This window comes from Lutra lutra, chromosome 10 (genome assembly GCF_902655055.1).
Source record: "Lutra lutra chromosome 10, mLutLut1.2, whole genome shotgun sequence".
Taxonomy (NCBI): domain Eukaryota; kingdom Metazoa; phylum Chordata; class Mammalia; order Carnivora; family Mustelidae; genus Lutra; species Lutra lutra.
Window position 1 is genome coordinate 72717305 of NC_062287.1, and position 66569 is coordinate 72783873.

Consider the following 66569-nt stretch of genomic DNA (forward strand, 5'->3'; position numbering starts at 1 on the left):
CTGCTGCTAATGCCAGCAAATCTACTCAGGGTCAGGTTGACAAACGACTAACCACCTGGGCACCTGCTTCTCTGGCACATAGAACCCCCTCCCTTTTCCCATGCCTTCCCCTGGATGGGAAAGATGGTCTTTGAGACCTTCGTCCACCACCTTCCCAAGTTGCAAGCTTCCTGAATAAAGCAACCATTCCTTTCCCACCATCACTTGTCTCTTGAGTTATGATTTTCAAGTGGCAAACAGTTGAATCTGAATTTGGAACTGGTTCTCCGACTGGTAACAAAAGTACATCACTTCAAGGGAAGTGACATGGTCCTTGACTTTCAGGAACTGATAGAATGAAGACCTATTAACTAGCTCCCTGTTTTCTTCCTATTTTGAACTGTCACCTTCTTAGTCCCACAAACCAAACAGTGCTTAACACGTATCAACTCCAAAAAAAATCACAATATATTGTGGCATGAATGAATAAATGAGAAGTGTTCTACAATTCAGTTTCTCTTACTGGTTCAATAAACTTCAACAAAACACTTATTGATCACCTGTTGGAAGTTCATCTCTGATTGAAGATACAGAACATTTTATTAATATCCCAATGCTCCCAAGAAGAACCAAATCCTCTGTCCACTGAAATCCTCTGAGGCTCAACAGCAACATTACAACTATCAGCACTGGCACAAAGGGCAAGAGAACTGATCGGAGTGACAGTTGGGGCTAAAAAAAGAATTGAGCTCCAATTTCAGACCAGAAAAGAATAGATTCTAACCAAAGAAAATATTTCCCAAACTCCAAGGATGTGACAAATAAGCTCACAGCACCTTCTCTATAGTGGAAGTAGAGCAATCTAATTTGTCTGATGGCAATCATGTGAGCTACAAAACCCGTTTTTTGCTTCTGCACTTACTTCCAGCAGCAGGTACTCACGGCTTCATAGGTATATACCGGGTTCGCTACCAAATGTTTCTCTGCTGTTTAGAATTATATGTGCAGAGCTGTGCCCCAATTCCAATGCCTATATCCTCCCCACTATCCAGCTACTTTCTTCTGGATCTTTACATCAAGAACTGCAAAAGAGAATAAACTTCTTGGCTTCCACTGACAACACACCCTTGAATCTCCTTCTCATCCCTTCTCCAGATGAGAGGCTTTGGAAGCAAGGCAAGAGAGGAACATTTTTTTTTTCTTTTCCAATTAATTTCCATTTCTTTCAAGTCTAAGTAAACTCTGGGCACAGAGCAACCAGGATGATATGATTATGGAAACTATTAATCTCCCCATCAAAGGAGAGCCAACTCATGGTTACGGAGTAATTGGCACGTTCCTCCAAAGGGCTTCTGCAGCACGATCCCTCTGGTTTCCTTTGGGGCCACAAGATTCAGGGTACAACTTCCTAGAACATAAAATAATCCTTGAGTGCTTCATGAATTGTTGTGAAAAATTGTGTGTCTTCATCCACGTGCTCTAAAGAGAGAGCAAACCCACATTAAAACATGTCCAAATAGAATGAAAGAAAAAAAAATCTATGATTTTCAGATTACTCAAGGTTCACCTGAAAATATGAAATCCTGATCTTTGAAGACCATTCAGATATCACTTGCTGTGGGCAACAAGCAAACAGTACATCTGGAGCAAGAAGTCTTCAAATCACTTTCAATATTGACGACTACAATCACGAAAACTGAAATTATTTCTAGAACTGATTATGACAAACAGGACATTATCTGGTTCGTCCAAACCTAAAACAAACATTAAAAAAAAAAATAGGGCATTTTGGGGACTTTGTTCCTGGGTCCACAACAAAAAAATCAGCAGATTTTTTTTCGCCCAATGGTGAGACAGTACAGACTTCTCCGTGATGGGGGAGTTAAAGGATTTGTTTCCTCCAGGAGTACTTGCTGACTGGCCAAATGAATGCTTGCTCCTGGGCACAGGAAAGACAAGTCCAATGCCAATCGTACTTTGAAAAAAGCACATTCATGGATTTACAAATGCCACCAGCCTTCCAAATACAGTCCCGAAGGAAGAATGAATTTATAGAGCTGCCAAATTCCTCAAATGGTATGGGGTCAACAGACAGCACTCAAAACAAAACTACCGACTCAGTGACTTATGCTAAAGCCATGTACATGGATCTTCTTGACTTGTAGACTATAATACAGTCTTCATCCACCCACCCACCATGATTTCAATGTACACTCCTTCCTGGAAGCAAGTCCATACTTCAGGAAGTCAGAACTCCTCCAGGAGAATAAAAAGTCTCTTCGTCCTCCCTTCCCACTGTCCCATTGTCGTAATCTGACTAACTGAGCAGGAAACTCAGTTCTACAAAGGGTCTGTTCCCAAAATGTTTCAATTTCTTATGTAATCACATAAACCCTAAACAGTAAGAGGGAAAACCCATAAAAGTCATTATAAACAGATTCCATGATGTCAAAGGAAAACCAGCTGGGGAAAGAGTTTAATAAGCAGCCTTTTTTTTTTTTTTAATTACAATAGGCTTGACGTCATTATTTATTATTTCCAGCACTACAACACAAAGCCATGTGCTATACTGTAGACCAAGATGAAAAGGATATGTGGACTTTCCTGAGTATTTTAATATCCTCTTATTGACAATAGATAGACGATCTGAACAAGGACCAGGAACAGGAAATGATTTTAGTGATTTCATTACAGTAATAGGGAAGAGCATTTCCAATGGGCAGGGCCTGGCAGATGGTCTGAGTAAGGCTTCAACTCCTAAATGGCCTGCAGTCAACAAGCCCGATATTGATATAGGCCCAATATGTAATTAACAAGGTGTCCTAGTGAGCAGAAAAGTTTTTACAAATATATGCTGTAGCCTTAGCAGTACAACACAAGAAGCTGGTGTTTCCAAGGCAAATTTAAACCATTTCACAAGGAAAGGTATTTAGAGGCAGCAAAAGGTGCATAGGCTATAGCTAAAGAGCTCTTGATGTTCCAGTACAAGTCATATTTGCAATGAGGTATCAAGTCTGGTACATCTTCACCTAATTTACTGCTCATGAAAAATAAATGCAGTTGTAGAATTTTCAGATTCTTGAAGCTTTTCAGATCTCATTCATGAGACCCTAAAAAGCTCTGTATTTTGAAATCATGAAGAGTGGCGCTTCCAGCTTTGCTCCTTTAGCTAATTGCTTTGGCTATTTGGAGTCTTATATGGTTCCACCTGAATTTTAGGACTTTTTTTTTCCCTATTTCTGTGAGAGAAAAAAAAAAATGCCCACTAGGATTTTAATAGGGATTGCATTGAATCTATAGATTACTTTGGGTAGCATGAACATTTTTTTTTAATTTTTATTTTTTAAAAGATTTTATTTATTTATTTGACAGAGAGATCACAAGTAGGCAGAGCAGCAGGCAGAGAGAGAGGAGGAAGCAGGCTCCCCGCCGAGCAGAGAGCCCGATGTGGGGCTCGATCTCAGGACCCTGAGATCATGACCCAAGCCGAAGGCAGAGGCTTCAACCCCCTGAGCCACCCAGGTGCCCCAGCATGAACATTTTAACAATGTTCTTTCTTCCACTTCATGATGATGGGATGTCTTTCCACTTATTTGTGTCTGCCTGATTTTTTTGTGTGTCTCATAGTTTTCAGTGTATAAGTATTTCATCTCCTTGATTCCTGATTAAGGTTATTCCTAAATGTTTTATTTTTTTGATGCTATTAAAAATGGGATTGTTTTAAAACAGACATATGGACTAATGGAACGGAACAGAGAGCCCAGAAATATACCCACACATACACAGACAACTGATGTCAACAGTGGTGCCAAGAATACACCATGGATGAGGCGCCTGGGTGGCTCAGTGGGTTAAAGCCTCTGCCTTCGGCTCGGGTCGTGATCCCGGGGTCCTGGCATCGAGCCCCGCATCGGGCTCTCTGCTCAGCGGGGAGCCTGCTTCCCTCTCTCTCTCTCTGCCTGCCTCTCTGCCTACCTGTGATCTCTGTCAAATAAATAAAAACAAAATCTTTAAAAAAAAAAAGAATACACCATGGAGAAAGGAGAGTTTCTTCAATAAATGGTGTTAAGGAAAACTGGATATCCATAAAAAGGAGGGAAACTGGACCTTTATCTTACAACATACATAAAAATGAACTCAAAATGGATAAAAATGTAAATGTAAGACTGAAATGGTAAAACTTCACAAAGAAAACGGGAAAAGCCTCTTGACATTGGTCTTAACAATCATTTCTTGGAAAGACACCAACGGAACAGGCAACAGAAGCAAAACTAGTTAAGTGGGACTACAGCAAGCTAAAAGCTTCTGCATAACAAAGGAAACAATCAACAAAATGAAAAGGCAACCTATGGAATGTAAGAAAATATTTCCGAACCATGTACCTGATAATGAGTTAATAATCAAATATACAGGAACTCCTTCAACTCAGTAGCAAAAAAAACCCAAATAACTTGAATAAAAAAATTTAGGCAAGGAACTGAACAGACATTTCATCAGAGATTACAAATGGCCAAGACGTATATGAAAGACACTCAACATCCCTATTCACCAGGGAAATGCAAATCAAAACCAAAATGAGATATCGCTTCACACCAGACATAGCATGGCTATCATTAAAACAAAGATAACAAGTATTAATGAAGATGTGTAGAAAAAGGAACACTTGCGTGCAGTTACTGTGAACATAAACTGGTACAGCCACTATGAAAATATTATGGAGTTTCCTCAAAAACATAAAAAATAGGGGTGCCTGGGTGGCACAGTCAGTTAAGCATCCAACTTGGGTTTTGGCTGAGATCGTGATCTCAGGATTGTGAGACTGAGCCCTGTGTCAGGATTCTCTTTCCCCTCCCCTCTGTCCCTCCACCTAGTGTGCGCTCTCTCTCTAAAATAAATAAATCTTAAAAACAAAACAAAAAAAAAAACTACCATTGACCCAACAATCTTACTTCTGAGTGTATATCCAAAGGAATTGAAATCATGACCTCAAAGAGGTTATCTGCACTACCAAGTTCAGGGAAGCATTATTCACTAAGCCAAGACAGGGGTCAAACCTAAGTGTCCTCTGACAAACAGATGAAGAAAAGGAGGTATCTACACACAACGGAATATTATTAAGCCTTAAAAAAGAATAGTATATTAAGTACTCAGCTTACATTAGCTCCATTAACCTTCTATTGGCCATTACGTAAATACATAAAAGCGGGGCTAGGAATTTTAGAGAGTGTAGAGAAAAAGGACTTTGGTCCTTCCTGTATTGTTAGGATTTTGAAAAATGGTGTTCACATATTACTAGTGTTAATAAAAAAAAAAAATCTGTCAGCAAACAAGTAAATAAATAATTCAGAAAAATAACTTTAAAAATAAAGTAAAAAATAAAGTTTAGGGGCGCCTGGATGGCTCAGTGGATTAAAGCCTCTGCCTTCGGCTCAGGTCATGATCCCAGGGTCCTGGGATTGAGCCCTGCATCAGGCTCTCTGCTCAGTGGGGAGCCTGCTTCCCCCTCTCTCTCTGTCTGCTTCTCTGCCTACTTGTGATCTCTGTCAAATAAGTAAACAAAATCTTTAAAAAAAAAAATAAAGTTTAGATCACTACAATTTAAATTTTCACTACAATGTAAATTTAAATTTACATTTAAAAAGCTAGAAAGAAAAGATGCAATTTAATAATGTATTTATAACTGAATATATGCAAAATATTATCTTTTAATATGTAATCCACATAAAACATTGATGAAAAATATTGTATTAATTTTTTCTTATTACTTTTCCTAAAGTCTGATATGTATTTTACATTTATCTCAATTTGGACTAGTCATATTTCAAGTGTTCAGTAGCCATATGTGTCCAGAGGATACTGCACTTGGTAACAGCATAGCTGCAGACCCTTAACAGAGTACTGTATCAAAACATCAGACAGAGACTCACGCACGTTTGCATACTCGTTATATTAAAGTAAAACCTTCATTAACCAAAATGAGTGAAGAATGAAAAATTCAAATTGACTGCTTTTGATTGAATTATGTTTAGGGTAGGGTTTTTTCCCTAATATATATCATAGGTATATATATCTGTATCTTCCTATTATATATATAATATACATATTTTATATATATATGTATGTGTATATATATATATATATATATCTCAATCCTCTAAGGAAGTCCTTTTCTCGATATTTAGCATAAATATATTAAATATATATTTGAACAAATGAAGAAAATAATTCTATTGGCCAAAGCAAAGTGACTTGGCCAAACTCAAAGTCAAGGAACACAGAAGTATACTCTACCCACTGAGAAGCCATGGAATGAGAATGAGTACACAGAGGTGAAGACTTGAGAACAATGATCAAATCTGCTACAGGTTGCATGACTTTTTCTATCTGTCCCTCTATGTAGACTGGTGGGGAGGGGCAAAAGGAAAATATGTCATACGTGTTTGGTCTTAAATAGTTTAGATACTTCAAAAATCAAACTCAAATTTAATTAGAAATAGGAAAACAAATTTAACAAATATTAACCCAAGTTCATTTTGTACATTTCCCCTTCTCTGCAACAAAGTATAGTAAAAGTTTCCATTTCATTTGTACATGTAATTCCAAATTTCATATTTAAGCTCCTGGAGAAAGCACCATTTCAAAATATCACCTGTAATTAATGCAAGTCCTAAATTTTGGGGGTGAATTCATCAGACTGTATAGTATTAAAAAGATTCAGCATTGCTCATCTTTTATTTCTTTAAAAAACTATTATAATTTGTAGATTTAGGAAGGTTGCAAACATATCAAAATATGAAAATATACACTACCTTATAATGTTACAAGAGCAATTAGTAACAAGTAACAGGGCAGGTCCAAGGAAGAAATGGGAAACAGAAAATAACCTGGACATTCCTAGCCTTCCCAGATATATCCTTTTTCTCCCTTGATGATTTACCCACTTGGAGTGGCACTCTTTCCCTCAGACAGGTAGGGGCTTTTTGCTTCCCTTTTAAAATGTGCTCTTTCTAAAACAAAAGGCGAAATTCATATGTACTCAAGTAAACATGACTAATAACTTGGGAATATTACTCTTACAGGGTTATTTGTACCTTTCACCTTAAACTTCAAGATAAAATGGAATTCTTAGTACTAGCTAGCAGGTATCATGGCAGATCCACTGAGCGCACCCTATAGGAACTGGTAATTTTATCTTTCAGAAACTAACAACAGGAAAATTGAACTCCAGCTAGCCTTGACCAGTTTGGGCTCAACCACTAAGCCAACACTTCTGCAGATGGGCCATAAAGTGTCCGAGAGTTACCTCTGCCTCATCATGTTAAGATCTCTGCTCCAGAAGGAAGACAAGCTTCCTAACACAATATACAATGCATGTATAGGCATATTTTCTAAGTATGTATGTGTGACCTTCTACCCGCCTCTGCTTGCAATGATAAAGGTCTGCCTCTGAATATTCATCTCAAATCCTAAATAAAAAGAGCTCCCTTACCCCTCCTCAAGGATCACAGATTTGGAAGTCATTCCTCATGATCTGCTGCAAAGAAAGATTACTTTGTGTGATATAGCTCCACCTGGTGTAGCCTCTATCTGTACGGCACCAAGGAGCAAACTCACATTAGTTCACGTACCCAGGCAGTGACTTCACCAGTGCCCTTGAGATTTCATGTCAAATACAGTCACATTCAGCCTAGGATAAGGTCAGCACAGAAGACATGAAAACCTATAGCATAAACCTACTAATCACAGTTAACAGTAAGATTTTAACTTTGTATTCAATTCTTTTCAGCAGGAATATTTTCAACAATAAAACTACCTCCAAACTGGAAATTGTGTATCTCTTCTCAGTAATGCTATGTCCTAATGTTTTATCAGCAAAAGTCACTTAAGGAAAAAAGACAAAATGTGAGACAAGACCAATGCTTTAAAGCTAGAAAGATTCTGCAATAAACTGAGAAGGGGCTATATACCAGAAGAGGGGTTTAAAAAGATGGCTTTGCTTTTTATGCAAAGGAGGAGGCTGACAAGCTAGCACAGTAAGAGGATCCAAAGCTCACCTCATCTCATAAATAAAACTAGATTAACAGTCACATCTGCGTAAATAATCCAGAAAACTACCTGGAGACTGGTAAAAAGCTAGCTTTGTTATTCATAACTCATATTTTCTTAAAAACCTATTAAAAACTCTACTTTCAGTAACTAAATAATGCAAACTGCTTCCCTAAGAAGAGGGAATAGCTTCCCTGGCTGTCTTTCTGCACAGATCTTATTCTGAAGCACTATACAGAAGGATAAAAGTGTATGTTAGGGAAATCACATGGAGCCCAGTTTGCATACAGTCCGAAGTTCTTAAACTCCCTCCATCTTTTTTTTTTTTTTTTTTTTTTTTTTTTTTTTTTTTTTTTTTTTAAAGATTTTATTTATTTTTTATTTATTTGGCAGACAGAGATCATAAGTAGGCAGAGAGGCAGGCAGAAAGAGAGAGAGGAGGAAGCAGGCTCCCTGCTAAGCAGAGAGCCCGATGCGGGGCTCGATCCCAAGACCCTGGGATCATGACCCGAGCCGAAGGCAGAGGCTTTAACCCACTGAGCCACCCAGGTGCCCCAACTCCCTCCATCTTAATTTAAACAACTCCGAACTCACTCAAGCAAATCATTTTCTGAAATCCAACCACTGGAATTATGCTGAAAATAGAGATTTTTGCTAATACACTTTCATCAAAATGTTACATTTCTATCTTCATAGTTATAACGTTAAAAAAAAAAATGAACCGTATGCTAAAAACTGCTTCTGAGTTAGCTGTTAATGACAATCTAGCACACAACCAACACAATTAAGAATCGCAAAAGACTAAGACGTGCTTGTATACTGTAGCAAACATCACAGACTGACTATCAAAAAGCCTTTCAGAACTCTTCCTGCCTTTCTCTCTTAAAGACCCTAGGGAAAAAAAAAAAAAGACTTTATTTCAAATAGCTTCAGTTAGGGATGGCCATCAACACGGTTCTGGGCAGGGAGGAATGTCCTTTACAAATATGAAGGTAAGGACTTCGAAGGACAAAGCCCCTTTACCTCTTTCTCCTTTTTTCTGCCTGAATGTGGATGGAAGATCCAGAGATGTTAAAGTCCCCTTAACCACAAGACAATAAATATGAACACAAAGGTCTACACGCAGACTACATGGGGAGATAAAAGCAATCAGGATCCCTGAGTCAACAAATTTGGTTTGAGTCAACAAATTTGGTTTAGACTGCCCACCACTGGATTTCTTATTGCATCAGATACATAAAAGCTATCATATTAAGCTCTTAGAGTAGGGTTTTCTATTAGCGCAGCTGAATGTACTTGCAGGGGAGACAAATAGAAAATTCTCACATCAAAATCAAATTAAGAGGTATGAAGAAAATCCTTAACAAGTCCTCAACCTAAAAAGAACCTCAATGATAAGCTTGAATTTTTGTTTTCTTTACCTAAAGAAGACAACTAACACAAAACCATACCACCGGCCCCCCGCCCCACCAAAAAATGCATGTGGGGTGGTGTATTTGACAGCAGAGGAAACTCCAGATTCTAATGCCGAATGAAGTGAGAGAAGACTGGGGCAGAGAGAAGGGTATGGGTGTAATACCAGATAATGAGGGTCCAATAGGCTTTACCTAACATCTCCTACATGTCAATTTCAACTGTCAGTGCCAAAAGTAAAGTTCATTTATTGGGCAGAGGAAACTCCAATTCAGTTTAAGTCTGAGCCTTCAAACTTGGGAAGCTTTTCTCCAGGTCATCAGCAAGAGTTTTATCAACTTCATGTAGAATTTTGAGAAAGTCTTCTATCTGTGAGTCAAACAAAGAGCCAAATAAAACACATAGAAGAAAATGTGGTTTTAAAATACCAGCTGTTGACTATAAAAATGTTCTACCTACGGTCTCTAAAGAATCCAGAGGAAAAGAAATGTTGACAGATCCCCAGATGACAATAATACTGATTCCCAGGTAGTCCCCTGAAACATCAAAGTGACTAGCCCTTACCATTTAATCTTGAACTACGATTTATACTCCCACTGCTTCCCCTTTAGCGTCCATTACTGAGTTTTATTACCCTACTCCTTGCTGACATGGCTTCTCACTCCCACATTCCATACTTCATTTTCCTAAAAAAGTTCCTATTTTAAAACTGTCTCTAATGGTAGCAAATGTAATGGAATTTGCTGAACCACAAAAACCTACTGTTCATTCTTACCCAAGAATCTTATCTTTGCTTAATGTATATGCGATTTACTTTATAACAGTAAGAGGTCCAATAAATTCAGTGTTGACTCCTTTCTCTTAAAATTAGAATCACTACTCAGGCTAGTCCCATGAATTACCCCGCTCATCTATCTGAGGAAGGCACTAAGTCATGTGAATTGTATGCACGATCTTTCTTGACAATGGCCTCAGAGAGCAAGCACTTACATAAAAACAATACAATAATCCTCTAAAACTCAGCCACACATACATTTACTCATACTCACCACTGGACTATAAAAAGGAAGAAGGTTTTGAAATGCACAGGAACACTTTTCTTTGCTTAACTGGCCCTCCTTTAGTCCCTGAGCCACCGTCTCCTAAAACAAGCAAAGATTTAATGTTAAAAAAGGAAAATTTCTGAAGCTTTATCTGAATAATAAATACAAATCAGTATATGTAACTCCCCACTGATCCTACGGGCATTTCAAATGTCTCAAGCTGAGCCCAACATCATTCCTCATTATGTAACCCAAACACTGTTCCACTGTAGTCCTTATTTTAGGAAAAGCCACTGCCACCCACCCACCCACCTGGCTACACAAAGCAATAACCTAAGATACAGCCAAGATTTTTCCTCCTCATCTGCTGCTGCTGACCCCTCCTCCTAAGAGTTTAATTCTACTCTATTAAATCGCTCTCATCCCACCTCTTCTTTCCACCAACCCTTCTGCTGTTTGGGGTCTTATTATTTTTCAGATCACTCTTGAAGATTACCACTCATGAGAGCCTGCTGGTTGGTCTGCAGGCCTCCAGCCTCAACTTTAATCCTCTCTCTTGCTTTTGGAGTAATCTTGCTAAACAGATCATCTCACTTGATCCTTAAAACAAAAACCTTCAGTAGCTCCTCAGTCCTCAGGATTAAATCCATATTCCATTAGTATGGCACATAAGAATTTCACAACATATCCCTGGTTTATTCTCAGTCCACCTTCTTTCTATATTCCTGTCACTTAAAAATAAACATCCCTCCAAAACCAAAAAGCATGAACAAAGGTCACTGCAAAAAATGTGAAAAATACTTGCAATGAATATGCAAAAGATATTATTGCCCGAAGAGTTCATGTAAATAATCAAAATAGATAAATTTATAAACTAGGAAACACAGATAATATACAACTATATGGGGGTGATTCCCAGATGGCTCAGTGGATTAAGTGACTGCTTTCAGGCTAGGTCATGATCCCAGGATCCTAGGATTGAGCCCTATGTTGGGCTTCCTGCTCAGCGGGGAATCTGCTTCTCCCTCTCACTCTGCCTTTCCACCCACCCCGGCTCAAGCTCTCTCTCTCTCAAATAAATAAATAAAATCTAAAAGAAAAAAAAAATATATGGAAAGATGTTCAACCTCACTAATAAAAAATACAAATCAAAATAAGGCACAAGGGCGCCTGGGTGGCTCAGTGGGTTAAGCCACTGCCTTCGGCTCAGGTCATGATCTCAGGGTCCTGGGATCGAGTCCCACATCGGGCTCTCTGCTCAGCAGGGAGCCTGCTTCCCTCTCTCTCTCTGCCTGTCTCTCTGTCTACTTGTGATCTCTGTCTGTCAAATAAATAAATAAAATCTTTAAAAAAAAAAATAAGGCACAATTTCTCACCTACTGAACTTTACGTGATATAAAAATTGTAATACCTGATAGTAAGAATCTTGTAAAGCCAACATTTTCACATAAATACATTTGGGCAATATGCACCTACTAAGCCTCAGCCATCTTCACTTGTACAATGCCAAGCCCAGGAATCTAACTTCCAAAAATATACGCTCAAGTAATAACCTCTCTCTAGAAAAAGCAGAATAGTTGACCAAAAAACCAAATTACCAGAATAACAGAAACTTCTTTCAGGAAATATTCTTCTTAAAAAATGCAATGAATGTGCATATATTCTTTGAAGTCATACTGAAATTTTTTTCTAAAATATATGGATAGAAAGCACGCTCAAAGGAAGAATATGCTAACAATCCTGAGAAAACTCAGGAAGAACAGCCCTTAAAACAAGTCTGCAGTAAGTTATGAAAACCAATTTTTTTTTTTGGCAAATTGGGTATTAAACAAACTGACTTTCAATGAAAGGTCTTTCAGTAAATTTAGAGTCTGGAAAAGGGCTTATAACATAATGTTTAGTGAAAAGAGCAGACTATAAAATTCTATATACTGGATTTTAAGTATGTGAAAAACACATATACAAACATACCAAACCATATCAGTTGCCACATTAAGATTATAGAGTGATAACTTTTTTCTTTCTCTATTTCCCCAAATTTATGTAATATTTGAGCAAGAAAGCATAAGCAGGGGGAGCTGCAAAGGAGAGGGGAAGCAGACTCTTGCTGAGCAGGGATCCTGATGCAGGGCTCCATCCCAGGACCTGGAGATCATGACCTGAGCTGAAGGCAGACATTTAACCGAATGAGCCACCCAGCTGCCCCATTATACTACTTTTATGTTAAAAAAATTGGGGCACCTGGGTGGCTCAGTGGGTTAAGCCGCTGCCTTCGGCTCAGGTCATGATCCCAGGTCCTGGGTTCGAGCCCCACATTGGGCTTTCTGCTCAGCAGGGAGCCTGCTTCCTCCTCTCTCTCTGCCTGCCTCTCTGCCTACTTGTGATTTCTGTCAAATAAATAAATAAAATCTTTAAAAAAAAATTATACAGTGATAGTAAAGTTTGGAGCATTAAGCAATCCATACTTTCTTTTGCTGAAGAAACCATCAATACTTCTTTCTTACCTTTGTTAAAATCTGAAAAATATTAGAAAGAAATTCACATGAAATATCCTTTAAGATTTTCAAGTGGAAATCATCTTGGGTTAAATCAGACTTTTGTGTTTCTTCAGTGTTAGAATCTACTGAGTTCTCTGGTTTCTTCTGACAATGTTCCATGTTTTGTAAGACACGAATCAGGCTGTCGATGAGAGGAAGATCTAGTGTACACACAGATCAAGAAGCACAGAATTAGGGAGACAAACCATAAGAGACTCTTAATCTCACAAAACAAACTGAGGGCTGCCGGGGGGAGGGGGGGAGGTGGTAGGTAGAGGATGGTGGGATTATGGATATTGGGGAGGGTATGTGCTATGGTGAGTGCCGTCAAGTGTGTAAACCTGGTGATTCACAAACCTGTACCCCTGGGGCTAATAATACATTATACGTTAATAAAAAAATTAAAAATTTGGGGCGCCTGGGTGGCTCAGTGGGTTAAAGCCTCTGCCTTCGGCTCAGGTCATGATCCCAGGGTCCTGGGATCAAGCCCCGCATCAGGCTATCTGCTCAGCGGAGAGCCTGCTTCCCTTCCTCTCTCTCTGCCTGCCCCTCTGCCTAGTTGTGATCTGTGTCTGTCAAATAAATAAATAAAATATTAAAAAAAAAAAATTAAAAATTTAAACAGGAAAAAAAAAAGAAGCACGTAATTAACCAGTTAAATTTGGTCTTTCCTCCTTTTGTTGACTGATTGATTCATTCAAAAGTACTGAACAACTTATTGGTGGCTAGACAGTTTACTTTAGGTACCAGAGATGATGGCAAACAAGACCTGAGGCCTCAGCCTTCAAGAGGCTCCCATTTTCATACTCTCAAATAAACTAATGAATAGAACAGATCATCTCAGCTTTGACTGAGTTCTACCTATGAAGGAAATTAAAGGGGAATATAATAAAGCCGCCAGTAGGGGAAGCTCTCTGAGGTGCGAACTACAGGAGAGGCATTAATGCCAAGAGCCCAGGAAAACGTTTTAGGCAGAGAGAAGTTAAATGCAAAAATCCCAAAGAGGAAATGGCCTGAGGAACAAAAAAGGCCACTGTGGCTCAAGCCAAGGGAAGCAAGGGGGAAGGAGGGCACGAGACAAGTTTAGACAGCTGAGCAAGAGTCCTATCATGCAGTGCCTTGGAAGCCACAGTGAGAAAGGATTTGAATTTTAAACTTTTTATCATCAACATCTTAAAGCTTTAAAGTTGTGTATTTCTTTAAGTTAAAGTTAAATTTCAAAAACAGTATGATTTCTTAAAAGACTGAATAATCATTTTAATTAGCCTCTAATAAAAACTGAACATAAAAAATAAAACTAAAGCTCAACCTCAAAATATATGTTATAGCATGAACATGTTGAAGGGTATCTCACTTTGATCCAACCACTGATTCTAACCCAACCATTTGTGCATCACAATTACTAATCCAGGAAACAAAATTTTCTGTAGCACTGAACTCAGTATATTGATTTTAAACAATCTAACTTCACTTCCAGATTTACGTCATTTATAGTACATGAAAGTGCCATTTTTTCTTTAATTAAAGAACTAAAAAAACTAGGGAAATCTTGCCCCTTATTTCTCAACTCAATGTCACCTCTTCAAAGCACCCAGCCTGTGGGGCTGCTTTACTACAGTCCCCTAGGATTTATTCCCACTCTCTTCCTTGTGTTGTCACTAACTCTTGACTCTAACTCTCAGTTCTTTACTCCCTGATGTCCTTGTAGGTCACATCAATTTACACTACACCATTCTTCTCACCCCCAGCCCGAACTCTGCAAAACCCTTATCCAAGGCTTAGGGCAGGATGACAGGTGACAGCTATTTAGTGGCTTCGAGTTCAAAGAGCATCTTTTCACTCTCTCCCCAATCATAAAAATCATACATAAAGTTTCAGGCAGTTGAGGGGTGGGGGAGATAAAATACACCTAGTCCCATAACATCAAGAAAGATATGTTCCTAATATTGCAAATAAAAACTCGTGATTTTCAACAGAAAACATATATATACAAGGAGATAAGAAAGAGCATCCACCACCGGGGTGGGGAAAAAGAGAATATAAGCGACAAAAAACAAATGCCAGCTTAGATCAAATTAGGAGACAGCAGAAACCTCAAAGACAAGGTAAGGGGAAATCATGTCAAAGTAGTGTCAATCAAGCAGAAGGTGCAGGAGGAAGTGACGAAAGGTTGCCCAAGGCTGCACGTCTGAGAAACGGCCAAAAAAGTCCATTTTTTAAGGTAAAGCACATACTCTGAGGTGCAAATCCAGAATCCCCTGTTTGCAAGATCAGGAATGGAATGTGCAAGATAGCAGCCAGAGCTCCCCTGGGGGTTCTACCCCTGGGGGTTCTAAGAAACAGAGGAAGAGGGGGTAAATGAGTAATCCCAGAGACAAGCCATATTTACAGGAGGTAAATGGCAAGGGGAAAGTTAAGACTTAACCGTAGCCATCTGTCACCTGGTAAAAAAGAGCAGGAAAACCCACAGACCCAACTCCTATTAGCCTAGACGACAGCTTCAGCTGCTCTCCTGTGTGAACTCCCTGCAAATGGCTAGTCCAGGAAAAACAAGTCATTCAAAGATGAGTCAGCGAAAGGAAACCAATATAGGAGCAACGCAAAGACACTTAAAAGACAAAAGAAAAGGAACAAGAAAAAAAAAAAGGTGAAGAATACCAAAAGAAGCTGTCATGGGAGCTTACACATATTAAGATAATATTTGGCCGTAAGTTTTAAAACAACATGTAATCAAGCACCAAGCAGACATAGAAGAGCTCAGACTAAGAAATGAACAAAAGGAGAGGAAACCTCAGCTGGCAGAACTCAAGGAAGACGTTAATAGAAAAATTCAAGCCACCGCTGAAATGAAGACAAAGCTGGCAGGGGAGCACAAAGGAGGGAAGACACTGCTCAAAACACAGAAAGGCACAAGGAGGTCAGAAAGACAGAGGGGCAAAACAAAGGGAATGAGAATAAAGCGGGCTATGTTTGTTTTTTTTTGGTGAAGAAAATTAAAATTATGAAAGACTAGAAAAGAGATCCTACAAAAAATTACTGCTCTCGAAGAAAAAACTTAAAAAGATATTTTAAAATATAATTCAGTAATGCCATCCCTGAGACTTGGATTTGTTATTTGAAAGTACCAGAAAAAACTGATAAGGAATTGTTTTTTTTGTTTTTTTTTTTTTTTTTTACTTTTTTTTTTTTTTTTAAGATTTTTTATTTATTTATTTGACAGAGAGATCACAAGTAGACGGAGAGGCAGGCAGAGAGAGAGAGAGAGAGAGAGGGAAGCAGGCCTCCCGCTGAGCAGAGAGCCCGATGCGGGACTCAATCCCAGGACCCTGAGATCATGACCCGAGCCGAAGGCAGCGGCTTAACCCACTGAGCCACCCAGGCGCCCCCTGATAAGGAATTGTTAACAGTGAGATACATTTTCTGTTATTAGATTTTAATGATTTTTTAAAGACTGGAGAGTAGTTATAATTCTATTTTTGGAGCAGTCATAATTATAAAGGTAACCGTTAGACCAAAAATATTCACCTTCCTGAATGTTAGATCTACATAGACAAACCATATATTGGTTTATTTAAATGTAAATATACATAATGGTGCTCCTTAACATTCATTTTTTATTAAAAACTTAATAAAATAGGAATAGATTAATTTCTCCTTAAATGGTAAAATGTAAATAGTAGTATCATGACTAGTGGTGAAACACTAGAATCATTTCCAGTAAAGTCAGGAAAAAGGTAAGGATGTTTTCTACTACCAGAGGCACAAGGCTACCCACTAAGTAAGAGAAAAAAATCAGAGGCAGAAAAATGATATCTAACTTAAGATAAAAGACAAAAAGATGTCTAACTTAAATCCAAAGCAGTATCAGAGAAAATCCACAATTATCACAGAAACAACTATTAAAAATATTAAGAGAACTCAGTAAGGTTACTATGGGGGATGCAAAATTAATATACAGAAATCAATAACCTTCATATATTCCAACAACAATAATTAATGGAAAAAAAGATGTCACAGACAATAGCAACCCAAAAGATATAATAAGTAGGAATAGGCCTAATAGAGATATGCAAGGTCTTTATGAAGAAAATTATAAAATGTTACTAAGAACATAAAATAAGACTTGAACAAATGGAAAAACATGTTCTTAGGCACTATAAATTTAACATGATCATAATAGAAATATCAGGAAGATTTTTGTTTTCATAACCCGTTAATCAAATTCAGTGTTAAAATAAAAATAATGGTCAAAAACATTCTGAAAAATTAGGATGAAAGGGGACTACCATTACTCAACATTAAAACATTTAAAAACTATGCCTATGATACATGAGTAGAGCAACAGAAGGCAATAAAATATACAGGGAAACTCAGGACATAGGAAACTCAGAACATAATAAACTTCAAATCAGTATAGATAAACTGGTTTATTCACTAACTGATGCTAATAAGACAACTGAGTAGCCATCTGGAAAAAAGGTTGAAACCACATGTCACACCTGAATAAATTCTAGATGGATTCTATATTTAATTGTAGTCATTTAAAAAAAATCAATCTGTGAAACACACAGAATAAATTCTAGATAGATTCTATATTTAATTGTAGTCATTTAAAAAAAAATCATTCTGTGAAAGGCATTGTTTAATAGGAAAATATTCATGTTATACTTCTAAATGAGAAAAGTTGCCTAAAAAGCAGGACTTAAAGATATATATGCATATGAGTACACAGTAACGATCTCCGGATAGTGGGATTACAAGTGCTATGGGTCCTTTTATAAACTTTGCAATTTTTTTGTATTAAGCACGTAATATTTTTGTAATCAGGGGAATAAAAGCACTAAGAAAGAAACCAACCAACCACATGAACAATAATCATAAGCCTGGGCTTTAAAATCTGACAGAATAAGAACAGAATTTACTTTAGTGAACTAAAATGGTACTTGCCTTCTTCTATCTTTAGATACTCTTGTTCAGCCCGTGATGCGTAGATAGCAGACAACACTGAATAAACAGAAGCTAGCACTGTTTTCTGTTCTTGAAGTATGATGGGTGGATCGTCAGACTGGCAAAATTCATGGCAGACCAGGTCAAAAAGTAAATTCCAAGTGTCTTTTCCAGTATCAGGACACTGTACTTAATAAAAACGATAAAGCAAATAGTAATCTAACAAGAGCAAACAATTCAAAGAGTAACTCCAGTGGTTCCCCATAAAACACCTTACCAATTGCTTGAATTCCATCGTCCACTGTGGTAAGCAGCTGTAAGATATGCATGTAAACATCGAGCCCTTCTGGATTTTCAGAACTACATACAAAAAGCAAAAGCACTGAATCAACAACTCTATGGGACTGCATCATTCACTGATTCAACAAATACCACTTTGTACTAGTCACTGCCCCAGGTGCTGAGGATAAATCAGGGAACAGGACAAAGTTTCAGTGCTCACCTCAGCTTACATTTCCATGGCAGGGTGGGGAGGCGGGGAGTGGGGAACAGTCAAAATACAAGGAAATATTTTGGAATATAATCAACACACAAGAATGAGAAGTAAAGTTTTTTTGGCCCCATCCCACAAAAGCAACTATGCAGAAACCTTCTAGGTGATACTTCCTCATTCTGGCATACTGGAATAATCAGGATGAAAAACAACTAAAACACTTATATGATGAATGAAAAGTCCACTGCTGCAAGCACCGACAGTAATGACATTCTCAAAACTCCACAACTCCCCTAGCTCCCTCGCTGAGAATACTAAAACGATGTTAAGCATAATTTTTGTGATTAACAGCTTGGATTCCTAGAAATTCACAATCTTAGTTCCTCAAAATGTTAAGTAAAAAACAGTGAACAATAAAAAAGATGGTTCAGCAAATACTTCATAAACTACTATTTTCAGGCACTATGTTAGCAGCTGGGAAAACAGATATGTAAAACACTGTTTCTATCTTCATAAAGTGTATAATCTAAAGTAAAGAAGAGAGGGGCGCCTGGGTGGCTCAGTGGGTTAAGCCTCTGCCTTCGGTTCAGGTCATACTCTCAGGGTCCTGGGATCGAGTTCCGCATCGGGCTCTCTGCTCGGCAGGGAGCCCACTTCCTCCCCTCTCTCTCTCTGCCTGCCTCTCTGCCTACTTGTGATCTCTCTGTGTCAAATAAATAAATACAATCTTTAAAAAAAAAAAAGAAAAAGAGAGAGAGAGCTTCTTTCAAAAATAATTAAAAAAAATAAAGAGAATTAATGGGCAATCATGATAAAGTGATATGAATATAATACTAAGAGAAGTCCAAGGTGCTAGAGGACCACACAGCAAGCAGACTTAATTAAGTTTGGAGAGTCAGGAAGGGTATCCTAAGACAAATGACGTTTAGGCACAGAGCTGCAGTATAAGTGTCTGAGGTAAACGAGCCATGATATGCAAAGGCCTGGAGGTGAAAGAGCTCCATTTCATTGATGAAAGAAATTTCACATGATTAAAACACATAACACAATAAGGATGGAGAACACTAAATCCTTGTGAGCCATGCTTTAAAAAAAAAAAATCTGGACCTCATCCTAAGGAGGCCATGTCTGAAGCATGAAAAGTGAAATGATGACCATGTGCTTTGGAAAGATGGCTCTACAGTCCGGGCTTGGAAGGAGCAGCCTTAATGTAGGGAATTCAGGTGAGAAAATGCCGCAGGTGTCTAGGTGAGAGACAGTGGCGGGGTGATGGCATGGAGAGGATCCTATAAAAGTCAGGAACAAGTTTTGGGAGGTTGACTGGCCAGGAAAAAGAATAGGATAGGGAGGAAAAGTCAGTAATGACTTCCACATCATCTGAATGGGATAATGATTGCATCATTCACTGAGAATGAGAACAGTGAAAAAGGTTTGGAGGAAAGATGGTAAGTTTAATCCTGACTTGGATAAAGGACATAAAATTCACAGACTTTCCTATGCATTATTAAGCACAAAAAAATAAACAACTGACCATTAAGCAGTTCAATTCACAAGGTAATTTTCTAGTGACTAGCAAGAAAGTTTCAATGATCTACATATAATACCTAGTAATCACTCTTGGCAAGACATCAGAGCCCAAAACTCAGTCACTTATCCAAGACTGACTACATACATAAAACAAGAAAACAAATGATGTCTGACAATAACTGAAAAAGCTTAATGTCTGATGGAAAACAAAACGTAAGAAAATCTTTTCTCTTTGACTTAAATTACACAAAATTGCAAAAAATTTTAAGACTGTAACTATAATTAATGCTGGAAAATAGCCTATAGCCAAGTAGTGTTAGAACAGGTACTTTATAACCATTAGGATTTTTTTAAAACAGCAGACACACTGTCATCACAAATGTTAGTAGTAAATCCAACCTGACAAAGACTAACGGGATGTTATTCATCCTGCTGAAAAGAAACTAAAACTTACATCTAAGGGTATTTCTAGCAATTGGATTTTCCCCGGCCATTTTGCACAAAAGCGCCCACTTACCGTACTTGTTTCGCAGCTTCAAGTACACATGGCACAATCTTAAACACTGGCTGCTCTTCAGAATCTTCTTGGGGTGGGTCCAGAGGCTGAACAGCCCCATTTCTAATCCATTCTAACATTAGCTTCTCATCCAAATCAAAAAGCTTGTCTACAACCTCCCCAACTTTGACCAGCAAGTCAACTGCAGACAATAAAATTGATATTGAAATGAGAAACAAAATTTTAAAAGCAGTAAGTTTAGTCAAAATTCCTAAAGCTATTCCAAGAAACCAAATCTTGCCAAAGCATTACTTATTCAGAGGGCAATTTATTCACCTCCTTTGTTTAAATTTGCTTGTCTTTCTTCATTTTTAAATGAGGACTTGTCAGTATCCTGGCAGCTTAAGAAGCAATTTTATGTCTTGAATCGAAATACTTTCTCACCTTAGACTTAACACTTCTTTTATGCAACCTCCAGAAACAGTTACATGGTTTCCTAACAATTAAATATAACCAAAAATTGTTCCTAGATTACATGGTGACTTACCATTTGTTGAACTTGACATAATGAAACAAATGCTATCATAAACAGCTGGATATTCCCGGATTCTTTCAACCCAGACACTGGCCACTTCTGTCTGGGAAAGACAAGTAAGCAACAATCTACAAGATAAACATGAGCTTAGTATCTATGTTTGAAAAACAGTAAAGGAAATTCCAGAATGAAGAATTAACTCTATTGTCCTAGATTCCTGTATGAGTGACTATACAGAATCCATAGAAAGGAAGCATACCGACTTGTTTCCAGAAGAGTAGGAGGGTCTGAATCATACAAACAGTGCAGTAACACCTGTCTATAAAAACAAAAGAAGTTAACGCAATATGTATCTCTTCTCTCGTTTCAACTATCTAGGTAATTTAATTTTTTCAACATTTTCATTTTGAATTAAAGTATATATATAAGAAAGCCTATAGATATAAATTTATACTTAATGACTAATTATCAAGCAAACACATATTTACAAAAAACCGAACAGTACTGTATCTCCATAGCCTTTGTGTGTCCCTTCCAAATCACAATTCTTTTTCCCACCTAGAAATGACTACTACCTGGAATTTTCCTGCAATTGTTTCTTTGCTTTACTCCATAGTTTTATTATTCCATATATTTTGGCTTTGAATTTTATGTGAAAAAATTACACTGTATGTGCTCTTTGTAGTCTTAGTTCTTTTGCTCAACACCATGTCTTTAAGATCTACCCTTGTTTTCCCAAAGTGATCATTCTTTGATTCATTGCTACAGATATTCCACCATATGAATATAAGACAATTTATTTTTCCAGCCTACTGCTGATGGATCTGTGGGTTGATGCTAACTGGAGCCATAACAAGCAATGCTCCTCTAATACATTTTGGCTGATAGACATATGCATGGTTTATCTTACCATATACGTATGAGCGGGACAGTTTGATCACAGCATCTGCATTGCCTGTCTTCCAGTTTAACAAAACAATGCCCAACTTCTCTAAAGTGGCTAAACAAATTTATATCCCATCACCGATGTAAACTGTTCCATATTTATCTTAACATGACTCATTAGATTTTTGATAGGGACCACTAGAGCCCAAATATAATCCTGGATCATTTACTCTGGGAATTACTGAGGAATAAAGACCTTAAACTAGGATCTTAAAGTCACTCCACACACAGAAGAGATAATTACCTCTACTTTAAAGACCCAGGGACTTAAATGCTACAATAAACCCCCACAACCCTAGCTGATAATAACCACCCAGAACACTTTTCTTCATCTATTGTGGGCATAAATTTCTTTGAAATTCTGATTAACAGCCATGAATTCTCTCTACCTAGAGAAAATGAATACCTTTACAAAATTTAGCATATTAATTCCAAGGTGTTCTCAGATCTCTTAAAGTAACTACTTGGGTTTCCACCACTAAAAAACCCTCTGCCTAAAATGTTCCAAGTGAAAAGATGAAAGCCTCTGAATCACGGAGGCAACCTTCTATCTCCTAGTCTATCGATATGCCCTATCCCCTGATGTTAAGTCAAGAATTCTCAGGGTAACCCTGGTCACTAAGTCTAGTTTTTCCAGGCTCTAGTTCTCTGGGCCCTTGGGTTCCCTGACCTTAATTATTTCGGACTCTCGTCAGGGGCCCCATCGCCAAGCTTTGCCCCTCTGGGTCTCATCTTGTCGGGCTTACCACCTACTGATTGTCCTTTTGCTACCAATAAAGAAACAGGCCTTAATCCTCAATCACACCCATAAAACCATGAAAGCCCCTAGCTACCATTAATAAGCAATGAAGTTCCTGGAGACTATTCATCAGGAGAAAGGGAGTACTGCATTTTGTAAAATGTTCGTGTATCTCCTATGTATTAGGATTTCCTTAGGGATATGAAATATTAATTTATTTTGTAAAAACATAATTCTTATGTGGTAAAACTTACCCAAGATTTTTATCACTGCTGATGGACATACATATCTCCTGGAAACAGGCCATATTACCTAATATTCCCACACAGATTTCCTGCGAAATCAAATGTCACAGGTCATAGGTCACAGTGTCTTAAAGATAAAAGACAAATACAAAAATAACAACTTGAAAAAAACTTTCACTGGGTCAGTATGGGGGAAGAAGAGAAGAGAAGAAAGTATGGAAGAAGAAATCTTATGGATGAACTCAGTCTTAAATGGTTAAATGGTTAGTAGGATTCAGACATGCAAAGAAGAAAGACATCTGGGTAAGTGGAAAAATATCAGCAAAGGCAGGAAGGGAATAATGCACACGGCTAATGCACTGAACCCTGAAGAGAGCAGCCTGGCTATTGCACAAAATTGGGAGAATAGCACAAGATAAACACAGCAGGTAAAAAGGATCAGGACTAAGGGCCCTGAATGCCATGTTGAAAAGATTACATTTACTCTAGGAGGCTATGTGCATCTATAAAGATCTTTACACTGCAATATTATTTTAGGAAGATTTTGTCAGCAGCAAAATGCATTGTGCATTATAGTGGAAATGTTAAAGGAAGTTAATAACCTCAGTAGTAACAGCTGATGTTTACTTAGCACGTAGTAGGCCCAGGGACTACTCCAAGCACTTTCCATATATTATTATTCATGTAATAATTTATGAGGCAGGTACTGTTATCATCCCCATTTTTCAGATGAGGGGGAACTAAAGCACAGAGCAGTTAAACAACCTTCCAGGAATTCCAACAAGGCAAGAGCAGAGCTCCAGAGCCCAGCATCGAACACTATGCCGCAAGGCATCTCAGGAGTCAAGGTACACGGAGATGAGGGTGCTGACAGCAGGCAAGGGAAGGGAGGAAGCTGAGGAAGACTCGAGGTGAAAGCAAAAGAATGTGATGGCAGGCAACAGGAGTTCTCACTCCTAGGTTTCAAGTTTCTTCATCTTTCTAGTCAGAGTTACTGGTCCCACTGACAGGAAAATGGGAAAAGAAAGTGTAGGAAAGGACACAGTGAGCTCAGGTAGGCAGTTAGTTTCCAAACTTGCTGGAACGTAAGACTCATTTGGACAGGGTACATGTTAAAAATACACATTTCTGGGGCGCCTGGGTGGCTCAGTGGGTTAAGCCTCTGCCTTAGGCTCAGGTCATGATCTCAGGGTACTGGGATCGAGCCCTGCATCGGGCTCCCTGCTCGGCGGGGAGCCTGCTTTCCTCTCTCTCTCTCTCTCTGCCTGCCTATCTACCTACTTGTGGTCTCTGTCAAATAAATAAAATCTTTAAAAAAAAAAAATACACATTTCTGAGTGCCATCTCAGAGCTACTATATCAGAATATCCAGGGTAGGGCCTGGGAGGCTACTGTTTACCAACAGTAAACAGTCATTTTTTTTTTTTTTTTTTTAAGATTTTATTTATTTGACCGAGAGAGATCACAAGCAGGCAGAGAGGCAAGCAGAGAGAGAGAGAGAGGAGGAAGCAGGCTCCCCGCGGCTGGGAAAGCCCGATGCGGGACTCGATCCCAGGACCCTGAGATCATGACCTGAGCCGAAGGCAGAGGCTCAACCACTGAGCCACCCAGGTGCCCCTAAACAGTCGAGGCGCCCCGAGAATGAAGGTTTGTTTGTTTGTTTGTTTTTTTAAAGATTTTATTTATTTATTTGACAGGCAGAGATTACAAGTAGGCAGAGAGGCAGGCAGAGAGAGAGAAGGAAGCAGGCTCCCTGCCGTGCAGAGAGCCCGATGCGGGGCTCGATCCCAGGACCCTGAGATCATGACCTGAGCCAAAGGCAGAGGCTTTAACCCACTGAGCCACCCAGGTGCCCCAAGAATGAAGGTTTTTAAGCAATGGAGGATTTTATGAATAAAAAAGAGCAATCAACAGAAACAGGAAGTCCGGGCAACGTTCCCTGTTCTGCCACACACTAGGAACATAACTTTGGTTACGCCTGTTTCCACAGCGGTTAAACGAAAGTATTGATCTCCCTGGTCCAACCCACTCTAATAATTTTAAACAGCACATTATCAAGTGCCAGGCAATGTTCAATAAAAATCTGCAGACTGGGGCACCTGGGTGGCTCAGTGGGTTAAAGCCTCTGCCTTCGGCTCAGGTCATGGTCCCAGTGTCCTGGGATCGAGCCCCACATCAGGCTCTGTGCTCTGCAGGGAGCCTGCTTCCTCCTCTCTCTCTATCTGTCTGCCTCTCTGCCTACTTGTGATCTCTGTCTGTCAAATAAATAAATAAAATCTTTAAAAAAAAAAAAAAAAAATCTGCAGACTGATTTGTGGCCAGCAAGAAAATGAAAGTGAGAAAAATGAAAGACTATCAAGTACTATCTGCTGTTACAGCTTCAAAGAGGAAGCTTTAAAAGTGTACATACTTACTCTTAATCGAGGACATTTGGATTTGGCCAATACTCCCATAAATATGTCAGGAGCATTAAATTCTTGGAGAAATAGAGCCACGTCCTGAAAATAAAAAATGAGTATTATTTTGGATGCAGAATAGTCCTTTTTAAACCCCCCAGTTCAGGGAGCCTGGGTGCTCAGTGGGTTAAAGCCTCTGCCTTCGGCTCAGGTCATGATCTCAGGGTCCTGGGATTGAGGCCCGCATCGGGCTCTCTGCTCAGCAGGGAGCCTGCTTCCTCCTCTCTGCCAACTTGTGATCTCTCTCTCTCTCTCTCTGTCAAAAAAAAAAAAAAAAAAAAAAAAAAAAAAAAAAAAAAAAAACTTAAAAAAAAAAAAAAAAAACCAGTTCAGACAACCATTAAAAAAAATTATTCTAGGGGCGCCTGGGTGGCTCAGTGGGTTAAAGCCTCTGCCTTCAGCTCAGGTCATGATCTCAGGGTTCTGGGATCGAGCCCCACATCGGACTCTCTGCTCAGCGGGGAGCCTGCTTCACCCCCCACCCCGCCTGCCTCTCTGCCTACTTGTGATCTCTGTCAAATAAATAAATAAAATCTTAAAAAAAATTTTTTTTCTATATATATCTCCTTTCAGGCTCAAGAAAAAAAAAGCCAGATGTTCGGAATTGTATTATTACACAAAAATAATGTCAGAGAGTCTTTGGGCTATCTGGTCCCCAGACAAAGGAACAAATCCATAAACAAATGTAAACTAACTGTGATATTTCAGGAATATCTTCTTTTTTCTGCCTTGAATGCTTTTACCTTAATGATCTTTCTAGCCACCAGGAATGTTAACTCATTCATACACAACTGCTAGTTGCCTGGTAGCCTGCCAGACACTGGGGTGGGGAAAAATATCGAACTCATAATTCCTGTCTTCTAAGACCTTAAAACACAATGCAGGAACAAGTTAAGACCCCTACTGGGTCATGCCCCAAACCAGAACTTGTGCTTTCAAAATTCTCAACAGAAAATTCTGATCACAGTGTTAACTGTGACAGCTTCATATCTCCTTCCTAGAGTTTGCCCAGGCCACAGGGCCCGGGGTCACACCATACAGGTGGATGAACCTGGAGTGGTCATGTGACCCAATCTCGCACAACTCCAAGACCAAATCACTTCGCTGTGGAGATCTCTGTTGTACCGTATTTAAATAAAATGAAGTTTTTGACGGTCTACTGCCTCAGATTTTCACCAAACTTGAAGTGTATATTTGCGATAGCTTAACTTAAAACCAGAAGCTACTTGGCTTAAGTTAAAATGCTCTTCAAAGGGCCCTGGAGGCACCCCAAGGAGAGAGACAGTAATCCTTCATAGTAGCTGAAACCAAGGTAACCTGCATGACTGCTGACTAGAAGAGACATCCTGTAATTATTAAGAGAGCACAATCAGAGAAAAGAGTATTTTCAAACATACACTCCAAACTGAAAGTGACATCATCTGGGCAACTCTTAGGGCATGCAGAGACTGATTTATTTAAATGACAGTAATTGGGGCGCCTGGGTGGCTCAGTGGGTTAAGCCACTGCCTTCGGCTCAGGTCATGATCTCAGGGTGCTGGGATCGAGCCCCGCGTCGGGCTCTCTGCTCAGCGGGGAGCCTGCTTCCTCCTCTCTCTCTGCCTGCCTCTCTGCCTACTTGTGATTTCTCTCTGTCAGATAAATAAATAAAATCTTAAAAAAAATAAAATAAAATAAATGACAGTAATTCCTAAGGCAGCACAGGATTACATAGTCTAACAATACCAACACCAATAACAGAAATAATGGCAATTAACATTTACTGAGGAAGTGGTAAATAACAGGGAAGTGGTTTGGATACTATCTTATTCAATTCTCAAAACATCCCTATAAAGTAGTTATTATAATTAGCCCCATTCCACTAATAAACAGAAGTCTTAAAAGGCTAAGCAACCTGCCCAAGATTACACAATCAGAACAAAGCCAGGAACACAAAACCAGATAATTCTGACTCTTGGCCAGGCTCTTCATCAGCACACCATGCTGCCTCTCCGTATTAGTTGTCACTCAGGCATTCATTCGTTCATTCACTCTTCACCAACTATTTACTGCAAAACCCAAGTGACAGGCACTGTTTGAGGCTCTGGGAGTCACATCAGTGAACAAGCTAGACAAGGTCCCAGTCTCATGGAATGTTTATTCTAGACGGATGAACAAACAATAAACCCATAAAGAACTGATCTGAGTGCTACAAAGAAGAGAGACAAGATAATATGTGCTAGAAGCCAAGATGTGGGGAGGCTACTTCAGATATGTCAAAGAAGGTACCTCAGAAGAGGTGACATTAAGCTTTGAAGAAAAGGAACTTAAATCTATCAGAGGACACAAAGGCTGAATAAGTGTTATGCAACAGAGTGAACAGGTTTCATGAGAGCACAGAAGATACGAATTCTGCCTGGAGTGTCTGGGGAGGCATCACACCGAAGAGGACATTTAGGCTGGGCCATAAAAGGGGAGAAAGATTTTGCTGGCTGGAGGCCATTCCAGGCAGACAGGGACATGAACAAGAGCATGAACACATGAAAATACAGAAAGCACCTGAAGTCTCTGGTCCTGCTCAAACACTAGTGGGAGAAAATAAGGCTGTGATACTGGAAGGACTTTATGACAGTGTTCAGTGGATAGCTCAGTTCTCTAGAGGTGCTTCAAGACCTACCCTAAGAAGGTGAAAAGAAGGCCAAAAACATGACCCTACCTTCCACCAATAATCTTATTCAAACAGCAGCTCTGTTTTACCTATTTCATATTTGAGGATTTCACATTAATATTTCATTTTAAAAATGAGTTCTGGGGGGCGCCTGGGTGGCTCAGTGGGTTAAGCCGCTGCCTTCGGCTCAGGTCGTGATCTCGGGGTCCTGGGATCGAGTCCCACATCGGGCTCTCTGCTCAGCGGGGAGCCTGCTTCCCTCTCTCTCTCTCTGCCTGCCTCTCTCTCTACTTGTGACCTCTGTCTGTCAAATAAATAAAATATTTAAAAATAAAAAAATAAAAATGAGTTCTGGTTCTTTAAAACCAATTTTTTTTAAAATCACAGCTTTTCAATAATTGTAAAACAAGTAGAAGAAAATTTGAAAGATCAACCAACTAAAAAAAATTTTGAAAAAAAGATCAACCAACTTGATCTGACATTTATATATGTATATATATAGGACATTCCACCCAGCAATAGCAAAATACACATTCTCTTTCAGTTAACATGGAAAATTTCAAGATAAATCACATTCTGGGCTACAAAACAAGTTTAAATATATTTTTTTAAAGGATTCAGAGTGTTCACAGACTCCAGTAACAGAAAGGTAACTGAAAAACTCCCAAATACATGACATCTAAACAATGCACTGCTAAATAACTCAACAGCTAAAGAAGAATGAAAGGAAAATTAGAACTAAACTAAATGAGAGGAAACCCAACATATCAAAGGAAACCCAAAATATACTGCTAAAGCAATAGAGGAAAATTTATAGTGTTATATGCCTATACTAAAAAAACAGCAAATTAAACCAGAGTGAATAGGAGGAAAATAATGAGATCAAAACGAAAATCAATGAAATAGAAAACAGTAAAGCCACAGAGAAAATCAATAAAACAAAGGCTGGTTCTTTATGAAGATCAATAAACTAAACTTCTAGCCAGAATGATGAGGAAAAAAGAAGACACAAATTACTAATATCAGGAAGGAGAGAGGTGCTATTACTATAGACTCTACAGATATGAAAGGACAATAATATAATATTATGAAGAACTTTATGCCAATAAATTTAACAACTTAGACAAAATAGGTAAATTCCCTGAAGAACATAAACTACCAAAGTAACCTGAATGGCCTTATACCTATTAAAGGAATTCATCCTTTAATACCTTATACCTATCAAAGGAATTGAATTTATTATCTTTTGCACAATATACTAAAAACCATTAAAGGGTGAATTTTATGGTAGGAAGTTATACCTCAACAAAACTATTATTTCTTAAAACTAATAAATATATAAAACTAGGGGCGCCTGGGTGGCTCAGTGGGTTAAAGCCTCTGCCTTCGGCTCAGGTCATGATCCCGGGGTCCTGAGATCGAGCCCCGCATTGGGCTCTCTGCTCGGCGGGGAGCCTGCTTCCCTCTCTCTCTCTGCCTGCCTCTCTGCCTGCTTGTGATCTCTGTCTGTCAAATAAATAAATAAAATCTTAAAAAAAAAAAAAAATATATATATATATATATATATATATAAAACTAAAAGTAAACAAGTAAAAAACAAAAAAATCTTCCCAAAAAGAAAACTCCAAGTTCAGATGGCCTCACTGGTGAATTCCACCAAATAGTTAAGGAAGAAATACTATTAATTCTGCACAAACTCTTCCTGAAAAACGAAGAGGGACAATTTCCCAATCAATGAGGACAGCATTACCCTGGTATCAAACCAGACAATGACAAGAAAATGAATTATCTCTCTTGAAATTAGATAAAATTTCTAAACAAGATTTTAGCACCTTGAAAATCAATCAACTTAGTTGATCATATTAACAAAATAAAAAGAAAACCACATGATCATCTCAAATGACTTAGCAAAAGCATGACAAAATACAAAGTCCGTTCCTGATAGACTCTAGGCATACTAGAGACAGAGGGGACTTTCTCAATCTGCAATTACATCATATTAACGGTGGAAGACCAGATGTTCTGCCCTCAATTAAGAACAAGAGGATGCCCCCCTTACTGCTTTTCTAAACAACATTATACTGGAGAGAGCAAATGTGCAAGAAAAAGAAATAAAAGCAATTCAATTGAAAAAGTAGTAAAACTTTTTCTTCATAAATCAAATACAGCTACAGGATATAAAATATACAAAAATCAACTGTATTTCTACATACTAGCAATGAACAGATATTGAAGTTTTTAAAAATGCTGTTTATGGGCACCTGAGTGGCATAGTTGGTTAAGCAACTGCCTTCAGCTCAAGTCATGATCCTGGAGTCCCTGGATCAAGTCCCACATCAGGCTCCCGGCTCAGCGGGGTATCTGCTTCTCACTCTGACCCTCTCCCTTCTCCCTTCCCGCTCTCTCTCTGTCTCTCTCAAATAAATAAATAAATCTTTTTTAAAAAGCCATTTCTAATACCATGGAAAAATATGAAATACTTAGGAATAAATCTGACAAAAATGTGAAATACCTATATACTAAAAACTACAAAACTTTGCTGAAACAAATTAGAGAGGACCTTAATAAATGGAAAGATATATCTTGTTCAATTTTATCAATTCTTTCCCCAAATGATCTACAAATTCGACTCAATCTCAGTTAAAATCCTAGTAGGCATTTTGAAGAAAGTGTCAACTCGATTTTAAAATTAATACGGAAATACAAAGAATCCAGGACAACCAAAACAACTCTGAGAAATAACAAAGTTGGAAGATTAACACAGCCCAATTTCAAGATTTCTTATAAATGTACGGTTATTAATACAATCATAAAGATGCACAAATAGGTTAACGGAACAAAACAGAATCCAGAAATAGGCTCACATGTACAGATAAGTGATTTCTGACAAAGGTACAAAGGCAATTCAGTGAAGAAAGGGCGGTCTTTTTAAAAAATGAGGTTGAAGAACTGGGCATCCATATGCAGAAGAAGTGAACTTCAATTCATACCTTGTATCACACACAAATATTAACTCAAAATGGGTCATAGACCTACCAGTAAAACTTAAAATTATAAAACTTACAGAAAAAAAAACACACACACACACACAATTAAAAAGTGGACAAAAATCTGAACAGGCACACACACACACAAAAGATATATAGATTGCAAATAAACACATAAAAATATGGTCAACAATGTTAGTAATTAGGGAAATTCGAATTACAATTTCAATGAGAATCACTACACCTTATTAGTATAACTAAAATGAAAGGTCTGACCATACCAAGTGTTGACAAGGATGAGGAGAAACTAGACCTCTATCTCATACAATGCTGACGGTAATGTAAAAAGTAAAAATCACTTTGGAAAATAAACAATTTTTTACACAACCTACAAGAAACACAATTTAGATTACTTCTTAAAAAGTTAAACATACACCCACCATATGACCCATAATACTCTAGGTATTTACTGGAGAAAAAGAAACATGTAAGTCTGTATATAATTACACACAAAAATTCAGTGTTAACTTTAATAAACCATGAACAACTCAAATATCCACCAACAGAGGAATAAATGAATTATGACATACACATGTAATGAAGTATCACTCAGCAATAAAAAAAAATAAACTACTGACAGACACAACTGGCATGAATCTTAAAACAATGATGCTGAGGGGCTCCTGGGTGGCTCAGTGGGTTAAGCCGCTGCCTTCGGCTCAGGTCATGATCTCAGGGTCCTGGGATCGAGCCCCGCATCAGGCTCTCTGCTCAGCAGGGAGCCTGCTTCCTCCTCTCTCTCTGCCTGCCTCTCTGCCTGCTTGTGCTCTCTCTCTGTCAAATAAATAAATAAATAAATCTTAAAAAAAAAAAAAAAAAAAAAAAAAAACAATGATGCTGAGTCAAAGAGGCAGACCTCTCCAAAAAAAGAATATGATCTCATTTATACAAAACTAGACAGTGCAAACTACTCCGAAGTGGAAGAAGGACAACCCAGTGGCTGCCTAGCAAGGTGGAGGCCGGGAGGGGCAAGAGGAAGGCATTATGAAGGGGCATAAGGAAACTTTTGAGAGAGATGTTCTCTTTCTTGATTACAGTGATGGCTTCATGTGCATATACACACATAAAGTTTTTCAAATTGTGCACTTTAAATAGGCGTCGTTTCTGCACATCAATTACATCTCAAGAATACAGCTTTTTTGGTGCCAATTCTACCTCAATAAAGCCATCTCAAAAAAAACAGCCGAAGCCAATGAATAGCCATGGACAATTTGTAAGACAGAAGAAAAGGACACAATTTATTCTGTGTATTAGGAAAAAGAAATTTCGTGGCAATGTGGAGCACACAAGGGAAGTGAAAGACTAAAATAAGGATTTTAATCAGGAAACTACTGCCAACAGTCCAAGTAATTAAGTGAGAGATTACGTATGTCAATCTCTTTTCATGTCTTTTCTTATCTGTAAAATAAAGGTCCTACCTATATCACAAGGTTATTGTGAAAAGCAAATAGAATAATATACACACGAAAATGATGTTGAGCTACAGAATACAATACAAATGCTAAAATACTATTTTGTAATTATAGACACATGGGTCCTTCTTGTCTCCTTCTAATTTAATCGGGGTCATCAGTGGTCTCCTAACTTCTACCCTGCTCTCAAACACAAGGTCAGCATTCTGTTTAGGCATCAGAACTTTCCCGGGCTACGAGCATTCTTGCATTCATGAGAACTATATATTTAGACCAAATCTAATGACAGCTCAGATCCTCTAGCTTCAGAAACAAAAGTTTAGCATTTAAGCTCACTCCCTATACCCCTTTGAGTGATTACAAACACTAAAGTATTTTCCCAGAGACTTAAGGACTGAAACTGAAGGAAAAAAAGAAAAAAAATCCATTCACTACCTCCTTACCCAAAAGTCTTCTCAGTTTCGTTTCCAACCCCATACCTCATCCATTGACATATCCCATACTCTGCAAATTTCATTCTCCATTTCTTCATCGAGCTCCATCTGCTGTTCCTCATCATCTGAGCTGGATTTGGTGTTTTCAGGGTTAACGATCTTCAACAGAAAGGAAGAAAAGTGATGATAAAAGCAGTCCACAGGGGCGCCTGGGTGGCTCAGTGGGTTAAGCCGCTGCCTTCGGCTCAGGTCATGATCTCAGGGTCCTGGGATAGAGTCCCACATCGGGAGCCTGCTTCCCTTCCTCTCTCTCTGCCTGCCTCTCTGCCTACTTGTGATCTCTCTCTGTCAAATAAATAAATAAAATCTTTAAAAAAAAAAAAAAGCAGTCCACAGTACTCATCACGTAATATTATTCCAAATCATTCACAAGTCACAAAGACACTGACCTCAAAGTATCCTCTCTTGCAGAAACCTTGTTTAAAAAAATTACTACCCTGGGTAGATCTATTCACTCACATTCATGGAGTAAACACTGTTATTAGGCACTGAGGTTGAAATACAGAGGCAAATAAATTTAACCCCTTGCTTGCAAGCAGTTTAGGATCTAGAGAGGAAAAGATATGTAAGCTAATTATCACAAAAGAAAAGACTAAGTGATTCAAATAAATTGTGGACAGAGTCCTGAAAGCAAAAGCCATGGGTCAATGACCTATGCCTGGAGAAGGTGGGCAAACTTCTCCTAGGAGGGAATCTTCAAGCTAAATCTTTGAGGGAGAATAGGAGTTTGTCATGTGAAGAAGGGGAGAAGAATATACCTAAGAAAGTGCAAGAGTTCAGAGTTAACAAACTGCCTAGTAATGACTGGGGAATGGTGTGTAGTTGCTGCGTGTGTCCTGAGCAGATGAGGCTGGGGAGGTTGTAGGGAGCCCTGGATTCCAAGCTAAGAAATAAGCATTTTTCTCCTGCAGGCAAAGAGGACCAAAATAAGTTCCCACAGACAGTTTGCTTTTTTTTGGTTGGTTTGTTTTTTAAGGACGATTATTCCGGTAGATGCACTGGAGAGAACAGATCTAAAGTCAGGCAGTCCGTGAAAGGAGGGAGAAGAAAGTTCACATTTATTGAGAGCTTCTATAAGCCAAACACCATGGTAAGCACTCTATGCCCCTTGTAATCTTATCTAACCTACACAATAAACCTATATACAATAATAGAGGTATTTTCGTCGCAGTTTTTTGAAACTGAGAAAGAAATAGAGACTCTGTGAGGTTAGGTGACTTGCCCAAAGCAGGTGATGAAGCCACGCTTTCGGTTATCAGAGCTGCAGGGCTCCAAATCACCATTTACTTTACTACAACAAAAGTCCACGAAATATATTAGGCCCTGAGCTTCGGAAACGACAGTGGGAATGGGGAGCAAAAAGCCGAACAATGTCACGGTCAGACATTTTCGGAGAATATGCAAAAGTAAAATATTTTAACTGTAAGCATTCCCTCATCCCTGCCACTCTACCTCCCCTCCCTTTGTGTTGAGGGGTACCGGGAAGTGGCTCCCCGCAGTTTAGGGAGTCCGTGGAGGCGGCCAGGACGCTAAGTGCGACGCCTTGAGAAGAGTCGTCGCGGAGGGGTGCTGTAAGGGGCTCCCAGAGGCGGGACCAGGGGGCTGGGGCAATGTGGGGGAGCCCACGCGGGGCGCGACATTCCCCACCTGGATGAGCCTGCTGAGGACGCCGAAGAGCCAGTGTTTGCTGTAGACGGTGCTTCCTATGCAGTCTCCCCCGGCCCCCTCCTCCTCGTCCTGGTCCGGACTCGGTAGAGGCGGCGAAGGATTGCGATCCATAATTTTGCCTCCACCCGCTCAAAGAAAACGCGCCGGAAGCCGCCGGAGGAGGCGATAAGCGTTCTGGCGGCAGAGGGGCCAGCGCGCCCGGCGCGGCTCCCTCCACAGCGCCCCCTACTGCCCGGAGCCTTGAGGCCGGAATGCTCCGTTCTGTGCGCCCGCCCACAGACTTAGGATCCCAGACGACTTGATCTCCCCCTACCCGACCCTACCTAGGACCCAAGCACAGCCATATTCATATTTGTTATTTGTCACACTTCTAGGACCAGATAGTCCATCTCCTCGGGGGCTCTTAGCCTGATTGGAAGGGGCAGGGAGTCGGGGACAGTGTCTCCGGGGCAGACGTGAATTTCGAAGCTGACCCTGATCTCTGGGCATTTGGCATCCTTAAAGACATCAGTAGGTGCTCATTCTTCTCCCAGGTGTGTTTAGAATCCTCGGAGAGATATAAGTCACCAGGAAGAACATCAATACCGTCAATATTACAACTCCTTGTATTTTCAGTTCCTGCTTCTTATTTAGTTCAGTGGTACTCAACCTCAGACCCAGTGCTCCCCCCCACTCAGCAACAAATATTATACACACTTACTTTACGTTGATGAAAGAGATTTAGGGACGCCTGAGTGGCTCAGTGAGTTAAGTCGCTGCCTTTGGCTCAGGATCCTGGGATCAAGTCCCAAGTCGGGCTCCTTGCTCCGCAGGGAGCCTGCTTCTCTCTCCGCCTCTGCATGCCACTCTGCCTGTTAGTGCGCTCTCTCTCTCTCTCTCTCTCTGACAAATAAATAAGTAAAATCTTTATGCTGAGTGAAATAAGTCAAGCAGAGAGAGTCAATTATCATATGGTTTCACTTATTTGAGGAGCATAACAAATAGCATGGAGGACAAGGGGAGATGGAGAGGAGAAGGGAGTTGAGGGAAATTGGAAGGGGAGGTGAACCATGAGAGACTATGGACTCTGAAAAACGATCTGAGAATTTTGAAGGGGTGGGGGGTGGGAGGTTGGGGGCACCAGGTGGTGGGTATTGTAGAGGGCACGTATTGCATGGAGCACTGGGTGTGGTGCAAAAATAATGAATACTGTTATGCTGAAAAAAATAAAAAATTTAAAAAATTAAAAAAAATAAGTAAAATCTTTAAAATAAATAAATAAAGAGATTTATAGGTGATATTACCTACCTTAGCATTAATTTCAAAAATTAATATGGTTCCCTAACAAAGAAGAAATAGAATTAATTTAAAATAAAATGATATGTATTTTAATATTTTAAGCACTAAAAGACATAATAGAGCTCTCCAATGTTAGCACATATACATCAGATCACCGTGAACCTAACAGCTACAATGCAGAGCAATAGAGGTGTGATTCCATCAGGGGCTGTGCTTCTCAAAATCATAAGCAGAGGATGGTAAAATTTCTCCCAAAACACAGTTCCAATTTACAAAGCAATTGCATTTCCAAGAAATTTTAAGTTATATTAAAACTGGACTAAGGGGCGCCTGGGTGGCTCAGTGGGTTAAAGCCTCTGCCTTTGGCTCGGGTCATGATCCCAGGGTCCTGGGATCGAGCCCCGCATCGGGCTCTCTGCTCAGCAGGGATCCTGCTTCCTCCTCTCTCTCTGCCTGCTTCTCTGTAATCTCCATCTGTCAAATAAATAAATAAAATCTTTAAAAAAAAATGGACTAAAAATACTCTGTTAAATATGTAAAATACAGTTGGATTCCAGGCTCAAATAATTATGAACATTTTTTCACTGTACATGAAGAGGCAGACCCAGGTTATATAAGGCCTGAATTATGCAATTTGGGGAGCCCCCTTTAGGAAAAACAACATGAAATTACAAATATTATGTTAGCTACAATAAGAAATATTTATTTAAAATGGGGATAAGTTACAAATTTTAGGTAGCTGACAAGTATGTAAAATGTACAAATATTTTTATTAATAAACAGCCTGACACACTTCAACAATCCTTTTTCTTTCTTTTAGTAGAATTTATTTTTTTTTAAGATTTTTTATTTATTTGTCAGAGAGAGAGGGAGAGAGAGCAAGCACAGACAGACAGAATGGCAGGCAGAGGCAGAGGGAGAAGCAGGCTCCCTGCCAAGCAAGGAGCCCGATGTGGGACTCGATCCCAGGACGCTGGGATCATGACCTGAGCCGAAGGCAGCCGCTTAACCAACTGAGCCACCCAGGCGTCCCTAGTAGAATTTATTTTTAAAGCAATTCTAGGTTCACAGCAATATTGAGCAGAAAGTACAGAAATTTCCCATATAACTTATACCTGCCCCCAGGCGTAGCCTCCCCCATTAGTAGCATTCCCCACTAGAGTGGAATATTTGATACAATTGATGAGCCTACACTGACACATCATTATCACCCACAGTGTTCATTAGGGTTCTCTCTTACTGTACATTCTGTGGGTGTGGGCAAACTTATGACACATAACCACCATTTTTGCATCATGTGGAGTATTTCATTGCCCTAAAAATCCTCTGTTTTAATATAATCTTTTTAATATAATTTTAATTTTAAATATTTTTTTAAGATTTTATTTATTCATTTGACAGAGATCACAATTAGGCAGAGAGGCAGGCAGAGAGAGAGGGAGAAGCAGGCTCCCCGCTGAGCAGAGAGCCCGATGCGGGGCTTGATCCCAGGACCTTGAGATCATGACCTAAGCCGAAGGCAGTGGCTTAACCCACTGAGCCACCCAGGCACCCCTATAATTTTAATTTTAATATAATTTTTTTCTGAGTTTACTTTGATCTTCATTTTATGACAATGACCTAGTAAGATCATTTTCTATCATGAAAAATAAAAAGATAATTCTTTATTTTAGCATGGTTGCTTGATTTTTAAAAAATTATTGGTAGTTTAGGAATTTCCTTTCAACTTCACAACTTGCTATTGGTAATATTCTATAAAGTTTGAGCACTGTCAAATTTGGAAAACCTCTCTCCAGGGGAGAACTTCCATTTTGACTAGGATTCCATCAAGATAAAAATCTTCCACTTATGATCTTACAATTCTCCATTGACTCATGCTTGACTTTCAAAGTTGTTTCTTCCCAACTACCCACATACTCTGTGCTGGCCTGTACAAGACAAGTTCATTTTGCCATATGGCTGTCACTCCTGCACCCGGAGTAACCACAGAAGATGGTGAGATACATACCTAGAAGCCATTCTTACTTAGGATAGTGATCAATAACTTAATCATACTTGGAAGTGACTGAAAAACCACACAAATATGTCCTACTACATGCAAACCAATTATAACCCAAATTCAACTGCTCCTTAGTCAAGTTCCCAAAATGCCTATGCCCACCCCAGTGCCACTCAGCACAAGCAGAAAACTGATAGCAGAATCTTGGTATGAACAGAAGCATTAACTGTCTTAGTTAAAACATTTTACTTCTGCAGATTTTACAAAGATAAGGGACCATGTGAATCCTTTCCCAGGGCCTCTCCGAGGATCTTGGAATGGTCCCATGTAAGTCAGGAGTCCTTGAAACTTAAGCTTCATTCAATTTTGCAGTAAATCTGATTCTGCCTAAATTCATGTCTGGTAGGACAATGAGAAAGTCAAACAAGATTCAGGATGCCCTTTTCCGGACTGTCTCCTAAATTTGAAGCTGTGTGTACCTCTGGTCTAACCACCAAATGCCCTGCAATCACTGTGTCAACCAAAAACAATCCCAGATGTGTCCAAAAGCTGTGATGGGGATGGATGTGGCTGCTCGTGTTGAGAACTAGAGTTTAGGTGTCGCTCTGTACATGGAACTGACAGGTATGATCCGAACATAGTCTATACAGTATGGTCCCTATCATGGACATATACTGTTACCCCAAATTAGTATTATTCTTTATTAATGCCTTATCTCCTTTGAAAAAAAAAAAAAGATAAAGTAAGTTGATCATGTCCCTCATATTAAAAATACCCAGGAAGATTGTCATTTGCTGTATGCAGAGGACAATGACAAATTGAATTTCACAAGCATTTTTTTTAAAGATTTTATTTATTTATTTATTTGTCAGAGAAAGAGAGAGAGAGTACACAAGCAGGCAGAGTGGCAGGCAGAGGCAGAGAGGCAGGCAGAGAAGCAGACTCCCTGCCCAGCAAGGAGCCCCATGGGAAACTCGATCCCAGGACCCTAGGATCATGACCTGAGCCGAAGGCAGCAGCTTAACCAACTGGGCAACCCAGGCGTCCCATCACAAGCATTTACTAAACTTTTTTTTTAAATTTTATTTATTTATTTGACAGTGAGAGATCACAAGTAGGCAGAGAGACAGGCAGAGAGAGAGGCAGAGAGAGAGGAAGGGAAGCTGGCTCCCGGCCAAGCAGAGAGCCCGATGCAGGGCTCTATCCCAGGACCCTGGGATCATGACCTGAGCTGAAGGCAGAGGCTTTAACCCACTAAGTCACCCAGGCGCCCCTTTACTAAACATTTTAATGTGTTCTTTAAAGTATTCAGTAGGAAGGGTATACAATTCAGGAACTCTTAACTCAGCAACTGTTCCTGCCCTCAGGGGCCTCATAGCCCGTCCCCCCAGGGCAGAGCCAAGGGGAAGCTCAGTACTTGTCAGGCAGGCCAGGGGGTCGGAAGTGGTTGGGGTCTTTGCCACTCCGGCCCCATTCATTGGCAGCCTGGTCAGCCTTCGAGTCCTCCACTCCGTGCCCGCTGTCTCCATACTTGAAAAGGTCTGTGACTCTCTGAGAACGCTCTCTGGCGTCACTGAAATGGAGGAAGGCAGGTAGAGATTCATTAGGGGCTGCTGAGTAACAGGCCCCCACTCTCACCAATCCCTTCTCTTTCTGAGGGATGGCTGAGAGGAGCCCAGGCCAGAGGGGCTGAAACATGGACCGTGCTCCACACACACCCCAGGTCAGCCCAGGCTGGTCCCCGTGCCCACAGCAGGAGGGTGGGAGTCCTCCATTCCCACTGGCCTTGCTCTGGCTCTGCCAGCCACTCAGACCCCACACTGGGCACAGAGGGGACGGTGGGCAAGAGGACCAGGAGTCCCTGTCTCTACAGGAAGCTTCTTTAGAGTTGACCCCTTCTGGCTCTCTAAGGCTGCCATGCTCAGCCAGGCCATCCCTGCATCCCCGGGGCCCTTGTTACCTGATGACTTTAGCGGCCCAGGCACCCCCAGGGCCCCTTTGTGCAGCATCATAGTTCCCGCGGGCATGGAAGTATTTGTCCGAATTTTTGTAATTGGCTTCTTTCATGTCAGAGTAGGCTCTGTACATGTCCCAAGCCCCTGGGAGAGAAGGACAAGTCAACAGGGATATCAGGTGGACAGAGAGCCAGTGGCAAACCACAGGGAAGAATCAAGGAACGGCCAATCTCCCACCGACTCGAGATTTCTGCTCCAAGTCTCCCCTCCTTCCCCTTCATGTGGGGAAGATGCCTGCCTCACCAAGATGTCCTGAAGTCATAGTCAGACAGCACCTGTCCCAGCTTGAGCAGAAGTGTCCCTGTTGGCCCAGAAGCCTCCCAGTTCGCACTGATGGGGTCATGGAAAACCCTCAGCCCCGGGCTGACCAGCATAGCTGGTCACTGCCCATTGTGTGAAGGTGCTGAGTTCCTAATGCAGGCTTGATAGATGGTTTTTAGTCTCCCCTCCCCTTTCTTTTTTTGCTCCTGTTAAGGGCCAGGAAAGGGGAGGAAGCAGATCTCCCAGGGACAGCATCACTGACAAGAGGAAGCATCAGGGAGAGCCACGCTGGAGGTGTCTGTAAATTAGTCAATCAGGAAATGGCAGGAAGGGTAGAAGGGAGGGAACGGGAGAAAGGGCTGACTGAAGGGAGGGAGGGAAAGGAGAAGAAGGAGGGACAGCTTTAATCAGACACTGTGCCTTTTTTCTGCAGGAAATTCTGTGCCATTTCAAGACTCATTTTGTGTCTTCTAGTCGAACTGACACTTCAGCTGGGAATGATGATGGCTCCTTCTCTAGTAGGAGTGGACACAAACCCTGTGCCTTTCGATCTGTTTCATGAAGAGCTCCCCAAAAACCGGGCACATTCTACCACAGAGGGCAACACACCTAACGCAGTAGCTGAACCCTTGCAAGTGCTCAGGGCAAATCCAAGTGGCCCGTGGATGCCACCCCCCTCCTGTGACCTTACCTTGAGCAGCCTCACTGAAGAATGAATACCATTGGCTGCTGACCCCCAGGACCAAGGAGCAGAAGATGAGGCCCGTGAAAAGCTTCATGGTGCTGAAATGAAGGAAGGAGAGTGTCAGGGGGCAAGGACAGGACCCGCACCCCCTCGGGGATTTGCACATGAAGCCTGGTGCCCATTCCATTTGTTCTCAGTAGACTCTCCAGGTCCACGCAGGAAACACTGCAGTAGGTCCTCACTCAGAACCACAGTCCCCAGGGCTGAACCCTTCAGCCTGACCCTAGGCTGGCTAAGAGGTCCCCCAGGGTGGCACTGATGGGGCAACAGGGCAGCTGGGACCAACTTGTCCCAACCTAGAGCAGCCTGTCATCAACCAAAAACCTTATCATCCACAGGGTCTACTGGGTGCCACTCTGCAAGCACAGACCTCATACAGGACAAATACAAAGCAGAATTATTATTTTTCAAGGGATCTACATCCTGATGGGAAAGAGAAAAGAGACTCTGTTCTTCATCCAGTCCCTCTTTGGAGTAGCCCCTCACCTGAGTTCTGGTGGAGCAGAGCTACTGGTCCCTGCCTGCTGGGGAGAGGTGGCTGGTATTTATACTGAGCCCTCCCTGCTGGGCACACGGGAAGAGAAGAAAAACCAGACTTGATGCCCGGAAAAGTCTCCCCAGGTCATGGCCCCTAGAGACCTGCAAAGGAGAACTTACGGGACACCGGTGGTTTTCTTCATCCACAGGTCAATTCCCGGTTGTGCAATCCTGAGGAAATAGGTTGGCTGGTTGTGCTGGCGGCCGGGGCTCCGGAGGAGGGTCCCGCTGTCAGAGCTGGAGGGGCTGTGGAGAGGAGTGGTGTGGAGCCTGAGGGGGTGGCCCACTGACCCCTGGAAGGTGTGTGGTTAGGTAGAGGAGAGCTCCTCTAGCCACGACCTTGCTCACTTCCTCAGGCTGGTCCCTGCCGGGCCAGATGGCAGATGTGCTAGAAATGAGAAATGACATGCTTTGAGTTCATGCCTAAAGCTCATGAGCTTCAGAATGGAGTGGTGAGCCCCACCAAGTCCCTCAGGTGCCCTGGGAGGTCCTTGCCCCAGTCTGTGTGCACCTGCTAAGCTTTCAGCTCTGAGGTCCAGGGAAGCCCTGCTCAGCCGGCTCAGCCCATGAGCACGTGCATTATGGAAGCTGGTTCCTGGGTCGGGAGTATCTAGTTGGAGGGATTCTGTCTCACTTCACCCAAACTTCGAGTTACCTCTTCCTGGAGTGAGAGTATTGTTCAATGAATTTGCAGCTCAGCTGGGGTTCCAGATGGGGGAATGAAGGCAGTGGGAAGATCCCTTTGTATTTTCCTACTGTGAAGGGTCACTGTCTTCTCCCTGTCATTATGAGACAGAAGTACTACCAGCAGTGTCAGCCCAGCTCTGCAGGGGCTGGTGAGGGGTGACGGGGGAGAGTGGAGTCAGTGCCCACCCCGGGTGAGGCCAGGTTAGAAACAAAGGCTGTAGGACATGTCAGCTCCTGCTGATTTCTTCCTCTCTTAGCTGTCTTCCCACCCTCAGGGCTTGGCATTTATAGCCACCAGAGAAAGCTTAGGAAGGGCAGGGCCAGGAAGGAGGAGGTAAAGGAGGGTAATGATCTGCAAGCAGCAAAGAGTAGCTTCATCCTGCACAGCTGTGTTCCACCTGCTGCCCTCGGGCCACTCACACCCTCCCCTCTCCCCAGATACCACCCCCCACCATGTTAAATCCACTGGGTGTCATACATGTTAGAATTTACGCTACACACACACTCACACACATTCTAGGCTGACTTGCCCCAGGGAGAACGGGCTCACAGGAAAAAGTTACCAGATAGTCAAGCAGCACAGTTGCTTTTATCAAAGAAAGACAACCAACTAAAAATATAATACTAGGTGTCCCAGAAGTAATGGGTTGGAGAAATAAAAAGAAACTCATGAAACACTTAGTAAATATCATCGAAAGGGGTAAAAGATAATATGAAGAAGGAACCATCAATTTTGAAGAAGAATCAAATGGAAAGACTATAAATATAATATTGAATAAAAACACCTTAATAAAGGGATAAATAATGGATAAATGCAACCCAATGGTAAAGTAGTTGGCTACTTTACTTCAAAGTAGTTGGCTCTAGGATCTTTCCCAAGGAGCAACAGAAAAAGAGATGGAGTTTATTAGGAATTTTCAAAAGACATAGAATAGCAATAGAATTATCATTATAAATCACCAAGAACAGAAAAATGAACCACAGAAAGGTAAAAGTAGTAGAAAATTCCCAGACTCAGAAAGAAAAGAATATGTGGTAATACGTTTGGTAAGCTGGATAAAGTAAACATATTTCTGGGAAAATATAAATTCCAACATGGGTACAGGAAGAAATAGAGAAATTACACAGAACAATGTACAGAAGTAAACGAACATGATGAAGACGGTCCCCACACATTCCCAAAATGGAGTTCAGTTTCATAGATGCGTTTTACCAAATGTATACATGTCATTTGACAAAACAGAAAAATAAGGAAGCTTGTCAACCCTAAGCCTGCTCACCCTCCCTCAGGTTCCTTCCCTCAGAAACCACAAAAAAGGCTCTCATCCACATTTTAGCACCTCACTCCCTCTGCCTTCTGACCTTCCCTGGGAGCATCCCTGGGTGCTGCCATCCCCTCCCCGTGACATGGGGTCCCACCTTCAGTTGGGATCTGGGAGTAAAATACTACCTTGTTAATGATAGTCACCTCCTGATCTATTTCTTGCCATATCTGAATACTAATACAACCTATATTTTTATTTTTTTTAAAGATTTTACTTATTTATTTGAGAGACAGAGATCACAAGTAGAGAGAGAGGAGGAAGCAGGCTCCCCGCTGAGCAGAGAGCCGGATGCGGGGCTCGATCCCAGAACCCTGGGATCATGACCTGAGCCGAAGGCAGAGACTTTAACCTACTGAGCCACCCAGGCGCCCCACAACCTATATTTTTAATACAGAAATCTTATTGTTACAAGTATTGCACGCAGAAAAGAGATCTCAAATTGTTGAAAATTGAAACAAAACAACAAAAGCAAGGACCCCGCACCCATGTCCCTGTGAAGGGAAGCCTCTTGAGGGAGACAGGCGGGAATACTAGCTGAGAGGCGGAGCAAGGTGTTGACCCTGATGCATTAAAGAAAGCCAGGATTTGGGACGGAGTCGGGGTGAAGGTCTGAGGAAACACAGAGGTATTTCCTGGCCTAATGACTCCCCAGCTGTTGAGGGATCCCAGAGGATTGGAAACATTTTCCCACAGAGCTGGCATAATAGGCTGGTCTGGTGGAGGTTGGAGAAGAGATTTGGGTCATGCTAGAGCCAGCGGGGCCATAGGAAGCCATAGGCTCACTTCTTCACAGGCCCTGAAACCTTTCTCATGGATCCAAATGCCAGTGGTTCCAGGCCTTTCTCAAGTGTGCCAGGTGCAGAGGTGGACACATTTGTATACCACGATAGGCAGGGATCCAAGCAGGGGCTCAAGTCAACATTGTGCCCAGGGTTTTTGAGTGGCACTTGCCAGTTTCCCTTTGAAGATCCAGTGGGGCTGGATCTCCTTGCTGTGAGTTCCCCAACCCTGGATATAAATGTAGTGAGCCTGGAGCTTCCTGAATCAGAAAAGTGGGGGGTCCTACTCTGGACAGTATGCTCATCCAGAAGGTCCACTACTGGGATTGTAGAAAGAGATAATTTGTCAAGAAAAATGTGTGTCTCTGTTTAGGCAGAGAATGAGCTTTAATTAAAGGAAAAATGGAAGGTAAATCTCTTGGGGCTGAGAGTTCTTTCTGTTTACAGAACCGCTATGGCGTCAGTCATGTCTCTCTGAAGGTAAGAGAAGCCAGGGAGTTCCGGGATGTTTAGGACCCAGAGACCTAAACAAGCATTCCTTATTTTGCTAACTAAGCAGATTGAGACAGACTCTCTGGTAAATCTGAAAATTTGACTTTGCTCAATTGTAAGCGGTAAATTTTCCAAGTTAGATGTTCCTGCCAATGAATGTGACAGAAAAAGGAGCCTCTTTTTCACGTAACATTTTATTGTCTCTCTAGAATGAAAACTTCTTCTCTAAGATTGAGAAACATACTTAATGACCTAGGTATTGGAATAGCCTAACTAGTACAAAAAGGTTTAATGACAATTCATAAGGTGGGCTCTTTGGTAACACTTGAATTTACTTATTTACTTACTTTCCTTTAAGTTTTCACTCTTTAGTCTCCATCAGTCAGAGAAACACAAATGCTATATGACTTCATTCATGTGGAATTTAAGAGAGGAAACAAAGAAAAAAGGTGATCGCTTGAAATTTAAACAAAACTTATGAGCAATTACTGAAAACTTATGAGCAATTACTAAAAACTTCCCCTCCCCAAATGAGTTTTTAATTTCACCAACACTGCACAATTCCATAAGAGATTTTGGGTTTCGAGTGGTTTCTAATTCACTACCCCCTGTTGCAAATGTTTAAAATGAAAAGAAAGAAAATATTTTAAGGGGCGCCTGGGTGGCTCAGTGAGTTAATCTCTGCCTTCAGCCCAGGTCATGATCTCAGAGTCCTGGGATCAAGCCCCGCATTGGGCTCTCTGCTCAGAGGGGAGCCTGCTTCCCCCTCACTCTCTGCCTGTCTCTGCTTACTTGTGCTCTCTCTCTCTCTGTCAAATAAATAAATGAAATCTTTAAAAAAAGAAAAGAAAAGAAACTATTTTAAAACGCAATGCGATGTCTTTCTGTATGTTGGCAACACCAGTTCCAGACTCTGATTCGCTGTTGCTCATGGTCGGCTGGTGACTGAATCCCACCAGGTCCTACTGTGTGCCTTTAGCCATCCCACCAGGCAGAGGCCAGGAGACTTCAGAAGATCAATAAGCCCTGGCTGACAGCCTTCGGGGGAAGAGACCCGGACCTAAGTACAGACAGGTTCGAATCAGGGTTTCCTGGTGCCTAAGAATGCTGATTGACAGCTGCAAGCTGTGAGGGAAGTGTTCTCTATTCAGGAGGAGACGTGGGCTTCGTAAGAGGGGATGCACACCAAACAGAATTAAGAGTCCGCATCCTCAATTCAATGATTAGTCCCTTTACACTCCTGATGATCAGCTTGTTAAGTAAAAGCAACAGAAGAGAAGTCATTTCTCTTGTCTCGCCAATTGCAGTAATCGGTAGCCTGGTGAAGAACTAGTAAAGGGGCAGGAGATCTTTTGACAGCTGAGCCACTTATGATTCTTTTTTTTTTTTTTTTTAGATTTTATTTATTTATTTGACAGACAGAGATCACAAGTAGGCAGAAAGGCAGGCAGAGAGAGCGGGGAAGCAGGCTCCTTGCTGAGCAGAGAGCCCGATGCGGGGCTTGATCCCAGGACCCTGAGATCATGAGCTAAGCTGAAGGCAGAGGCTTAACCCCCTGAGCCACCCAGGTGCCCCGAGCCACTTATGATTCTATTAATGTTAAGGAGAACATGATGGGAATGAGTAATGATGTCAGTACTTAGGGACTATGGTTCTTCAGGAGAGATAAAAATCTTAGGAGGATTGGTGACACCTTGTCTTCTCTTTTCTTTCATTATACTTTCTGTACACATACTCTTTTGCATTTATTTACTGGGATCTTATGGATTTACCATCAGGTAAGAATGAATCTTCTTTCTATGTATGTATAATCATTTTTTCTCCCCAGTCACATGACTCATTTTCACGAAAGCATAGCCTGGATCTGGTTATTTCTTGCCTCTGCCCATACCACCCCCACCCCCCCGTGTATGCCCAACAGCTAATCTGGTCATGGTCATAGAGGGCAGTCAATGAATAGTTGATAAATGAATAAATGAAGGAACGTGTCATTGTAGGGAATTTTGAAAACCCAGAATAACACTAACAAGACCCACTACCTAGAAACATGGATCACTGTTTGATGTGCAACTTCTCAGGCTGTGTTTCACGGTGGGAAGATGTCTTTGAAAATTTGAAAAGTGAAATCATATTCTATTGCACTCTTTTTCCCTTAAAACATTATCTATGTTTCTCCAGGTCATCAAATGCCCGCTTGCAATTTGAGTATATGTAGAAACCGTACTGGGGGGGCGCCTGGGTGGCTCAGTGGGTTAAGCCGCTGCCTTCGGCTCAGGTCATGATCTCAGGGTCCTGGGATCGAGTCCCACGTCGGGCTCTCTGCTCAGCAGGGAGCCTGCTTCTCTCTCTCTCTGCCTGCCTCTCTGTCTGCTCGTGATCTCTCTCTGTCAAATAAATAAACAAAATCTTTAAAAAAAAAAAAAAGAAACCGTACTGGGTCTGTCTGAATCTGGGGCTTGGCTCTTGACTTCTATGCCATGCTGCCTCCAAATCCAGGTGGTTGGATTTTAGGATCAGTGATGGGAACTCAGTGTTACAGTCTGTACTGGAAAGGTATTCTGGTATTTTGCAATGGGACATTCTGTTAAAGTTGAGCATGGACTAATGGAATGGGGCAAAGTCCAGATTTCTACTACCAGAAGCTCAGACTGCCATGACCCATGGCATTCTCCCAACCAAATCATCCAACCTGGAATTTCCACAAACCACTTCTCATTTTTTTTAAAGATTTTATTTATTTATTTGACAGAGAGATAGAGATCACAAGTAGGCAGAGTGGTACGCAGCGGGAGAGGGGGAAGCAGGCTCCCCGCTGAGCAGAGAGCCCGATGTGGGGCTTGATCCCAGGACCCTGAGATCCGGAACCGAGCCTAAGGCAGAGGCTCAACCCACTGACCCACCTAGGTGCCCCACTTCTCATAATTTTAAAGGGTGTACAGTTTCCCAGAAAACAACACTTGCTAAGTTATGGAGGCAAGGAGCTAGAGCAGAAAAAGCACTGGTCCAGGTATTGTACGGTTCTGGTCTGTGAGGGATTCATTTATATTCTCTATAGCTTCTCCATCTGAAAGGGGTTTGGAGGTAGAGTGTTTCTTGCTGAGCAAAAGAGAGTCATTCCTAGGAGATGTGGTAGATCAGCCTTCCACAGTCCAGCATCTCACACTCAGTCCCAAAGTAATAAATAACCCGGCCTGCTGTCCCTAACCCATATGTTAAACCACTGCTTCCTTTACCCTTGTTCTTATGTCCCTGCTTTTGCTGGACCTAAAGTAATTTCTTTTTGGGTCAGGCTCAACCCTCTCTGTGCTCTGTCTGCCCATTCACCACTGCCTTCCCATGAGCCCTGGGTGAGAAGGCTCTGTGGGGAGTACTCCCCTTTCTCATCGCCTATTTCCTTCCCCTGTTACAAAAACCTGACACTTGCCTTTCCCATGTCGGTTCCACTTTATTGTCATCTTTTCCCATGCAGACCTCCTGCAATTGCTGAACAAGAGAATGGGAGAGACGGGTCTACATCCTCTTTGCTCCCCACTGCCATCTGCACATTCTTTACCCCTGTTAGAGTAAGCAGTCAGGTAGATTTTAACAGGACGCCCAACAGTCAGCCAAAGGGGGATTCCTGGTCTGCTATCAGGGGAACGTGAGAGACTCGTCCTGGCAGCACTCCCAAAACAAAACCACAAGAAACAGGATCAAGGGGCGCCTGGGTGGCTCAGTGGGTTAAGCCGCTGCCTTCGGCTCAGGTCATGATCCCAGGTCCTGGGTTCGAGCCCCGCATCAGGCTTTCTGCTCAGCAGGGAGCCTGCTTCCTCCTCTCTCTCTGCCTGCCTCTCTGCCTACTTGTGATTTCTCTCTGTCAAATAAATAAATAAAAATCTTAAAAAAAAAAAAAGAAAAAAGAAACAGGATCAAACAGATGGTCCCAAGACAAAGAAGGCTGAAGACCCTCACCAAGTAAGGGAGAAAAGGCGAGAAACTCTGCTCGCCCCAAATCCCCTCCCCCATGTAATAAATATTCCAACCCCTAGTTAGCAACTGTCAATAAAAGAGAAAAAGAGACACCCAAACTCCAGGGTGTGTAGCTTTCCCTTGAGCTCACCAGCTCTCACGTCTTGGGAGTATACTCTTGCTTTAATAAACTTTCCTCCTTGTACCACCCAACTGTTGTGTCTAGTCTGTCTTTGAATTCTTTCTTGTAACAGGACCAAGAGCCTCTGGCAACATCCCAGGACTGGCTGAACAGAGGCCTCAGGGTCCAGGGGTCTCCCCAGTCCACCCAGCAACACCCCCAATGCTCTTTGGAGTGCCTTCTCCTAAGTCCCCATCAAATTCTTTACTACCCATTCTCCAGCTTTACCAATGTTATCTGCACAAGTGATTTCCCAAATATGGAGATTGTCAAACACAGGCAGTCCCGAAGTCCACTCCAAACTTTCAGAAATCAGAACCTTCAAGATTCTGGCCTAAGAATCAGCATTCATAAAATGCCCACCAGATGGTCTTGATAGAGACAATCTAATTAGTACTGTTTGAGGACAAAGCCTCTCTCAATTACATTTGTTGATAGATCTCCCCACTCTTCTCCCACCTTCATGGAAAATTTCCACTTGTCATTCACAGCCCTCCTTCTGTTCTTGGCTGCCAACATTCTTAGTGACATTAATAATATTGCTGAACCTTCCAGCATCCTGGTATCTAAGACCTTGGTCTTCCTAAAGCCCTGATATACAAATATCTGGGCAAGGAATGTTCCAGATGAAAGGAATAATTATCCAAGCCCCCAGGGTGAGAGGTGCTTGAGAGTTTGAAGAACAGGGAGGAGGCTAGTGTGGCTGCAGCAAAACGAGTGAGAGGAGAGAAGTAGGAAATGAGATGTAAGACTGAGTAGAGTCTTAGAAGCCATTGAAAGAGCTTTGGTGTCACTATGGGTAAAACTGAGATCCTCTGGAGGGTTTTGAGCAGAGTGACATGTCTTGCCTTTGTGTTCTAACAGTCAGGTTGCTATGTTGAGAAGAGACTAGTTGGAGGCAAGTGTGGAAACACAGAAGTCAATTAAGAATTCATTACAATAATCCAATGATGGCCCTTAATAACAGGATGGACATGATAGAGTAAGTGTTAAGTATTTGCTTTCTGGGTATATTCTTTTTTTTTTTAAGATTTATTTATTTATTTATTTGACAGATAGATCACAAGTAGGCAGAGAGGCAGGCAGAGAGAGAGGCAGGCAGAGACAGAGGAGGAAGCAGGCTCCCCGCTGAGCAGAGAGCCCTATACAATACGGGGCTTGATCCCAGAACCCTGGAATCATGACCTGAGCCAAAGGCAGAGGCTTTAACTCACTGAGCCACCCAGGTGCCCCTGGGTATGTTCTTTGACAGTAAATTCAACCATTCCAAGTAGGCTGGGATTTTATTGCATGCAAACAATGTCCGTGTTCATCTCTAAATGGCACATCATTCTTTCAAAGCTTTTCCATTCTTCTTAACCTCCAAACTCCACCATCTCACTATTTCTATCCAACCACGTAGATCACTTCCCCTTCACTCACTCATTGTTACATTCAATCAACAAAAATCACTGAGAACCTGTTAGGTGGGGTGCTCTGCTAGGTGTAAGAGATTTAGCAGATTGTCAGGGAAACCAGACAAGGTTCCTGTCCCTGGGTTTTGTGCACTGTGGGTCCAAACTCAGTAATGCAAACAGGTAGAGACTGATGAATCCTGGGACAAATAAAACACCGGTGTTTCTGGTTTCCTTCAACTCTCTGTCCTTCAGCTCAAAGTATATCTTCCTCATTCTCTTCTTTCTTTCCTTTATTAGGAAAAGACCTGCTCCTACTACATTCTGGGTAACTCCATCCTCAGTGGTCCTCTCAGCCCTCAGACCTTGGAGTACATTTATGCCCTCATTCACTCTCTCTTTGTTACTTCTCTCCCAATACCTCATAACCCTCCCTCATCTTTAAATGAATCCTCCTTTGACCTTCACATGTGTGTTAATTCAGTTAAGTCAATAAGTATTTACTGAGTGGTGAGATCCAATTCCCCACTAACTTCAAGTCTGCACTTTGGCAACTGAATGTGCACAGGGAAAATTGTGGTGATTATTCTCACTTTAAATTCGTGATCATTATCCTCGAGCTTTCTTGCAATCCTACTACACTTCCCAAGTTTACTCACTTTGCCATTCTCCTAGATGACCATATTTCACTTTTCTTCTAGAACTTCTGCCATGCCTCCTCTTCCATCCTCCTCTCAGCTGATGACTCTGCTTCCTATTTCACTAAAAAATAGAAGCAATCCAAAATGAACTTCCATGGGCTCCGACCACCAAATGTACCGATGTACCTGCATTTATTCGCAGAAACTCCGTCTCTCCTGTTCCTAGGGGGTGACCTGCAAGCAACAGTGACACATGTCGCAACTGAGTGATCAAGACATAAACATCAATATCCATTCAAAAATTTAACTGCAAACACAGTCTCATATTATCAGGACTTGGGTGATAGAAAGTTAGGGTAACACAGCCATCTGTGTACAGAAATTCCAGTTCCAGTAGAAAACGCTATCATTTAGCTCCTTGAATCTGAATACAGATAAATCTTAGATGGATAATTTTAAATTTATTCAGCCCCCAAAATTCTGGTATATTTTATTATGCAAAAATTATTTGCATTCATTATCTTTTTTTTTTTAAACTCAGGACTTGAACTCATAACCAGGAGATCAAGACCCGAGCTGAGATCAAGAGTTGGACATACACTTAAGTGACGGAGCCACTCAAGCACCCCTGCATTCATTTTTTTTAAAGATCTTATTTATTTACTTAACAGAGAGAGAGAAAGCGAGAGCACAAGTGGTGTGGTCGGGGGAGTGGCAAGCAGAGGGAGAAGCAGGCTCCCTTCTCAACAGGGAGCCTGATGTTGGACTCGATCCCAGGACCCTGGAATCATGACCTGAGCCCAAGGTAGCCGCTTAACTGACTAAGCCACCCAGGCGTCCCACATATTTTTTTTTTTTTTAAGAAAAACATTTATTGGGCGCCTGGGTGGCTCAGTGGGTTGGGCCGCTGCCTTCGGCTCAGGTCATGATCTCAGGGTACTGGGATCGAGTCCCGCATCGGGCTCTCTGCTCAGCAGGAAGCCTGCTTCCCTCTCTCTCTCTCTCTGCCTGCTTCTCCGTCTACTTGTGATCTCTCTCTGTCAAATAAATAAATAAAATCTTTAAAAAAGAAAAAAGAAAAACATTTATTTATGGGACGCCTGGGTGGCTCAGTGGATTAAAGCCTCTGTCTTCGGCTCAGGTCATGATCCCAGGGTCCTGAAATCAAGCCCCGCATGGATCTCTCTGCTCAGCAGGGAGCCTGCTTCCCCCACTCTCTCTCTCTGCCTGCCTCTCTGCCTACTTCTGATCTGTCAAATAAATAAATAAAATCTTTAAAAAAAAAAAAGAAAAACATTTATTTATTTATTTATTTATTTATTTTAGAGAGACAGAGAGAGAGCAAGAAAGAGTCAGTTGGGTGAGGGACTAAGGCAAATTGTTCAAGGATGGTATTTCCTGTAATCTGAACCTCCAAAAAAGAAGCCAACTTGCTTGTCTGGACCCATTATTTGTCAGCCTGGTAATAATGTTATAACAGATGTAATTGACATTCTCTGTCCCCAAATGATACCTAAACATATAAGATACTTTGTGAAGTCGAAGGGAAACTTAGCATATCTCTCTTCTCCTATATGCTAGATTTCATATTTGAAACAAGAGGTTGAGAATTTGAGATTCTGTATTTCATTCATATTAGCAATGACAGCAAGACAACAGTTGACTAACTAGACAGGACATTGAGAGTCAAAAAGAATAAATAGTACTTGCTGTCTTGTCCTAAAAGATCAGGCAAAGGGAAGGAGTAATAATAAGCTTAATTCTTTTTTTTTTTTTTTTTTTTTTTTTAAAGATTTTATTTATTTATTTGACAGAGAGAGACACAGCAAGAGAGGGAACACAAGCACGGGGAGTGAGAGAAGGAGAAACAGGCCTCCCGCCGAGCAGGGAGCCCGATGTGGGGCTCGATCCCAGAACCCTGAGATCATGACCTGAGCTGAAGGCAGTGGCTTAACACACTGAGCCACCCAGGCGCCCCAATAAGCTTAATTCTGTTTCAGGAAAATAATCAGCCTTTCTCTTCAATCAGTCTTTAGAGAGATTGGAAAATGTCAACTGTGTACGCTGAACTATGGTCTGCAGAATTCTCTTTTTATGTCTGTCTGTCTGTATGTATATATTTAAGAGAGAGAGAAAGAGAGAGAAATAGAGTGAGAGAGTATGAGCACGGGAAAAGGCAGAGGGAGAAGGACAAGCAGACCCCCAACTGAGCAAGGAGCCCAACCTGGGGCTGGATCCCAAGACCCTACGATCATGACCTGAGCTGAAGTCAGATGATTAACCAACTGAGCCAGCCAGGTGTCCCAGATTGTCTTTTAGAATGTTTCCAGTTAGGAAAGGGATACAAGGTACAAGGGATAATTTCTTTGGAGAGTTGGAGACTATGTTCATATATAAACAGACCTCATCTTGCTGGGCAGACCCTGCCGATATTTCTGACTCACAGTGAGAAGAGGACAGACAGTGACACCCCAGGAAATACTAGTAAAAGCTTTCCCCCAACTTTCCCCTGACTGGGAGCCTGACCTTTCTCCAAATGCGCTGCCATTTACTCATAATGGATGTCCTATCATAGGTTTCTTAGGGTTACCGTTTTAGTCCCTTGCACCTAACACTCTCATTCCCACTATGACATAACTCCAGGATTGGGTAGGTGAGGCAGAATCCCTCCAACTAGATACTCCCGACCCAGGAACCAGCTTCCATAATGCACGTGCTCATGGGCTGAGCCGGCTGAGCAGGGCTTCCCTGGACCTCAGAGCTGAAAGCTTAGCAGGTGCACACAGACTGGGGCAAGGACCTCCCAGGGCACCTGAGGGACTTGGTGGGGCTCACCACTCCATTCTGAAGCTCATGAGCTTTAGGCATGAACTCAAAGCATGTCATTTCTCATTTCTAGCACATCTGCCATCTGGCCCGGCAGGGACCAGCCTGAGGAAGTGAGCAAGGTCGTGGCTAGAGGAGCTCTCCTCTACCTAACCACACACCTTCCAGGGGTCAGTGGGCCACCCCCTCAGGCTCCACACCACTCCTCTCCACAGCCCCTCCAGCTCTGACAGCGGGACCCTCCTCCGGAGCCCCGGCCGCCAGCACAACCAGCCAACCTATTTCCTCAGGATTGCACAACCGGGAATTGACCTGTGGATGAAGAAAACCACCGGTGTCCCGTAAGTTCTCCTTTGCAGGTCTCTAGGGGCCATGACCTGGGGAGACTTTTCCGGGCATCAAGTCTGGTTTTTCTTCTCTTCCCGTGTGCCCAGCAGGGAGGGCTCAGTATAAATACCAGCCACCTCTCCCCAGCAGGCAGGGACCAGTAGCTCTGCTCCACCAGAACTCAGGTGAGGGGCTACTCCAAAGAGGGACTGGATGAAGAACAGAGTCTCTTTTCTCTTTCCCATCAGGATGTAGATCCCTTGAAAAATAATAATTCTGCTTTGTATTTGTCCCGTATGAGGTCTGTGCTTGCAGAGTGGCACCCAGTAGACCCTGTGGATGATAAGGTTTTTGGTTGATGACAGGCTGCTCTAGGCTGGGACAAGTTGGTCCCAGCTGCCCTGTTGCCCCATCAGTGCCACCCTGGGGGACCTCTTAGCCAGCCTAGGGTCAGGCTGAAGGGTTCAGCCCTGGGGACTGTGGTTCTGAGTGAGGACCTACTGCAGTGTTTCCTGCGTGGACCTGGAGAGTCTACTGAGAACAAATGGAATGGGCACCAGGCTTCATGTGCAAATCCCCGAGGGGGTGCGGGTCCTGTCCTTGCCCCCTGACACTCTCCTTCCTTCATTTCAGCACCATGAAGCTTTTCACGGGCCTCATCTTCTGCTCCTTGGTCCTGGGGGTCAGCAGCCAATGGTATTCATTCTTCAGTGAGGCTGCTCAAGGTAAGGTCACAGGAGGGGGGTGGCATCCACGGGCCACTTGGATTTGCCCTGAGCACTTGCAAGGGTTCAGCTACTGCGTTAGGTGTGTTGCCCTCTGTGGTAGAATGTGCCCGGTTTTTGGGGAGCTCTTCATGAAACAGATCGAAAGGCACAGGGTTTGTGTCCACTCCTACTAGAGAAGGAGCCATCATCATTCCCAGCTGAAGTGTCAGTTCGACTAGAAGACACAAAATGAGTCTTGAAATGGCACAGAATTTCCTGCAGAAAAAAGGCACAGTGTCTGATTAAAGCTGTCCCTCCTTCTTCTCCTTTCCCTCCCTCCCTTCAGTCAGCCCTTTCTCCCGTTCCCTCCCTTCTACCCTTCCTGCCATTTCCTGATTGACTAATTTACAGACACCTCCAGCGTGGCTCTCCCTGATGCTTCCTCTTGTCAGTGATGCTGTCCCTGGGAGATCTGCTTCCTCCCCTTTCCTGGCCCTTAACAGGAGCAAAAAAAGAAAGGGGAGGGGAGACTAAAAACCATCTATCAAGCCTGCAGCCAAGGATGGCTGAGGGCCGGGGCTCTAGCGCGTGCTTCCTCAAGCTGTCCCCGTCATCTGATCTGAGCGGTCTATTCAGAGAGTTGTCAGGATGCCATTTATGCCCCAACACTCAGAGGGACTCGGGTCATAGCCATGTGCCTTCACTCTGCAAGAACAGATTTGCTAGGCCTTGGGGCAAAGGTGCTGTGCTCCTGGGCCTTTCTCAGAATCGGACCTCATCATCTGTGCTTCATTCTCCACCAGTACTTCCTGGCCAAGGGCAATCTTGTGCCTGGGGACACGTGGCAATGCCTGGAAACATTTCTGGTTGTGAGCCTCAGGGCATACGTTGCTCACATCTAGTGGGAGAGGTCAGGGAGGCTGTTACGCATCCTACAGTCTCAGAACAGGCTTGAGCAACAGAGAATTATCTGGCCCCAAATCTCAGTGGTGCTGTGGTTGAGAAAGGCTGTTTTTTTTTTTTTAAGATTTTATTTATTTATTTGACAGAGAGAGATCACAAGTAGACAGAGAGGCAGGCAGAGAGAGAGAGGGAAGCAGGCTCCCTGCTGAGCAGAGAGCCTGATGTGGGACTCAATCCCAGGACCCTGAGATCACAACCTGAGCTGAAGGCAGCAGCTTAACCCACTGAGCCACCCAGGCACCCGAGAAAGGCTGTTTGATAACACCTCTTCCTCCTCTTGAGCAGCTCACATAGAGCCCTCGGTGGATGGAGCATGGAGATAGCATAGGAACAGACACACAGGTGCAACCTGGCTGTGCCCCGCCCTAGCACCCTCACTAGGGATGCCTGGAGAAGCCAACTAGGAGGAAGCCTGTTCTCAGCCTCGGGTGCCCAAGGGTGCTGGGAGCCCAGGCAGAAATATTGAGTCAGTGGGAGATCGGCCGTTCCTTGATTCTTCCCTGTGGTTTGCCACTGGCTCTCTGTCCACCTGATATCCCTGTTGACTTGTCCTTCTCTCCCAGGGGCTTGGGACATGTACAGAGCCTACTCTGACATGAGAGAAGCCAATTACAAAAATTCGGACAAATACTTCCATGCCCTCGGGAACTATGATGCTGCACAAAGGGGCCCTGGGGGCGCCTGGGCCGCTAAAGTCATCAGGTAACAAGGGCCCCGGGGATGCAGGGATGGCCTGGCTGAGCATGGCGGCCTTAGAGAGCCAGAAGGGGCCAACCCTAGAGAAGCTTCCTATAGAGACAGGGACTCCTGGTCCTCTTGCCCACCGTCCCCTCTGTGCCCAGTGTGGGGTCTGAGTGGCTGGCAGAGCCAGAGCAAAGCCAGTGGGAATGGGGGACTCCCACCCTCCTGCTGTGGGCACGGGGACCAGCCTGGGCTGACCTGGGGTGTGCGTGGAGCAGGGTCGGTGTTTCAGCCCCTCTGGCCTGGGCTCCTCTCAGCCATCCCTCAGAAAGAGAAGGGATTGGTGGGAGTGGGGGCCTGTTACTCAGCAGCCCCTAATGAATCTCTATTTGCCTTCCTCCATTCCAGTGACGCCAGAGAGCAATCTCAGAGAGTCACAGACCTTTTCAAGTATGGAGACAGCGGCCACGGAGTGGAGGACTCGAAGGCTGACCAGGCTGCCAACGAATGGGGCCGGAGTGGCAAAGACCCCAACCACTTCCGACCCCCTGGCCTGCCTGACAAGTACTGAGCTTTCCCTTGGCTCTGCCCTGGGGGGACGGGCTGTGAGGACCCGGGGGACAGGGACAGCCAGTCATTGAGTTCTCTGTCCCCAGAGGCTGGTGGAGGGCACCTAATAGGTGTCTAATAAATGCTTAATGAGACTGACTGTTGAAAAGTGTGTGTTACTCTTGGGTATAAGGACTGCTTGTTTGATCCCCAGGAGTGAAGGATGGACACCCCCACCCCGAGCAGGCAGAGCTTGGGCCCCTGTGTTGGATGTGGGGGAGGAAATCTCAGCGTCAAAAGGACAGACGCCCTGCACTCACCCCTCCCCAATCAGACCTACTCCCCTGTCCAGGCCCCTCTGGTTGCACTTGTGCTATTTTAGGTCCTTCCGTGGCCAGGTCCCTCACTGCTGTCCATGGTGTCCTGTCACTTTCTCTGTCCTCAGGGTCTAGTTCCCTTTGTCTTGCTCCCCAGTGGTCTCTGTCCCTGGGGGTAGAGGACTTAGCAATGGAAGGATGGGACGGTGGCATCCTGATCTGGCCACTGTCACCTTGATCTTCTGTTGGTTTCTCGGCATCACCTTCAAATCCATTGAAAACCTGTTTCTGTCCCTCCCTGCCTTCTAAGAAACGTGTCCAGAGCCATTTTTCTCTGCCTTATTTCACTGCCTTACTTCAGGCCTCTGTGGAGAGGTGATGCCACCTCCCTGGTGATTCTTTCCTCACCACTTTTGCCTTAACCAGTTAAAACTGGGGAAGTGATAGTGAGGAGGGAGCAGGGTGTGGAGAAGCCCCCTGTATCAGCTTGGGTCCAGGCAGGAGACAGACATCAGGTAGCCATCTGAGATGGGAAATAACAGAAGGAGTGATTAACTGGGACATGAGTAAACACTAAGGGGTACAGGATACACAAAGCTGAGCTGTGGATCTTGTTGGAAACTCTGTAGCCCACGGGATGGCCCAAGAAGATTGTTGGGCGTCACAGGCCACCGACCACAAACAAGGACTCCCCCACTGAGGTACCAGGAGGACACTTGTCAGGAAACTCTGAAGGCGGGCAGTTGAGCTGGGAATGTAGCTGGGCTGCTGCAAGCTCCCCGGGGGAGCCCATGGCGGTCAAGGGAGAGGCTGTCCAGGTGCCTGAGGCAGGAGTGCCAGGGGCGGGGCTCTGGGCTGAACTGTGTACCCACCTCTCATTCATATGCTGAGGCCCCACCTCCCAGAGTGGCTGTCTACTGGAATAGGGAAGTAACTGAGGTTAAGACAAGTCCTAAGTGTGGAACCTGGTCGGATAAGATCAGCGTCTTTAAATACCCGGTACTGGAGGTCTTGCTCCCTCCTCACTACCCCGTGAGGACACAGCTAGAAGGTGTCCATCTGCAAGCCAAGAAGACAGCTCCCACCAACTATCAAATTAGTTTGACCTTGATCTTGGACTTCCCAGCTCCCAGAAAGAGGTGAAATAATGTTTCTGTGGTTTAAGTCACTCAGAATGTGGTATACAGTTAGGCTCCCACTTAACACAGGTAGGGCGCTGCAGAACACCCTGGAAATCCAATGGAGAATCACAGATACTGTCAGGAAACCTCAGTGGGACACCTAGGAAACTCCCTCTGGTGAGTGGCCGTCAGGGCCCTGCCTTGAGAAGAGCACCACTGAAGCTTGGAGACCAAGCTCCCAGGACCTGAAAGGCTGAGGTCTTTCTTCCTGCTTGTCCCTCCAGCGCCCTCTACCGACAGAGTTTAGCACCTCGCTCCGGGACACAAGGGAAACGTGGGCAGGATCCGGCTCCAGCATGGGAATCAGGACAAAGAAAGGTGGATATGGAGCTCAAGTATATAAATTGATGACTGCCCGTGCCTCCTCTCTGAAAGAGAAATTGATGAGAACGCCTAAGGGAAGAAGATTAATGATACAATTCTATAGCGGAAAGACAAACTGCATTTGCGTGTGGAGGACATGCCTATAAAATGGTTAGCCACAGGAGCCCTTAGATGGACAGCACGGACAACAGGGCAGGTGCGGGCTTTGCCCAGCCTGAGACTTGATCTGAGAGGGGCGAGGGTCTGCCAAAGAAGGCGGGGGTGGGAGAAACAGGTGCAGGGCGCCCTGTGATCGTCACTGCTGAGAGCAGGGTCCAGGCACTGGGAGAAATGACCACCCAGTGTGGTACCGTCTGAACTGACCTAACGTGAATGTATGGGCCGTCATTAGTACTCTTTGGCCCTGCCTTACTCCCTCCTCACAGATCTTCGTTTCTTTATGCAGATCTGACTTTCCACCCTGATCATTTCCCTTCCCTCTAAAGAACTTATCTTATTTTGTGCCAGGCAGGTGTATGCCAACAGTGTCCCTCACCTTGTTTTCTGAGAAAGTCTTTGTTTCTCATTCACATTTTTGTAGGATAACTACATAGGGTCCAGAATTGCTGATGGGGGGTGTTCTCACCAAGCCCTTTAAATATTTCACTCCACCGTCTTGTTTGTAGACACCGAAGGTAAAGTAGATCGAACAGCAGCTGCACCAAAGTCAAGGGGGAGCAAGTGGGAGTGGGATAGAGCCAATGGAGGTGGGGGGTGAAACCCAGAGGGAGCAGAAGCATCTGCTCTGAAGGAAGAAACTTCAGGAGAGGAGATGGAGGACAGGGACCAGCAGGAATCCAGTTGTACCGACTGTTGTGCCCCGAACCCCGGGACGGCCCACCCTCCCTTGCGTTATCCCTTTACCGGTCTGTCTTTAGGGCAAGTAGGCAGGAAACCCGCCGGCAAAAAGCTTGTCTCTCTTACTGTATGTATCAGCCTCTATCCTCCGTACCTGTCAGGCGGCAGGGCACAGCTAATACTTGTTTACTAAATATTTTTTGAAATGGGCGAATGAAGTAGAAGAATTGTTCGAAAGCTGACAGACCCGGGAGGCGTCTTGGGATTGCACAGAGTACAGATGTGTGGTGCAGGGTTTCATCTGGAGAACGTGCTAATGAGGTACTTTGGGCGACTCTCGAAATCTACACCCAAAATCTGCAGTGAGATACTGGGAAAATGGACAAAATTTTACCTTGTCATAGAATATACATTTAATTTTCTCTAGGAGTGCCTTGTACTCTCTGTACCCGGCCCTCCTGGCCCAGCCACTGCCTTCCCTCTATCTTCAGTGGTCTCTCCAGCAGACCCCAGAATGCCCGAGGGCCCCTTCTCCTCCTGCCCTGGTCTCTTCTGCTGGGCCCAGAAGGAGAATGGGCCGAGGAGGTGGTGATCTCACAGGGCTGCCCTTTACCTCATCATTGGCCCTGGGGCTCACGAGATTTGACTGCTTCTTGGATGCTCTCCCAGAATGTGGGGTACGTGGAGCCTCTTGGTCCTCAGGTGTGGGACAGGGAAGAACTTCACCGTACAGTCTGCTCTTCAAACTTGGGTCCAAAGGGAGCCCTTTCCCAATTCTCTGATTTCCCGAGTTTGGTTTTTTTGAAATCTCAAACTAGGGCTCTAACTAGGGGAAAGATAGCTCGGGTCTTTTCTGAGAAGATCGTGTGTGGTGTGCACACTTCATGATTTATGGAGTGCTGTCAAGCCATGCTGTTTAAAACATGTTCACAAAGCCTCCCGTCAATGACCCACTTGTGCCTTTGCTGAAAGAGCCTGGGAAAGTGCCAAGAGCTCAGGCTGGCCAGAGGGCCGTGTTCCCGGAATGACCTGACCTGGGAGGGAGCCACCCTGCTCAGGGAAATTCCCTTAATCCCCTGAAGGCACCCATTGAGGAAGGTCTGAGTAATCTAACAACCGGCCTTTCAAAACTTCCTCCTCTTTGCCCCTTCGGCAAAGATGCTTGCAAAACTCATCAATCCATCCATTCATTCACTCATTCACCGCCTACTGAATGAGCTCCCAGAATGTGGCAGGAGCTGAGCCCGGCCCGGGGAGCAGAGCTGGACATGGCACAGAAGAGATTGGTGTTCCTGTCCAGGTAGCACTCTCCCGAGAGAGCCCTCATTAAGCTATGCATATTTTCTATAACTGAATTAAATGATAGTGTACGTTTACCAGTCAATGTGCTATCCTGCCGCCAAGTTCAGGTGGCAGGTGCATGGCAGATGGGGAAGAATCCAGGTGCCCCCTCCCAGCAGACCACACTTGAATTTCAGCTTTGTCACTGCGTTTGGGGTGGAGAAGAGTAGAAACAAGGACAAATGCTCATGAGAAGTTGTTCAGGGAAAAAGCGGAATATCGAATGACAATTATTATATCCCTGTATTTGCTTATGGATTCATATATGTACATACATTTAGACAATAGACCAGAAGCCAGACAGGAAGGTTCTAGGAGTTTCTTCCCGCCCTTCCCCCAATCCAGGCTGATGAAATTAGCACTGCTTATTCTTTTTCTCCTTATACTTATTTTATATTTGGCACATTTTCTTCAGTAAACATGCCCATTCAAGTAAAGCTCGTTATCTTGAGTATATTCTAGGCATTTTCCTAGGTGCTGGTTGTTAAAGGTGAGAAAACCAACAACCCAGTTCCTGCCCTGACTGGGATTCCAGTGTTGAGATGAGGAGAAGCTGCGAATGTCATATAATGTACATGTATGTGCCTTTCTCTCTCATCACACCCCCCAACAACATAATGTGCAAATACATCCATACATATCAATAGTGATTAATAAAGATTATAATGAGATATACATTGGTAAATGTGTCAGGGTCCCCCATGAAAGTCTAGAATGGATGATGAGAGGAAAAGATGATGTCCATATTCCACATTCCATCTGTTAACAATCCTATTCTGATCTTTTCTCTCCCGTATGATTCGGTTTTCTCCTAGGCTTGTGAACCAGTATTATTTCAGAACTTGGCCTTGAAAAGGACAGGCCCTACTAATCTCCTGTGAAGGAAAATTGCTCACTGCAAGAAAGAAGAGTTGCCCTCTTCTCCTGTCGGTGCAAGAATAGGATAGAATAGGGGCGTCTGGGTGGCTCAGTGGGTTAAAGCCTCTGCCTTCGGCTCAGGTCATGATCTCAGGGCCCTGGGATTGAGCCCCACAATGGGCTCTCTACTCAGTGGGGAGCCTGCTTCCCCTCCCCCTGCCTGCCTCTCTGCCTACTAAATAAATAAATAAGTAAATAAAATCTTTATAAAAAAAGAATAGGATAGGATAAAGTTATTATCCTATTGTTATATAAATATGTACACATGTTATATGTCTCTGTACATAGCATATGTTCCATGTAGATGTAGATGTATACGTATAACAATATATACATATAACATATACATGCTATGTTGTATATGACATACACATATGTGCACGTAATATATACAAACAATATATGTAAACATATACAAACAATATATACAACACATACAAGCACTCCTTTGTCAAAGTAACTTTTGTGCATACAGTGCAGGATAATAACAGGATACACCTCCTGAGCTCCATCCCAGGATCCCGGGATTAGGACCTGAGTTGAAGGCAGACACTTAACCGACTGAGTCACCCAGGTACCCCTGGTTTCTTATTTTTAATCATTTTTTTCTATTTGGTTATTTCCAGTATAGAGAAATGTGGTTGATTTTTGGATCAAGTGTTGGGTTCCATTATTCGATCCCCTTATTAATTCTAGCAGTTTGTTGATTTGTGGGTTTGTGGGTTGATGGTTATACTATCTGCAAGGAATGACAATTTTATGTCTACCTTTCAATCCCTGTTCTCTCTTCTTTCTTTTTCTATTCCAAGGTATTTTCCACAGCTTCCAGAACTGTGATAGAAAACAGTGGTGATAGTTGGCAATCTTTGCTCATTCTACATCCTCAGAGAAATGGATGACAAGTTTTCCATTAAGCAATATGTTTTACTATAACTTCATTGGATACATTTAAGAAAGTTACCTTTGATGTTTAGTGTCCTAAAGGATTTTTTGGAACCATGACTATGTCTTCAGTTTCTCAAATTATTTTTTTATCTATTGAGATGATATTATTTATCTTCTTTAGGCTATCAATTGACATAATATTACTACCTTTTTACAATGATTGATATCATAGTTTTGACCTCTTTGTGCAATCCAAGAAAAAACTACAGTCAATGGTGATGCATTTTTCACACTCAGATCTGATTTGTTAACACTGTATTTCATTTTGAATTTTTGTGTCTTTGAAAACAAAAAGGGGCTATTGTTTTATTTTCTTGTATTGCCCAGCTCTGGTTTTGGGATCAAGATTATTCTAGCTTCTTTAAAATGAGCTGTACAACTTCATTTCCTGTTTTTTTTTTACAACAGCTTGTATAACATAGAATTAAGTGTCCCCTAAGATGGTATCACTTTCCTGAAGAACATGTGGCCTCCGAGTAGATCCTGGGAGGAGAGATGTTATCTATCATTTCAAATTATCTAATATTTTTGGGCTTCCTAAAGATGACTATGTCTCCTTGCAACCAAAAAAGTATCTAACTTACATAAATACCTTTGGGTGTTATCTAATCTAAATGAACACATGGTGTGTCACTGTAAGTGAATTGAATTGAGATCGGAGAGCAGTGACTCTGTATTATGTCCAAACTTGAACTAGAAAAGAGGTCCTGGATGAACCTTTTGGGTCTGCACAGAGAGTCTGTCTGCCTCAGAACTGGCTCTCACCAGCTCAGAACAACCTGCTAAAGAGCCTTCAAGCTGAGAAATGCTACAGTCATCGGAAAGTCGGGTAACTATGGGGTTTTGTGTTACGTTGTCCTTAGTGTGGCTGATGGCTGTCTTGGGGCTTTGTCAGATGTCACTGGGTGGACATGCAGGGATGCAGGTGTCCTCTGACCTGTGAGCCCCCAGCGATCGGCTGAGAGGAGAAACGTGGTAGATCTGTTCTCTTCAGTGGTGGTTTCTAGGTCTGATAGTTACTACTATTGGGCTAGAGGCAGAGTGAGGAGCCCAGAGCAGGAACCACCCCCTGCCTCAGCAGGTTGCCTTGCCCCGTAGTTGGGGTTGCTGCTGCCCCCTACAGGTTAACCGTGGAGGTGAAGATCCTGGTCGCAGGAAGCTGAAAGGGGCTGTCCCAACATGTCCTTTTCTGATGGATGCTTTCTGCACCCACCCGACCCCTGCCATGTTTGTTTCCTCGGGAAGAACATGCAGCATGTGATCAACATCGGACACAGGAATGTAATACTTTCCTCCGTTGTTTGAATGTGATATTTTCTTTTTATCCCCCTGCATGCATTGAAGGATGGGGAAGAGACTACAGCTACACCTCTGAGTCTAAGCTGAGCGCTTCAAGGATTCCCCAGGAGGAAAGAAAAAAAAAAAAAAGGAAGCAAAGCAAAACTTCCCTTTACAGAAGTGGTAGCTGTTAAAGAAAATTCTCCAGCTTGAGAGAAAAGTGAAATATATCCCATAGTGTTTGCAAAGATAGCTAAGCCGTAAATGATGTCTCTGTACTTTGAGCAAAGACACAAAATAGGTTATGGAAATTGATCATCAGAAGAATGAACGAGATAATGATCCCCTTACAATACAACTTGATATTGAAAAAGAAACTACAAAAAAGAATTAGTGTTCATCAGGGATTCCTGGTTCACTCAGTTGGTAAAGCATGGGACTCTTGATCTCGGATTGTGAGTTCGAGCCCCATGTGGGGTGTAGAGATTACTTAAATGACTAACTAACTAACTAACTAAATAAATAAATAAATTTTTAAAAAATTAGTGTTCATCAAAGGATATCACCTAAAACTTAAAAAAAAAAAAAAGCAAGACATGAACATCTTTGGTGGGGGAACATTCTTTTGTCTCTTATACTGATATACTCTGATATACTCTGTTAAGAATTTCTCGACTTAAGTTTTTTCAAAAAAGGTATTTTTTTTAAAAAGGTATTCTTGTACTGAATATAGTAATTATTTTTAAAACCAGCAATATTTTAAATTGTACCTGAATCGTAGCCTCAAAGGATGCCCACAAATGTTCTCACCTGGATACTAAAGAAGTAGTTCAGATTGAAAAGAGAAGTGTGAAGAGTAAAAGGAACGCAGGCAGGTGGAAACCCAGGTGAAGTTTTGTTTCACTAAATGGGGGGCCTTTACATGCAAACGATGACACAGTCAATATTCCCGTCTTTTCCCAAACCATGTTGGTCCTCCCTGTTCCCCGTGGTATGGTTTGAGCTCCTCAAGGCTCTCTTTCTCCCAGGGCTATGCAGTAGATTCACAGGGCTTAGGCTGCAGACAACTGCGGGACCTCCCACCTGCTGGGGCCAGAGTCCTGCCCAGGTAAGGAGAGAATGTCCCTCCTCTCTTGCACAGCTCCCAGCACTCCAGCTTGTTTTCTGCACCAAAACACTGTCCTGCCCACAGTTCTTTCTGACAAACGGATCTTCAGAGTCACCCAGACTTGAAAGAATGTTGCTACGTCCTAAAAAATTAAACCAGGATCTTTATTTTTTTTTTTATGATTTTATTTATTTGTTTCCCAAAGAGAGAGGGCAAGTAGGCAGAGCTGTAGGCAGAGGAAGAGGGAGAAGCAGGATCTCTATACAGGACCCCAGACCCCAGGACCATGACCTGAGCTGAAGGCAGATAGATGTTCAAGCGACTGAGCCACCCAGGCACCTCTAAACCGGGATCTTTAAAAATAGAACTCTGCTTGGTAATCTTACTTATTAAAGTCTTCATGATGTGTGGCCTCCATAATAACATACTAATTAATATTCCTGTCTTCTGCAATGTATATAGTATTATGAGTTGTCTTGGCTAAGCCAGGAGAGTTCAGTGTATTAAAATGGTTTGCAAGTGCTCAGAAAGGACCCAGGCGGCTTTCAGCCTTAACGACCCCATCTTGACAACAGCCCTATGAGGCAGGGTTTTAGGGTCCCGACCCAGTTCCAGTGTCTGAGGGGTTCCCCTCACACATCACCAAGCAGGGTGTATGAGACTTTCACTCTGTTCTGACACCCTCTACTCGAGGTACCATAGATCCAGCCTGTTAAGGATTCAACCTCTTCATCCCCCGCCAGTCAGATGTCCATCCTAAACCCCGCTCTTCTGTGTGCTTCTGACCAATCCCAGGCAGTGTCGATCCCACCTCCTCCTTGGGTTCGATTAATGTGCTAGAACCACTCACAGAACTCGGGGAAATACTTACTTATATTTACCCGTTCAATAGAGGTTATAAAAGAGGACACAAATCAGAGCCAGAAGAAGAGACATGGAGGGCAAGGCGAAAGGTCACAGGCTGCAGGTCCTGTTTCCCCACGCTCCTGAGCCTCCACATGTTTACCATCCTGGAAGCTCTCTGAGCCCAGTTCTTCTGTGTTTTATGGAGGCTTCATTGCATAAGGGATTACTTAAATCGCTGGCCACAGGTGATTGATTAAACCCTCCAATCCCTGACCTCTCCATGGAGGTCAGGAGGAGGGAATGAAAGGTCCCTCTAATCACATGACTGGGCCTTCTGGCAATCAACCCCCATCCTTACGTGAGGTGCCAGAGTCACCTATGAATGTAACTAAAGACACGTTTGTCACTGTCAACACTTAGGGAATCCCCAGGGTTTGGGAGGCAGCTCCTGTGAAAGACCAAATATATAT

At 42.6% G+C, this 66569-nt stretch overlaps 3 protein-coding genes across 4 annotated transcripts; 1 reads left to right on the forward strand and 2 right to left on the reverse strand.

Moving 5' to 3' along the window:
• Positions 1–9578: 9578 nt before the first annotated feature.
• SAAL1 (serum amyloid A like 1) lies at positions 9579–34815 on the reverse strand. Of its 2 annotated transcripts, XM_047692849.1 has the most exons (12): positions 34649–34815; positions 32987–33100; positions 25360–25443; positions 22955–23034; positions 21276–21335; positions 21029–21144; positions 20503–20683; positions 18243–18325; positions 17966–18154; positions 12986–13179; positions 10488–10580; positions 9579–9807 (listed from the first exon to the last, which is right to left on the reverse strand). In XM_047692849.1, exons 1-12 carry the CDS (start codon positions 34778–34780, stop codon positions 9715–9717), a joined length of 1419 nt encoding a protein of 472 aa, XP_047548805.1. In that variant the 5' UTR covers positions 34781–34815; the 3' UTR covers positions 9579–9714. The 2 variants fall into 2 exon arrangements, with proteins under 2 accessions (XP_047548805.1, XP_047548806.1); XM_047692850.1 differs by lacking the exon at positions 25360–25443.
• Positions 34816–39226: 4411 nt separating this feature from the next.
• On the reverse strand, positions 39227–41584 carry LOC125078827 (serum amyloid A-2 protein). Its single transcript, XM_047692026.1, has 4 exons — positions 41454–41584; positions 40914–41005; positions 39907–40045; positions 39227–39519 (listed from the first exon to the last, which is right to left on the reverse strand). The coding sequence occupies exons 2-4, from the start codon at positions 40999–41001 to the stop codon at positions 39357–39359; spliced, it is 390 nt and encodes a 129-aa protein (XP_047547982.1). The 5' UTR covers positions 41002–41005; positions 41454–41584; the 3' UTR covers positions 39227–39356.
• A 12574-nt stretch (positions 41585–54158) lies between these two features.
• LOC125078199 (serum amyloid A-2 protein-like) lies at positions 54159–57159 on the forward strand. Its single transcript, XM_047690408.1, has 4 exons — positions 54159–54289; positions 54738–54829; positions 56338–56476; positions 56864–57159. The coding sequence occupies exons 2-4, from the start codon at positions 54742–54744 to the stop codon at positions 57024–57026; spliced, it is 390 nt and encodes a 129-aa protein (XP_047546364.1). The 5' UTR covers positions 54159–54289; positions 54738–54741; the 3' UTR covers positions 57027–57159.
• Positions 57160–66569: the final 9410 nt, after the last annotated feature.

Bases quoted from the DNA above. Each gene is read 5' to 3' on its own strand.
- SAAL1 (XM_047692849.1), bottom strand. From the start codon at position 34,780: ATGGATCGCAATCCTTCGCCGCCTCTACCGAGTCCGGACCAGGACGAG. The intron at 25,444-32,986 runs GTATGGGGTTGG...TTTTATTTTCAG, and splicing joins GGGATATGTCAATGGATGAG to GACGTGGCTCTATTTCTCCA. The intron at 20,684-21,028 runs GTAAGTCACCAT...TATTGTCTGCAG, and splicing joins TATGTCAAGTTCAACAAATG to TTGACTTGCTGGTCAAAGTT.
- LOC125078199 (XM_047690408.1), top strand. From the start codon at position 54,742: ATGAAGCTTTTCACGGGCCTCATCTTCTGCTCCTTGGTCCTGGGGGTC. The intron at 54,830-56,337 runs GTAAGGTCACAG...CTTCTCTCCCAG, and splicing joins CTTCAGTGAGGCTGCTCAAG to GGGCTTGGGACATGTACAGA. The intron at 56,477-56,863 runs GTAACAAGGGCC...CCTCCATTCCAG, and splicing joins TGGGCCGCTAAAGTCATCAG to TGACGCCAGAGAGCAATCTC.
- LOC125078827 (XM_047692026.1), bottom strand. From the start codon at position 41,001: ATGAAGCTTTTCACGGGCCTCATCTTCTGCTCCTTGGTCCTGGGGGTC. The intron at 40,046-40,913 runs GTAAGGTCACAG...CTTCTCTCCCAG, and splicing joins CTTCAGTGAGGCTGCTCAAG to GGGCTTGGGACATGTACAGA. The intron at 39,520-39,906 runs GTAACAAGGGCC...CCTCCATTTCAG, and splicing joins TGGGCCGCTAAAGTCATCAG to TGACGCCAGAGAGCGTTCTC.